This window comes from Lactuca serriola, chromosome 1 (genome assembly GCF_051521515.1).
Source record: "Lactuca serriola cultivar US96UC23 chromosome 1, Lser_US96UC23_V15, whole genome shotgun sequence".
NCBI classification, from domain to species: Eukaryota; Viridiplantae; Streptophyta; class Magnoliopsida; order Asterales; family Asteraceae; genus Lactuca; species Lactuca serriola.
Window position 1 is genome coordinate 133,718,629 of NC_136408.1, and position 72,089 is coordinate 133,790,717.

The 72,089-nt window shown below is 36.0% G+C and overlaps 2 protein-coding genes and 2 pseudogenes across 4 annotated transcripts in view; all 4 read right to left on the bottom strand.

The window, feature by feature from the left end:
• Positions 1–40,323: 40,323 nt before the first annotated feature.
• Positions 40,324–45,351, bottom strand: LOC145098839 (uncharacterized). 2 transcript variants are annotated; one of them, XM_079036444.1, is made up of 4 exons: positions 44,234–45,351; positions 42,641–44,141; positions 41,933–42,554; positions 40,324–41,442 (listed from the first exon to the last, which is right to left on the bottom strand). In XM_079036444.1, exons 2-4 carry the CDS (start codon positions 43,292–43,294, stop codon positions 41,306–41,308), a joined length of 1,413 nt encoding a protein of 470 aa, XP_078892570.1. In that variant the 5' UTR covers positions 43,295–44,141; positions 44,234–45,351; the 3' UTR covers positions 40,324–41,305. Both variants share the same exon structure in this region; 1 of them encodes a protein (XP_078892570.1).
• Positions 45,352–46,028: 677 nt separating this feature from the next.
• On the bottom strand, positions 46,029–46,598 carry LOC145061750 (toll/interleukin-1 receptor-like protein pseudogene; annotated as a pseudogene).
• Positions 46,599–67,919: 21,321 nt separating this feature from the next.
• LOC145098827 (disease resistance protein RPP2B-like) overlaps positions 67,920–72,089 on the bottom strand; it is a 7,464-nt gene continuing 3,294 nt past the window's right edge. For both annotated transcript variants that reach the window (XM_079036429.1, XM_079036434.1), the window contains exons 3-8: positions 71,020–72,089; positions 70,605–70,928; positions 69,653–70,522; positions 68,903–69,563; positions 68,372–68,442; positions 67,920–68,241 (exon numbers count right to left, since the gene is read on the bottom strand). The exon at positions 71,020–72,089 is cut by the window's right edge and continues 59 nt beyond it. In XM_079036429.1, the coding sequence (XP_078892555.1) occupies positions 68,167–68,241; positions 68,372–68,442; positions 68,903–69,563; positions 69,653–70,522; positions 70,605–70,928; positions 71,020–71,517 (2,499 nt within the window). In that variant the 5' untranslated portion in view covers positions 71,518–72,089 and the 3' untranslated portion in view covers positions 67,920–68,166. The remainder of the gene's footprint in view (positions 68,242–68,371; positions 68,443–68,902; positions 69,564–69,652; positions 70,523–70,604; positions 70,929–71,019) is intronic.
• LOC145061757 (toll/interleukin-1 receptor-like protein pseudogene) overlaps positions 71,770–72,089 on the bottom strand; it is a 2,043-nt pseudogene continuing 1,723 nt past the window's right edge.

Genomic DNA, 72,089 nt, shown 5'->3' on the forward strand with positions numbered 1-72,089 from the left:
GGAGATTCATTCAGGATTTTTCCATGATAGCAGTACCACTCACCCGATTGACCAAGAAGTCGGTGGTGTTTCGTTGGGGGCCTGAGCAGCAGGTGGCGTTTGAGACCCTCAGACAACGATTATGTGAGGCACTGATTCTTACCCTGCCAGAGGGAGTGGATGATTTTGTATTCTACTGTGATGCCTTGATCACAGGTATGGGAGCAGTGTTGATGCAGCGGGGGCATGTGATAGCTTACGCCTCTAGACAGTTGAAGCCTCACGAGGCTAACTATCTGACACACGATTTGGAGTTGGGGGAAGTGGTGTTCGCCCTCAAGATTTGGAGACACTACCTCTATGGGGTCCGTTGTACTATCTATACGGATCACAAGAGTCTGAGATACCTCATGGACCAGCTAAATCTTAACATGAGTCAGCATCGGTGGTTAGATGTGGTGAAGGATTACGATTGTGAGATCCTTTATCACCCGGGTAAGGCCAACGTAGTGGCCGACGCCCTGAGCCGCAAGGCGGCAGTGGCCCCGATCAGGAATATATGCTTGAGGATGACAATGATTACTCTATTGTTGGAGCAGATCACGGAGGCACAGGTCGAGGGCCTCAAAGAGGAGAGGCAAAACTGTGAGAGGATCGTGGGCCGAGTAGCTTCTTTTGATTATGACAGTCGGGGATTGTTGACCCTTCATGGGAGAGTTTGTGTACCGTACTGGGGCAGAGTACGACATGTGTTGATGGACGAGGCCCATAAGTCTCAATTTTCCATCCACCCAGGGGCGACGAAGATGTACAGAGATCTTCGACCGACTATTGGTAGCCCTGCATGAAGCGGGATGTCGCCTAGTATGTGGAGAGATGCCTGACCTGCAGGAAGGTCAAGGCAGAGCACCATAGACCCCACGACAAGATGCAATCGTTAAACATTTCCGTATGGAAATGGGAGGACATTACCATGGATTTTATCACTAAACATCCCAGGACCGCGCGGGGAGTGGATTCGATTTGGGTCATAGTGGATTGGCTGACCAAGAGCGCACACTTTATACCGATCCAGGAGAGCATATCGGCAGAGAAGCTAGCCTACATCTATGTGCATGAGGTAATGGCACGGTACAGAGTGCCTGTTTCAGTAGTGTAAGACCGAGACGTCCATTTTACTTCCAGATTTTGGAAACGGTTTCATGATGAGATGGGGACTCGTCTTCATTTTAGCACCGCTTTCCACCCTCAGTCGGACGGGCAGAGCGAGAGGACGACTCAGACTCTCGAGGAAATGCTCCGGGCATGTGTTCTAGACTTTGGTGGTAGTTGGGATACGTATCTTCCTTTAGCGGAATTTTCATATAACAACAGTTACCTCTCTCGCATAGACCGTCCTCCTTTTGAGATGCTCTAAGGAGGGAAGTACAGGACCCCGATTTGTTGGGGCGAGGTAGGTCAGCAAGTCATCGGGAGCACCGAGGTGGTGCTCAAGACCACAGAGTTGATTCAGCAGGTTCGTAGCAGACTGCAGACTGCGCAGACTAGGCAGAAGAGTTACGCCGACAGGAGGCGTTCGGACCTGGAGTTTCAGGTGGGCGATATGGTCCTCCTGAAGGTATCACCCTGGAAAGGCGTTATCAGGTTTCGAAAGAGGGGCAAGCTGGGCCCTAGGTTCATTGGTCCTTTTAGGGTTTTGGCCTGGGTGGGTCGGGTGGCTTACCGGTAGAGCTTATTCAGATCCACGACACTTTCCATGTTTCTCAGTTGAGAAAGTGTTTGGTGGATGAAGCAGCAATTGTACCATTGGAGGATATTCAGGTTGATAGCATCCTGAATTACATCGAGAGACCAGTTGCAATCTTAGATCGAAAGACAAAGACCTTGAGGAACAAGGTGGTTCAGTTAGTGAAGGTGCAGTGGCAGCACCGAAGGGGTTCAGAGTGGATGTGGGAGTCCGAGGGGGAGATGAGGGAGCATTATCCAGAGTTATTTTCAGATACAGTAGCGACAGCAGACTTCGAGGACGAAGTCTAAGATAAGTGGGGGAGAGTTGTAACACCCCATTTCTGGTATGTGATTTAAATGAGGTATTTTATTTTCTTGAGGGGTACTCGACGAGTCTGTAGCCTGACTCGTCGAGTATAGACGGGATGATCATGCGTTTTAAGCTGGCTACTCGACGAGTCCAAGCGCAGGGACTTGGCGAGTCCGCCTGTCTGGATGAAACCCTAATTTTAAGGGTTTTCACCCTATTTAAACACACTTATACGCCCCAACCTTGCCTCTATCACTCTCAGAACATTTCCCCTGTAAACCCTAGCCCCCATGTTGAGTTTGAGTGTGTTTGTGATAGCTAGGAAGCTTTGGGAAGGAAAGAAGGTCCATAGAGGAGAAGGAAGATCCAAGAGCTAGCTTGCATCTGTTTTTCATTCAGGTAATGAAGTTATGACCTTGTGTAGTCCTCCATTACAACCTGCTTTATGCTTGTTATGCCTTCTTTGGAGCCTCTTATGATTCAAACTTGAGATATGGACTTCCCTTTTTATGGAAACTTCAAATCAGGGCCCTCATTGCATTCTAGAAGTGTAAAGTTTCAGTCATGATCGTGATTGAGGTCCCTCTTGAGCTTAGAACCCCATTAAGAGCTTAGTTTTGACATTTGAAGCCTTTAAAGCCATGTATGCACATAAAGTTTGCAACTTTACGTGATAAGCATGCCCTAGAAGTTTGGAGCTGTGATTTGGAGCTGCTGCATGGCCCAAATCACGTCTTTATGGAAAAAGGACTGATGGAATCGACGAGTCGCAAGCTTGACTCGGCGAGTCATATGAAGATAGCCGTGGACTCGACGAGTTGGATGAGCAACTCAGCGAGTCCGATGAAGATTGTCTTAGACTCGACGAGTTGTTCTACAACTCGGCGATTCATATGAGTTTTCCTGAGAAAATTAGTGTTTGAGTGAAATAGCTTCATTCCTTCTTAGTTACACGTAAAGTTAGCAACTTTACGTGTTCAGATGTGTGACAACCCGAAAAACTTCTCGCATGCACTCTTCAATTCTTTCCAATATTAGACTTATTTTACTATATAGCAGTACCCTTTAGAGTCTAATGAAGCAATCTAAATGAGATATAATCAAGGTAGGAGTGTTAAGAAGGGTTAACTCGAAGTGTAGGAATCAAAACCGGGCCAAACACTCCAACACATGGAGTGTGCGGCCACACACTCTTGTTTGCGGCCTCACACCTTCCCAACCAAATACTCCACCTATATATGCCACACTTAGATCATTCTTGAACCCTTCCTTCACTTCTTCAAGCATAGAACACGAAAATCCTCTCAAGTATCATCCATTCTCCTTGAAGATCTTCATAAAAGGTACCAAGAACACCAAGATCTTCATCTGGCCGCACACACCACCTGGCAGCACACATGGCCGCACACACGGCAGCACACAAGTGCTGGCAGCACACTAGGCCACACACCTGGCCGCACACACACATATAGTGTGTATTTTGGCCATACACCCTCTTGTATAGCCTTATAAACCCTCATACAATCATATATGACTATAACACTTCATTATAAGTGTTTACTAGTCCCTAAGGTGGTCCCAAAATCATTAATTAGTTGTTCATAACACTAATTAAATCCATATATGTGCCTGTATATGCTAAATAGGATTCGCGCGTGTACTTAAGTCACTACTTGACACCTAGCACCAAATCCGACATTGTCAACAGAACCACTCACTACAAGTGAGTTCATACCCCTTTAATTAACCTTTGAAATACTTTAAATGTTTTAAATACTTTTAAGGGGGGAATACAAGTTGAATACTTATAGTTATTACATCAATCACATGTGATTAATAACTAGAAAACCAATGATTTTATCACTGTTCAAAATGTTTTACAAACTCTTTTACTTATCAAATACTTTTATTTAAACCTTGATATACTTCTTATAAATTGCATGCCCATATATGTATAGATATATAAGAAATGTTTAAAAGGCTTAGGAAGGCCATCCGCCCTATTTCCTTTTCCTCGATTTGGATGTGGTCTGGTGGGATGTCGGGTAGCCGTTCGAGGGTCGTTTCAATATTAATTATATATCATATGTGCATATATAGACATAAAAGTACTTCCATATTCATGCATACCAGTTACATCATTAGTAAGTTACTATCGGGGTAACATAGGATTTCACTTATACTATTGCTAGATCAATGAGTCAGTTCATTCATGAGTCAATACTTATTACTATGAGAACATATACATTACATTACTATGAGTACATATACAACTATACTAGAAAGAGAACATATACAACTGTACTAGGACAAGAACATATACAACGATACTAGAACAAGTAACATTACATTACATATACATGAATATGTTAACAATTGTGATCCACTGTATGGGAGCATGCCTTAATTGTCATGACCCGAGTTGTAGCCAAAGTCTCTTGATGGGAGAGCGTGAGTTTGCGTATAGATCTATACTGGATTGACTATCCTACACCTTGCTGCTAGCTACAGCCGGACCGGCAGGTCTGCGGGTGCCAAACGTCATACCTTATTTTTCGACTATACGTTGTCATTATTACCAGTCTATAGTATGGTGCAATTTATCACATGATACCTTAATATAAATCCGGTTTAAGGTAGATAGTACAACAGTAGTTATTATAATACAATACTACAAGTACTACAGTAATTTATCCTTTATATACATTTAGTGACTACTTCACTTAAATAATAATGTATAAACTATATTTTGATAATGATAGTTACATTTGGAAAATTACCCAATTTTACGATAAACAAACATACAAAACAATTATGCCTTGGGGGAAGGCTACTTTTAATAGAAAATATAGGTTTTTCTGAGAGATTCAAACTTTTACAAATACTTACAAACACTTACATACATTTTACAAACTTACAATGGAGACAGGTTCAAATGTTTTGATAACAAACCACGACACTAAAATACTTATGAACTCACCAGCTTAATGCTGATAAACTCTTTCAAAATAACTTGTATTCTCAGGTCATCAGTAGACAGGTACCGAGACCAGCTTTTGAGAAGATGGAGCACATTAAGGACTCATCTCTTTATTTTGACTTACATTATTTTTGGTGTCTATAACTGTACATAACACACTTTAAAATTATATAGTTAATGCAATGGATGATGTTGTTTGCTTGTTTACTTTTACTGTGTTGTGATACTTTACATGACGTCCTCCGCCCCAGAACGTTTCCGCCGTTCTTGGTTTTGGAGTGTGACAGATTGGTATCAGAGCATTGTTTATACTGAATTGAGTGTATTAACCCATAAAAGATATACTAAACTATAAACCCATTTGGGATTAAAACACTCTGACCGAGAGTCTATACATTAAATACCAAAAACATTTAATTAAGTATACTAGACTGTATTCATACTAAAATCAGTGTCACAATGACAAGAACAAAAGTATTACGATTGTTAAATATTACAGGTAAGCTCGGGGATGTATGGTCAGTCTTGGGAATGGCATAGCCTGATCAACTATGCTGGTCCGAGGAGTGATTATTATATGCTCTAGAATGGTTGTGATATGTTAAAAAGTCTAAAAACTTACCAACAATACCACAAGAAGATCAGTAGAGCCTAAACTTAAAATACTATAGGTGTATTTTGTACTACTAGCTACATATATACTATATTCTTATACCTCTCCTCTCGCGTAGATTTAAATGGCTGGATTCCATCACGGCGACCCGTACTTCCCAAATGAAGACAACGCAGGATGGCTCGAAGCAGAGTCCGATGATGAGCATCCAATCCCTTTGGATGATCACCTCGCAGAAGGCTTTTCTGACGGATCCGACTCCGAGCCGGAAGTCAACAATCTACCTCCCGTAGGTCAAGCCCCAAACAACGATCCCCGACCAGCATTTCCAGGTCCCACTCCCTTGTGGGTGAACAACTTGAATCGCTGGAGCGACAAACAGGGTCAACCTTTACCTTACTTTGGGGACCGAAGCTTTTACAACGTTAGCGAAGGTGGTTCTGCGGATAGAGCTCTGCATGTCATGGTCCGTAGAATTGCTCGAAATGTTGAGCAAGGTCGAGCAGCCATCGACCTAGTCATGGAAATTGATGCCAACTCAGGTGTTAATACCGTCCACATTCGACATCTAGAAGAAGCGCTCGAAGGGACGAGGAGAACCAATGACGCACTGCGACAACAATTAACCACCGAAATCGCAGAACTTCGAGTTCGCCAAAGAGCTCACGAACGACACCTTCAAGAAGTGGTTCGCCAATTGGCAGATATGAGGATTCGCCCTAGGAATTCTCGTCGTCGTTAGAAGATGTCTAGTACACCTCTGTCTTTTGGATAAGGAATAGCCTTTAACATCTGTACTCTAAGTAGCATTTGTCTGTAAAATATTCCTAACTCTCAGTACGCTAACTAGGAATCTAGTAACTATCAAACTTTTCCGTATGGTATGATGTAAGACCTACTGTTAGGTCGATTTTTCCCCTGAACCTATTACATCAATAATACCAGTAATATTGACAGCTAGCTAATCTGTGAGAAAATCTTTATACTTGCTTTTTCCTACTATTCTTCCCTATTGTGAATTCAATTCGTACATACATTCAACTATTGGGCTATGGTTAGTTAGTCCATGTGTCACTCTCAACTTGCTTACAATTGATTCTTACCAATATATCTGTCTTTATAAACTTATAGCTGAAAGATGCCTCCTCGCAAATCTCGCGGAATAACCGTGCACCTCCACCACCTCCTCCTCCTGTCATCGATACTGCAGCTCTAAATGCTGCAGTAGCTACGGCAGTGGCAACTACCATGGCTCAATATCACTCAACTAACAATAGCCAAGGGGGAACCCCTGTTGAATCCACTCATGCTGAAATCCATGTGCGCACGAAAGAATGCTCCTACAAGGATTTCACCAACTGTAAGCCGAAGTCCTTTTATGGAACCGGCGGAGTCATTGCCCTCTCGCAATGGTTCGAGAAGACTGAATCAGTCTTCGAAATCTGTTCATGCCCTGCTATGAGCAAAGTTAAATATGCCGCATGCACCTTTGAAGGAAAATCCCTAACGTGGTGGAACGGCCACGTTAAAGCTCTAACTCTCGTGGGAGCCAACAATATGGGATGGGAAACAATGAAAGACCTCATGATTGAGGAGTATTGCCCGAGGGGCGAAATCCAGAAATTGGAGCAAGAACTATGGGGCCTAACCATGAAGGGCTCCAACATAGTTGCTTATACCGCCAGGTTCAGTGAACTGGTGGCTCTCTGCCCCAATATGGTTCCCACTGAAGGGAAAAAGATCGAAAGGTACATATGGGGGCTGGTGCCTCCGTACCAAGGAAATGTTCTATCATCAAACCCCACTACTTTCGACAGTACCAAGCGACAGGCACAGCGACTCATCGACCATGGAATTCAATCCCCAACAGCGACAACAACTCAAGCCGTCCCAGAACCCTCCAAACCCGCTGACTCTAAGCGGAAGTTCTGGGATGACAAGAAGAAGCAGCGAGCTGCCAAAAAGCAGCAAATTGTGGCTGTACATGCTGCAATAACCCCTGCTGCTGCTGCTGCTACTACTCCGGTGGGACAGTATGTTGGAAGTTTACCCAAGTGCAAAAAATGCAACTACCACCACAATGGCCCCTGCCATGAAATGCAGTGCTCTAACTGCCACAGGAAAGGACACACAGTCCGTTTCTGTAAATCTCCGGCGAGACCGATCACTCAAGTCCCTGACTCAGGCGCGAGCCCAACCTGCTATGGATGTGGTGAAGCAGGCTACTTCAAGAGGGACTGCCCCAAAGCAAAGAATGCAGGTGGATCGAGGAGAGTACTGGCAATAAGCCATGGGGAAGCAGTTGCTGACCCGACGGTGGTGACTGGTACGTTCCTTATCGATAACTCCTATGTATGCATTCTGTTCGATAATGGAGCGGAGCGAAGCTTCGTAAACCATAAATTTGCTCACATACTTAAACATCAACCTCACGCACTTAAAGAACAATTCACGGTAGAAATGGCTAATGGGAAAACTGAAAGCACCAAGAGCATATACTTAGGTTGTACCTTAACTCTAGATAACCATTCATTTCCAATCGACCTCATGCCGGTTTCCATTAAAAGCTTTGACATTATCATCAGCATGGATTAGTTGAGTCTTCATCGCGCCGACATCATGCGCTTCGAGAAAGCAATCCGTCTAAACCTGCCTTCTAACGAAAATCTCATAGTCTTCGGTGACAAACCCAGTACAAGTCTTCGTATTATCTCCAGTATCCAAGCACAGAAATACCTACGTAAGGAATATCGCGCGTTCCTTGCTCACGTTGTCGATACAAGCCTAGAAACGAAAGAACTAAAGAACATCCCAGTGGTGAGCGACTTCCCCGACATATTCCTAGAAGAGCTACCAGGATTACCTCCACAACGACAGGTCGAGTTCAGAATCGACTTAATTCCAGGAGCTACCCCAGTAGCTAAGTCTCCATACCGATTAGCACCAGCAGAGATGCAGGAATTATCTGGTCAACTTAACGAACTGCTCAGCAATGGCTTCATAAGACCAAGCTTCTCGCCTTGGGGAGCACCAGTCTTGTTTGTTAAGAAGAAAGACGGGTCATTCCGTATGTATATCGACTACAGGGAACTGAACAAACTGACGGTCAAAAATCGTTACCCTCTGCCTCGCATAGACGATCTATTTGATCAACTTCAAGGGGCGAATTATTTTTCCAAAATTGATCTGAGATCCGGATATCACTAGTTACGAGTGCTAGAGGAAGATGTTCCGAAGACAGCCTTCCGGACTCGTTACAGACACTACGAGTTCCTGGTGATGCCATTCGGACTGACCAATGCGCCCGCAGTTTTCATGGATCTGATGAATCGAGTATGCCGACCTTACTTGGATCAGTTCGTTATTGTCTTTATTGACGACATCCTGATCTATTCCCGGAGTAAGGAAGAGCATGGCAATCACCTACGACAAGTTTTAAGAACACTACGAACGGAGAAGCTCTATGCGAAGTTCTCGAAATGTGAATTTTGGATTCGAAGAGTTGAATTCTTAGGACACGTGGTAAGCGAAGAGGGAATCCAAGTGGATCCATCCAAAATTAAGTCTATTGAGAACTGGTCAGCACCAAAGACGACTACATAAATTTGTCAATTTCTAGGTCTTGCTGGCTACTACCGCAGATTCATACAGAACTTCTCCAGTATTGCGAAACCTCTTACAACCCTGACCCAGAAGGGCATGGCCTTCGACTGGGAAGAGAAATAAGAGAGAGAATTTCAAACGCTCAAACGAGCCTTGTGCACCGCACCAATACTATCCCTACCCGAAGGGATAGAAGACTTCGTGGTCTATTGCGATGCGTCAAGCCAAGGGCTCAGTTGTGTCCTGATGCAACGGGGTAAGGTCATCGCCTACGCCTCGAGACAGCTGAAGACACACGAAGTCAACTACACCACACATTATCTTGAGTTGGGGGCAGTCGTGTTTGCCCTGAAGATCTGGAGACATTAGTTGTATGGCACAAAAAGCACTATTTTTACTGACCATAAGAGTTTACAACACATATTCGACCAGAAGGAGCTCAACATGAGACAACGATGGTGGGTCGAGCTACTCAATGACTACGAATGCGACATTTGTTATCATCCGGGTAAAGCCGACGTAGTAGCAGACGCCCTAAGTCGGGATGAAATTCCCTTAACTTAAACTCAAATTCGCTGGAACGCCAAGCGCGGGCCGAAATTCACTTGGGAATGCGAGGATCAGATGAAACTGAAATATCCTCATCTTTTTACTTAGTTATTTGTAATAATCTAGTAACTTAAACTCAAATTTCGGGACGAAATTCCCTTAACAGGGGGATGATGTGACAACCCGAAAAACTTCTCGCATGCACTCTTCAATTCTTTCCAATATTCGACTTATTTTACTATATAGTAGTACCCTTTAGAGTTTAATGAAGCAATCTAAATGAGATATAATCAAGTTAGGAGTGTTAAGAAGGGTTAACTCGAAGGGTAGGAATCAAAACCGGGCCAAACACTCCAACACATGGAGTGTGCGGCCATACACTTGAGTGTGCGGCCACACACTCTTGTTTGTGGCCTCACACCTTCCCAACCACAGACTCCACCTATATATGCCACACTTAGATCATTCTTGAACCCTTCCTTCACTTCTTCAAGCATAGAACACGAAAATCCTCTCAAGTATCATCCATTCTCCTTGAAGATCTTCATAAAAGGTACCAAGAACACCAAGATCTTCATCTGGCCGCACACACCACCTGGCAGCACACATGGCCGCACACAAGTGTTGGCAGCACACTACGCCGCACACCTGGCCGCACACACACATATAGTGTGTATTTTGGCCATACACCCTCTTGTATAGCCTTATAAACCCTCATACAATCATATATGACTATAACACTTCATTATAAGTGTTTACTAGTCCCTATTGTGGTCCCAAAATCATTAATTAGTTGTTCATAACACTAATTAAATCCATATATGTGCCTATATATATGCTAAATAGGATTCGCGCGTGTACTCAAGTCACCACTTGACACCTAGCACCAAATCCAACATTGTCAACAGAACCACTCACTACAGGTGAGTTAATACCCCTTTAATTAACCTTTGAAATACTTTAAATGTTTTAAATACTTTTAAGGGGGGAATACAAGTTGAATACTTATAGTTATTACATCAATCACATGTGATTAATAACTAGAAAACCAATGATTTTATCACTGTTCAAAATGTTTTACAAACTCTTTTACTTATCAAATACTTTTATTTAAACCTTGATATACTTCTTATAAATTGCATGCCCATGTATGTATAGATATATAAGAAATGTTTAAAGGGCTTAGGAAGGCCATCCGCCCTATTTCCTTTTCCTCGATTTGGATGTGGTCTGGTTGGATGTCGGGTAGCCGTTCGAGGGTCGTTTCAATATTAATTATATATCATATGTGCATATATAGACATAAAAGTACTTCCATATTCATGCATACCAGTTACATCATTAGTAAGTTACCATCGGGGTAACACAGGATTTCACTTATACTAATGCTAGATCAATGAGTCAGTTCATTCATGAGTCAATACTTATTACTATGAGAACATATACATTACATTACTATGAGTACATATACAACTATACTAGAAAGAGAACATATACAACTGTACTAGGACGAGAACATATACAACGATACTAGAACAAGTAACATTACATTACATATACATGAATACGTTAACAATTGTGATCCACTGTATGGGAGCATGCCTTAATTGTTATGACCCAAGTTCTAGCCAGAGTCTCTTGAAGGGAGAGCGTGACTTTGCGTATAGATCTATACTGGATTGACTATCCTACACCTTGCTGCTAGCTACAGCAGGACCGGTAGGTCTGCGGGTGCCAAACGTCATACCTTATTTTTCGACTATACGTTGTCATTATTACCAGTCTATAGTATGGTGCAATTTATCACATGATACCTTAATATAAATCCGGTTTAAGGTAGATAGTACAACAATAGTTATTATAATACAATACTACAAGTACTATAGTAATTTATCCTTTATATACATTTAGTAACTACTTCACTTAATTAATAATGTATAAACTATATTTTGATAATGATAGTTACATTTGGAAAATTACCCACTTTTACGACAAACAAACATACAAAACAGTTACGCCTAGGGGGAAGGCTACTTTTAATAGAAAATATAGGTTTTTCTGAGAGATTCAAACTTTTACAAATACTTACAAACACTTACATACATTTTACAAACTTACAATGGAGACATGTTCAAATGTTTTGATAACAAACCACGACACTAAAATACTTATGAACTCACCAGCTTAATGCTGATAAACTCTTTCAAAATAACTTGTATTCTCAGGTCATCAGTAGACAGGTACCGAGACCAGATTTTGAGAAGATGGAGCGCATTCAGGACTCATCTCTTTATTTTGACTTATATTATTTTTGGTGTCTATAACTGTATAGAATACACTTGTATTAAAATTATATAGTTAATGCAATGGATGATGTTGTTTGCTTGTTTACTTTTACTGTGTTGTGATACTTTACATGACGTCCTCCGCCCCATAACGTTTCCGCCGTTCTTGGTTTTGTGGTGTAACAAGATGGTCCTAGGGACTCAAATCTACGAGTTAGAGGCTCTGGAATGGATTAGAATTCGATTGTATGGAATTTGTGATAGGACTCGACGAGTTGTTCTTTGGACTCGACGAGTAGAGTCGCGAGTCCCCGTAGTTCTTTGATTAATTATGAGTTCAGGATGAATCAGTGAGTAGGAAAGGGACTCAGTGAGTTAAAGTCTGAGTTAGTAAAGAAGGGACTCGGCAAGTCTGCACCTTGACTCGGTGAGTCCGGTCAACTGGAAGTTGACTTTGACCAGGGAGTTGACATTGATCAGGGGTAAAATAGTCATTTTACCTTGAGGGCATTTACAAGTAACTGGTCTAATGTTTTTGGAATTTGTAGTCGGACAGTCCCGGAGCTGCAGTCAGCCACTTTTAGAGTTAGCATCTCAGCAGCCAGCACTACGAGGTGAGTTTCCTTCCAGCAGGAACGGGTCTAAGGCCAAAATGACGGCCTGTTTAGTTTGCAGTCAATTTTGGACTTCGGTTCGATGCAGTAGTTTAGGGGGCTTGATGTCTTTGGGATTCAAGCATGTCTATGTGTTATGTGTTCTGGACTTCGGTCCGATGCAGTATGCAGTATATGTGTTTATGCTATTTGATATGTGTTTATGCTATGCTATGTTCAGCCGGTTCCGGACTTCGGTCCGATGCAGGGGACAAGGTCCCAGTTAGTTCCGGACTTCAGTCTGATGCAGTTAGTTCCGAAGTTCGGTCCGATATAGATTTCAGACTTCAGTCCGATGCAGTGGGCAAGGCCCAGTATGTGCTTTATATGTTTGTATGGTATGTGGTAGTATGGGGGAGCTCACTAAGGTTTGTGCTTACATTTTTCTGTTTTGGTTTCAAGTACTTCCGCTAGCAAACGGAAGAGCTTGGAATGATGGCATCGCACACACCACAACTTCAGCTTTTGTCCGGGGAGTTTATTTCAGATACCATGTTATGTTGATACAGTTCCTTTGTCATGAGACATCTATTATAACTTTTTGGGATTTATGTCGTACGGTTTCATTATATATTATGAATGGTTGATAACTTTAATATTATTTAAACAAAATTTTTTGGGTCGTTACACCAACCCGAATCCAACCCATAATTAGCGGGTTGGGTTGAGATTTTCAGCCCATTTAAGTTATATTAGTCAAACCGCCTAACCATCTTATTTAAATAGGTTTGGTTGGGTAAATTTTGTCAACCTGTTTTCATACCCGCAAACCATTTAACTTTAATATATATTTTATTTTATAATTATTTGAATATTATCATGTATTAATCAAAATATTGACTTATAAATTATAATTTGGTATTACTATGTATTATTTATGTTTTAAAAAATTCAATCTTAAGTCTCATCATTTTTCTTAGCGCCAAAAGTATTTGTCACTCTCCAAAATCACATTAAAATTAAACATTTTTAATGTTATTTGAACAATTTATTTGTATTTGTGAATCGGGATTGTGTTTTTGTCATACTTTGAAATTTTATTTATGTTTGGAACTAATTTAAATGGTAAAATTGTTAGTTAATTTATTTACATTTTTTCATTTTAAATGAGTTAACATTAGTTTAACCTATTTATTTAATAGGTTAGGTCGGAAATTATATAAATATGTCAACCTAGTGACAACCGATTTATCTAAAAGGTTTGGTTGGGTTGAAAATATCAACCCATTTAAATAAATAGGATGGGTTGGGTTGAAATCTTCAACCCAGTTAATAAATGGGTTGAAACCGAACACAACTCAGGACGACCCATTGAATATTTCTTCCATTTAGGTATCATAGACCCATAGGGAGATTTTCATTTATTGTCTACTCTACTCTTTTCTTTACACAATACTTTGTATACCACAACCATTAGGAATAGAGAATCCATATCAAAGAAAGTTCTAACTTTTGGAATAGTTGTATCCATTGCTATTTGATCTGTTGTGGTTAGTAAGATTGACGAATTAAGTGAAGGTACGGAAAGAGAAGGATTCGAACCCTCGGTAAGAGAAAGCCTACATAGCAGTTCCATTGATACGCCTTTCACCACTCATCCATCTCTCCTACATAATGATTATGAATCCAAATAGATTTCCAATGAGACAAAAGGGGGGGGGGGGTGGTTACATACCACTATTGAAGATAAAGATGTTCACTTCGGTCTACCAAATATTAGTTGATCATTTATGAGAAATTTATTCCAATGCATAAATATGTACTATTTTTTTTAATAAATTCATAACTAACTTAAACTCATTATAAAGGAAAGGATTTTGTTATAATCTTCTGATAATATAATTTATAATATTATTGTAATAAAAAGAATTAAATTATATATTTGTTAAAAGGTAATTAGTAAGAGGGTGTGTTTGACAATCTATGTAAGTCATAAAAATGGAATACATTAGGAATATACTTTTAGGGGTGAAAATAGGATAAAACGGATGATTGTTGGAGATGAAACACTATTTATCTTATTTTTTCCTCCATTTTATCAAGAAAAATGGAGATGGGTTGGAGATGATCTTAGTAAAAATACATTATTTATGTATAGAATATACTTTTATAATATATATATATATATATATATATATATATATATATATATTGTAAAACTATGTTTTTGTATATATATCATATACTTATTTTGGAGAGTTATTTACAAATGAAGCATTTGTCCCATTGGTTAAGGCGTTACGTAAAGCCAACATGCCACATCAGCAAAACCAACATGTCAACATGCCACATTAGCAGGGTTAAGTATATCTGACTATTAGAGCTGGCAAAAGTTGACATTATATGCTACTCTGATACGAGTTTGGCCATGAAATAAATAAACAAAATTCTGTAAAATATTTCAATGTATTTAATTAAAAGCGTTAACATAACACAACTCGAAAAGTTATTGAGTAAGTTTATTGTCAATATTTTAATTCGAAAAAGATACGTTGATTTATATGCATATTTTTTATTCCTTATGTAATTTATCTCAAACCAAAACCACATCTAAAAGAGAAACTTTGGGTTGGACCATGTCGTAACGAGGAAGTTGTTTAGTTGCATATGTCAAAACATAATTTTTAATTTTTACCTTTTTCTTTCCCTTCGATACTCTATGGTATCAATCAACCACTGTCTCCTACTATAACAATCGGTTCCGGATTTACTCTGTTGTTCGGGGTTGCGGCCCAATCATTAGTTGTCATGAGGCTTAGGGCTTCGAGAAAGGAAGGATTCAGCCCATTTCGAATGTAGCTGCCATGGTATAAGCGATCCAAGTATTCAAGTGTGTCTTTAGAGCCAAATGTATGATTGTAATTGGGTATCTTGGTATTTTATGAATTTTGGGTTTAATCTAGGAAGATTTTGAGGCTTGGGTGAGTTATTAGGAGCGTATGGCTTCTCGCCACCTTTTCGTGGATATAAGGTTCGATGGAAACGGACCTAGATTGAGGGAGTTATGGTACTTTGAAGGTTTTGGTAGAATTGGCCCCTAATGAAAATATTTGGCAGATCAGTCCCATGTATGCAAGGATGCATGCGAGTGTTTGGCTAGGTACAGGCAACGTAAGCTGGGGTATACCCAACGTACAAGGCTAAGTAGTTGCGGGTGGTTTGTGAGTATGACAAGCGTACTAAGAGGTACACGTGGCATAATCCCTTCAGACCAAAACACTATTTTTGGGGGTCCTACCCTATATATACAACATTATACCACTCCTTGGGTCATTTTAAGTCAGCCACCACCCCTTTTTATGTCCATGAAACCCTAGAGTGCCTTAGGTGAAGCTTGAGGCTTGATAGAAGATTCTTGGTGGTTTTTTTAAAAAAAAGAAGAAGGTGAAAGACTCAACTTCAGGATAAGAGCTTAGAGATCCAGTGTTAACATCTCGATTTCAAGATTTTCAAGGTATAAAGTCTCTATCTTGGCTAGTCATTTCATAGATCTATTTTGGGTTGGTTTTTGTCCATTTTAGTCCCTTTTTCTTGGTCTTGGCGAGCAAGGTTAGGGGCTCAATCTAGTAAATCTGGGCATTTTAAGGTTCCCTCTCTCATAAAGGTGCAAGCTTTGTGGAGTTTTAAGTTCAAGCATGAGTTAAGACCATCTATTAAGCTCTTTTGAGCTCTAGAGTCCCATTAAGTCATGCATGTTAGTAAAGTTGTCAACTTTACTTAAAAAGTCTTCTTTAGGAGTCAGATTGGAGAGTTGGAGCAAGAGCTGAAGTGATTAAGTGCTTATTGGAGCAGTTTAGAGTCCAGGGGAGTACGCTGGTCGTACCTACCTCATACGCGCCACGTATTGGCCTTAACGAGTGTACGCTTGGCGTACCAAATGAGTACGTAGGGCCTACTTGGCCTGGTTGACTCATCTCGTTTTGTTGACTTTTTGGGCATTGGGCCATGGACCAGGAGTTGACTAGGGTTGAACATTCAGTATTTCGGGCCATTTTGGATATTGGGCCTTCTCGGGTTAGGTCCGTGATGGATGTGAGCCTTATTGGGCCTTGTGGGACATTTCCGGTTCGGGATATCTTATGGGCTTGTAGTGCATGGACTTTATCGGCCTAGCTATGGTCATGTGTATTGGTTCAGAAAAGTAAATGGGCTTTCGAGAAAGGCCCATGTAAGGGTTTGGGCCCAATTTGGAAAATTGGGCCATTAATGGGCTTTTACGGATCTTATAGTTTTGGGCCTGATTGGTTTTGGGCTTGGGCCTTGGTAATGAGTCTTTATGTGCTAAGGGTAAAATGTTCATTTTACCCCAAGTCTGGTTTATGGATCATGGTTTGGAATTCGGTTGCTAATTGGATGTTGTTTTGGTAATTGTTAGTTTGGGAAATCGTCAAGGGAGCAGCTGAGGATTTCGTGCAGTGAACTTCAGCATTCGAGGTGAGTTTCCTCATTGTTGTATGGGTCGAAGGCACCAATGCTGGCGCATTTGGATTATGTATTGTAGGAAGACCCGGGGGTTAGTCCTTGGCATTATATATGAAAGACTAGGAGGCGGCTCCTGGCACACTATATGCAAGACCAGAGTCTGAACTCTGGTAAGTAATTAGTTAAGTAATATTGTTTATATGCTAGTTGTCATTGTGATGCTTGCATGGAAGACCAGGAGGTTGCTCTTGGCACTTGTCTGGAAGACCCAGGGTTGTGGCCCCCATCCTGAAAAGAAAGACCATGAGGTGGCTCGTGGCATAATGGCAAGACTATGTGTGGCATATAGCACCTTTATTGTTTATGATATGTGATTGATACGTGTGGCTCGCAGTTATGTATGGCATGTATGGATTGTTTGATATGTATGGTATATGGTATTTGGGGAACTCACTAAGCTTTGTGCTTATGGTTTTCTGTTTTGTTTCAGGTACTCCATTTTTCAAATGAAAGGGGCGCAGGACGATCACAGCGCATACACTTGTGATTTCTGCAAAATATGATCTATGGGATTAGACTCTAATAATTGTTTATTTGAAATGATTTTCAATTTATGGAACAAATTTATTAAAGTGTTTTTAGTATATTAAAAATGAAAATTTTACCTTGGATTTTTGGGTCGTTACAGGTTGGTATCAGAGCCTTGGTTTGAGGAATTCGGGCATACTCTCAGGTGTACCTAAACTCAAACTGAGGGTTTGGTGAGATTTTTTATAAGTTAACATTTAAATTAAAAAGGAATTTTTAAACGAAGAAAGGGGTGTGATGCGTGCAATCGGCCGAGCTCAAGTATGTGGTTCCTAAAATACTAGTGCATGTTATTTATGACATATGATATGATTAAGAGAATTGTATGCTAGATTAGGGCTAAGGATATGCTCAGTATTATGTGATAGGAGAGATGCCTTTATATGCCTGATTGTATTAGCATTAGAATTTCATGCTAGTATTGATTCCAGATAAGTGGATAGAATGGCTTGATTAGAGTATGTTGGTTATATTTTTTTTCCGTTGTCTGAATGCTGCTTGCTTTGTGCTTTGTGGGACTCTTAGTAATGTGAATTGACTGCTAAGTAATTATGCTAAATCACATGTAGCACATGTTAAATAATCTTAGAGTGATGGATTTGACCCTATTGCACAGCTCTCATTTGAGTCCAACCATTCTAGGGTTGAGTATTTTACTCGAAGGATTATCTGATCTCTATTGCATGTGACTGTATTCATGAGGAAGCTAATTGACATTGCTAGGAGTCCTTCAGCAGCTAAGGACTGGGTGGGGTCGGGAACCTAGGAGAGCCTAGGATATGTTTCTTTGAGTTTAGTGGTGCGGGTTAGTGAGTTTTGGTTCTTTTGTTGAGAAAGTGACTTAGAGGATTTGGGATGATTTGAGGATGTGGCAAAAAGTGTTTGATTTTGAGAACACCAGGAAATTGCAGTACCTCCATTCATGAATATGTATCTAATTTGTGATCTAGGTTTATGAGGATCAGATAAATAACTTGCATCTGCATAACCAATCAAACCTTCCTTTTAATTGTTAGGATAAAATAGCCCTAAATCACTAGTTCCTCGAAGGTATCGAAAAATATGTTTGATTCCATTCCAATGTCTTTTTGTTGGGGATGAACTAAATCTTGCTAGCAAGTTTAAAGCGAAAGAAATGTCAGGTCTAGTATAATTGGTAAGATACATAAGAGCTCCAATTGCATTAAGGTATGGTACTTCTGGACCAAGGACTTCTTCATTTTCTTAAAGCGAAAGAAATGTCAGGTCTAGTACAATTGGTAAGATACATAAGAGCTCCAATTGCATTAAGGTATGGTACTTCTGGACCAAGGACTTCTTCATTTTCTTCACATGGACGAAATGGACCCTTGTCAATATTTAATGATCTAACAACGATTGGAGTGCTTAAAGGATTGGCATTGTCCATATTGAAACGTTTCAAGACTCTTTCTGTATAATTTGATTGATGCACAAGTATTCCTTTAGGCATATGCTCAATCTGCAAACCAAGACAATATTTGGTTTTTCCAAGATCTTTCATTTCAAATTCTTTCATTAAAAGTTTAATCACTTCAAGGATTTCTTTATTCGTTCCAATGATGTTTAGATAATCAACATAGACCGCTATGATCACATACCCACATGTTGTTTTCTTAATAAATACACATGGACAAATAGTGTTATTTTTATAACCTTTTCTTGTCAAATGATCGCTTAAACGATTGTACCACATGCATCCAGATTGCTTTAACCCATACAAAGATCTTCGTAATTTTATAGAATACATTTCTTTGGGTTTTGCACTTAATGCTTCAGGCATTTTAAATCCTTCAGGGATTTTCATATAGATATCACTATCAAGTGATCCATACAAGTAGGTTGTAACAACATCCATAAGATGCACCTCTAAATTTTTAGAGACTGCCAGGCTGATTAAATATCTAAAAGTGGTTGCATCCATTAGTGGTGAATAAGTTTCCTCATAATCAATTCCAGGTCTTTGACAGAAACCTTGAGCAACAAGCCTGGCCTTGTATCTTACAATTTCGTCTTTCTCATTTCTTTTTCGTACGAAGATCCATCTATACCCTAATGGTTTCACAACTCCAGGTATAAGGATAATGGTCCCAAAAACCTTTCTCTTGTTAAGAGAATTTAATTCAACTTGCATAGCTTCCTTCCATTTAGCCCAATCATTTCTTCTTTGAAATTTAATGATAGATTGTGGTTCAGGATCATCATTCATAATATCACATGCAACAGAATAAGAAAATATTGCACTTATATTGTCAGTTTCATTTTGGTCACATGTTCTGTGTGTTTGACCATAATTTTGTGCATCATCCTCCTTTCTTGTGGGAATTTGAATAATTCGTGTTTCTCTAGGATCACTTTCCTCATGATCTAGAGCATTTTCTGCTCCTCTTCTTTTTCGTGGATTCTTATCCTTAGAACCAATTGGCCTTCCACGCTTCAGTCATGTATTAGAATCTTGAGTGACTTTCTCGTCAGATTGACCATGTGGAATTTCAATTCGAGCTGTAACATTGACAGCTGGTATATATGATGTAGTCACCCTTTTTGTGTCAGTAAATGCATCAGGTATTTGATTTTCCATTTCTTGGAAATGCATTATCTTTTGAACTTCCATTTCACATTGCTTTGTACGAGGGTCAAGATATGATAAAGAAGGCTCATGCCATGACACATCCTTTTCCAGAATCTTCTTTTCTCCACATAATGATGGGAAATTGGCCTCATCAAATTGACAATCTGCTAGGCGTACTATGAAAACATCACATGTTAATGGTTCAAGATATCTTATAATAGAGACTGACTCATAACCAATATATATTCCCAACCTTCTTTGAGGACCCATTTTGTTCGTTGAGGTGGTGCAATAGGGACATATACTGCACACCCAAAAATTCTCAAATGGGATATATTTGGCTCTTGACCAAAAGCAAGTTGTAGTGGAGAATATACATTATATGAACTTGGTCTCATGCGTATTAATGATCCAGCATGTAAGATTGCATGGCCCCAAACAGAAACAGGAAGTTTGGTCCTCATTATCAATAGTCTAGCTATTAGTTGGAGACGTTTAATTAGTGATTCAACTAAACCATTTTGTGTGTGTACATGAGCAACTGGATGCTCAACAACAATTCCTACATACATACAATAGTCATTAAATGCTTATGAAGTAAATTCACCAGCATTATCAAGTCTCACTCTTTTGATAGTATAATCAGGAAATGTGTCGTCAATTTAATAATTTAGGCAAGAAACTTTGCAAATGCCATATTACGAGTTGATAATAGGAAAACATGAGACCATTTGTTGGATGCATCTATTAAGACCATAAAATATCTAAATGGTCCAGATGGTGGGTGAATCGGTCCAAATATATCACCTTGAATTCTTTCTAGAAATCTAGGTGACTCCCTTTCAACTTTCACTAGAGAATGTTTTATAATTAACTTTCCAAGGGAACAAGATGTACATGGTTTTATGCTATTGGATTGAGGGAACTTTTGGTCCTTCAATGGATGCCCAAGTGTATTCTCAATTATCCTTCGCATCATTGTTAATCCTTGGTGGCCCAACCTATCATGCCATAAATTGAATGTCCCAGGATCACAATTTTTTTTCTTTGATTACCATATTTGATTCATTCAGATGTATATATGTATAATGAAGACTAGAATCAAGCGTTTGTAGTTTTTCAAGCACATGGTTTTTGTCTATAATATACATATATTTCTTATTTTCAATGGTCACAGTTTTTGTGTCATATCCTTTGAAATATATGTCATTGAAACTTAGTAAGTTTCTATTAGACTTTGGAGAAAATAAGACATTTTCTATACAAAAGCTTGTACCATTTGGTAATATAAAATGGGCTTTCCCAATTCCCTTTATCATGTCTGCAGGACCTGATATTATATGTATCACTGTTTTTGTTGGTACTAAATTTGAAAAATATTTCTTTGATTTCAGAATAGTATGTGTACTACCACTATCTACTATACAAAGATCTCCATTCTTTTTGTGGTGTTGTGCTCTAGCTGGACTCATATTAAACTTCATATATGAAAGGAGTAATAAGTGAATAAACACAATCATAACTATTATTATTAAAAAGAAAGTTCATTTATTGTAAGAAATACATTACATGGGAAACAAAACGAAGGAAAAAAAATTTTACTAGAACAACAATAGATTTTTTTTTAAGTTTATGTCTTCCATGTCATTGTAGAAATCAACAACATTTAGCAGAGTGAATTCAACATTATCAATGAGGCTTGCTTCTTTTCCTTTTTCCTTTAATAGACTCTTGGTAAAGTTGACAAAGATGTGCAGGTGTGCGACAGGTCCTTGACCAATGGCCTGTGCTACCACATCTATAACATAAACCATCAGATTTCTGTGATGTCCCAACATCATGCCTTGCAACTTTGGTCTTATCTTGTGTATGGACATTGTTTCTTTGTGAGGATTGGTAATTACTTCTTCTCTGGCCACGACCATGATTATTACCTTGTCCACGACCAGAATTATGGTTCTGATTATGACTTTGGTTTTGTTTAAAATAGTCACAACCTCGTCCATGACCACGACCACGCCCTCGTCCACGCGTATTGTTTCGATTAGTATCAGTATTTGTAGTGTTAGCTTCAGGAAGTGCTACTGATCCCGTGGGACGAGATTCATGATTTTTCATCAAGAGCTCATTGTTTTGCTCTGCAACAAGCATGCATGCATTCAGTTCAGAATATCTTGTGAACTTTTGCAATCGATATTGTTGCATCAAGGTAATGTTTGTTGCATGAAATGTGGAGTAAGTTTTCTCCAACATATCTTCATCTGTAACTTCTTGTCCACAATACTTGAGTTGTGAACATATTCTGAACAAAGTTGAGTTGTATTCATTTACCTTCTTGAAACCTTAGTGTTCTCCATTCATCTCTAGCATTTGGAAGTATAACTTCCTTTTGATGATCAAATCTTTCTTTCAAAAGATTTCATAGAATACTTGGATTAGTAACATCAAGATATTCAAATCTTAACATTTCATCAATATGTTTACGAAGGAAAACTTGTGATTTTGCCTTGTCTTGTGCCAAGCAATTATTGAATTCATATATAGTATTTGAGATTCCCATGGACTCAAGATGCATTTTTACATCTATCATCCACGACACATAGTTTTTTCCACTAACTTCAAGTGCTGCAAACTTGAGCTTTGCAATGTTGGACATAATGTAACTATAAATTTTAAACAAAATAAAATTTAAAATTAAAATCCATTTATTTCAATAAATATTACACAAAAAAGAAACGGTAAAGCTAAAATTGTATACAAGCCTAAAAGTAGATGAAATTCCATATTATCTTCGATATTAAGAATTGGGATGAGAAGTAACATGACTATTATAGTCATGATTATCACAAAAGGATGAATCATCTTGAAGCTTGATTTCTTGAAATTGATTTGTTTAATAGAAAAGAGAAAATATTTGTTGTGGGTAAAATAAACAGGGTAAAGATGTTTATTTATAGTAAAAAAAATATAGCCGTTGTTTTTGCTGGTTATAACTATTACACACACACACACACACACACATATATATATATATATATATATATATATATATATATATATATATATATATATATCCATTTTGTGTATATGTATTTTATAAATCATCTAATAATACTTATAACTAATACATAACCTTACTTGGTATAATTTTACTAATTAGAAACATAAATAAATATTAGTAAATGTTTAAATAAAATTAAGAAGAGTATTTAAAATATAAATAAACATTGACATGTATATATAAATATAATTTAATGTTAGTATGTATAAATAAAAGTTAGTTGCATAATGTAAATGTTAGTTTGCATAAATAAAAATTAGTTGCATAATGTAAATATTCGTATACATAAAAATTAGAATACATAAAGAAATGTTAGTATAAGAAATAAAAAATTGTTAGTAGTCCATAATATTCATAATGTATAATTTTTATTAATTCATTAGTATTATTGAGATTTTAATATGATGAAGGTTTTTATAATTAATAGTGTTTTTACTAAGTAATACATATATTGATTAAGATAGATGTGATTTTCATTTGTTTAATAACCTTCATTAGAGCTTTCGTGCAGACAACGTGTTATGAATTAAGCGTAATTAATGTAACTTTAAACCAAACCAAACTAGTAAACTTTGATAAGAACTTTAATTGAGAAGAAAGAATATTTACAGAGAATATAAAAGTTATATTTCTTATAACTTTTGGTGTGTCTCATTTTTTACAATGAATGAGTATTTATACTACAAATTTTACTAACATATAATTGTAACTAGTTAAAAATGTTGACAAATCTACCATGCACAAATTATTATGTCATCCATCAATTATTTACAACACCACCAATTATTTACAATATATATATATATATATATATATATATATATATATATATATATATATATATATATATATATATATATATATATATATATATATCTTGTGTGTTGAAAGTTGGCCGCTAAATAGAAATTCTTTTACATATAAGAAAAATAAATCTAAAAAGGAAAAACTTAAAAACTAAATTAAATTAGCTAAACATAAAATTATATATATTTATAAAATTTGAGGTGTGAACTTACTAAAAGAATTTAACTTCTTCTAATTAAAAGGGCCAATAACTTTAAAAATCAGTTACAAAATAAGACGCCAATTATAACACAATGGAATCCAACTCACATTGTTTGGGAAAGAGATACAATGGCTTGAAAGATTTTTTTTCTTCTTTAATAAAAATACCTGCACCCAAATTATATCGTCTTTTTCAAAGCAGTGAACAAAAAAAAAAAAAAAAATTAACTGAAAATTTGAGGGTGCCCAACTTACCGTTGTTCTAAGGTACTCCGCCCTTAACCTCCATCTTTACACAACCAAGAAAAATGAACAACAACTCCTCTTCTATTTTTCATATGGACGTTATAGTTTCATCCCTTGTAGTTTAGTTAATGACTGTGGCAATCTTATACTTGGCAGCCGACTTTTGGGCTCTAGTTTCCTTTTGTTCTATTTTTCCAACATATAAAAAACACCAATAATTGAACAACAATTTTTACACTCCTAAGTCAAATTTGCAAAAGATCTGCATTATTTCTTATATTTTTCTTAAACAATTATCAAATGATACGCTCGTTGCGTTTGTGATATACGAATTGCAATCACTTTTACCCTATATCTCTTTCACAAGATTAGGAGCACGGAAATGATATTTAAAAGTTAGAACAAAGAACTTTGAAAAGTACAGATGTATATATAACTAGGTATGAAACCCGTGTATTACACGGGTTGATTAAAAAAAATATCAAAGTTTAAAGATTAAGAATCTTTTAAAATTTATTATCATATTCAATGTAATTTAATATATCACATAGATTTATTTTAAGATTCTTTGCATTTATTATCACATTAAATATATTTAATACTTTACATATATAAATTTAGTATTATACTATTATGTGTCATATTAATTGATTTAATTTAAAAAAACCACAAAATGATATGTGGATATAAAATTAATCAAAAATTTTATAAAATTACATGTGGCAAATTTAATGAGAAGATGACATTTAGCAAAATGATCTTCATTTATTAGGATAGATATAATATCAAAGAAACACGTACTAGAAGTCTACAACTTCAATCAAGATTACAAACAATGAGCAATAGAAAACGTCACACTTATTTATTTCCACGAGTCAAAACTGCGCATCGTGGCTTGGTAATGGTTCCATTTTGACCTATATCAAATATCAACCACTTGAACTGCCTTTGTGTTCATTCCACGATTCCATTGACGGTGGTTTGGCAGAGGACGTCCCCAATGGCGCATTTGAAGGAATTCTTGATCCATGTCGGGGATTGAAATTACTAGCCGACAATCGGCTAGAGAATCTTTCATATGGATCTATTGAACTTCCAGCAACTGAACTATTGCTTTCGTGTGTATTCCAAGAAGCATGTGAGAGTGGTTGACCACCGAAATTATTCATACCTCGGAATCAATTATGTCTACTTATTTTATCGGTCTTTTACATACATGATTCTTGGTCGGCTTTTTTTGGTTTCAGTCCGGTTAGAACCAGTTGGGTCCAACGGTCTAACGATTTTTTTCTGTTGTCGGAATGCACATGAATATTTAGATTTAAAATCGATTCTGGATTCTGTTAAAATCCAAGTCTTTTTTCGTTCCTTTTTTTTTCTTCATAACATCAATATAAAATATTAAAATATTTCACTGATTCTTGCATATTGTTTACATATATTACATAAGGTGTAAAATATAGACGTACAATTAAAGTGACATATTTTGAGGGAAATGTATAGTAGTTGTAATTCGTTGTTGTATATTTGTGTTCTTGGATGAGGGTGGAGTTTGATGTTGTACTTGTGATGTAATTTGTATTTCCTCATCGAATGTCAGCAGTAAAGTCTTTACCGGTTTTTTCAACATCAGTGTTAGTAAATGACGAGACTTCTACCGACCTTTTTCTAGTATGTCTTCCAAAATATTGTTTTTGTTTTGGTTTAAATCTTCTACAAAATACTAGTTTTTATTATGGAATCGTAGTGTTTGTAAATAAACTAAACAAATTCTTTGTTGTCTCTGGAAGAAACAAAACTAAATGAAAAAAAAAGAAGTGAACAAGTTTCTTGCTAACAAAGTTATACTAAATAGAAACACCAAATCGCATTAACAAAACAAATGATTACAACTATTTATACCAATTAAGATAGTATCCTACTCTAACTCTAAATCTAAAAGATGAACTCGTAAATTAGAAACCTTATCAAACTCTAAAACAATCAATTAAAACTTTAATATATAACTTTCGTAAAATGCCCCTGCACTCATAAATCCTATTAACCCAACAATCACCCCGTTAATCGGATTGGTCATACCTTTCGTTCACAACAGTGTTGAATCGTCGTCTTCCCGAACCATCCCGACTTTTCCTGGACTCCATCCCGGTCACGTCCAAAGTCATCCGTACCCTTTTGATTATTCACAACACATGTAACAAGTACCATGACATCTCGTTGGATACGTTCATTACCATCTAGACTTTTTCCGGATTCACGACCTCTCTCCGGCCAGATCCAAAGCCATTCGATTTGAATTTCCACCGTCATAATGTCCACACCGTGTTGTTTCTCCAATCTCTTCCTTTGTTTCGATTACCATTCTTCTAAGAGGCATCCCCAAAACAAAGCCACCCGCTTCACCGTTTTCTTTAAATCTGTCAAACGAACTGATTCCAAAGCTACCTGCTTTGACGGATCCTTCCCGCCCACTTTTCACGCACCTACGTTGGTATCCCCTAATCACGAACAAACCGATCAAGAACTATGCAATCCTTTTGACCACCACCCCGACTCTTTAATCAAGCTTGTTCCGAGAGCACTTTTCCACCAGACAACAAGAAATGTCACAATCACCTTGACCGTCTTCCGTCACCCGCAAAACAAATCGAATCAAAGTCAGTTAAGAGAAATCGGGGTTGTTGTTGAGATGCTTCAACTTGCGCTAAGAAACAATCAACACCCCCTTAAACCGAACCCAGTTCCCGCTGCGTCTACCCCGCAGAAAAAGGCCACAGTTTTCTTGAAAGTTGAAAATAACTCTCAAACCGGCCGCCCTACGTCTTCACGAGCCCTAGGCTCTGATACCAAGTGTAAGTAATAAACTAAAAAAATTATTTGTTGTGTTTGGAAGAAATAAAACTAAATGAAATAGAAAAAAAAAATAAAGTACAATGCAACAATATTATGTATTTTTCAAAGTACAATGCCTCAATTAGAAAAGATTGAGAGTATAATGTTGTAATAAAAAGAAAGGAATGTAGGATGCTAATAATAGAGAAATAAATGAAAGCACATCACTATTTATTGAAATTAATCATTTGAAGAAAAGTTGAACGTACAATGTGTATTGGATTTTTTTTTGTTTTATACTCTATGCAGGAAACCATAGCCATCTTACAACTCTAAAGGATGTGATTGTTTATTCAGGTGGATGTGCAACTTTTGATCTTCAACTACATGTTGCAAAGGATATCCCTAGTTCTCTTACACAACCTTTAGGTACACGTATCTGATGGGTTTTATACAAACAATCCTATGTGTACATGCAACCCTAGTATTGGATCTATGTTTTCACTATTAGATACACAACATTATGAACATAAGAATAAAACCCTAATGTGCAATGCTATTTTCGAAATTCACATATAAGGTTGGATCACATACCTCTTGTTGTTATATTGTAATAACAACTTAAATCTCCAAACCCTAAGTCTTGAAAGCAAGCACCACAAGTGTAGTGCCTCTAATGGCTCACAAACACCACAAGCAATTGGAGAAGCTATATATAGAGAGAGAGAGGAGGAGGAGGAGGGGTAGAAATTGGCCTTGGGATCTCTTAGAATCAAGAGGCTGATTTCTCAAGGCCAAAGGGTCTTTATATTAGGTTGTGATTAGGGTTTCAGTCCTTATCTTTATCCAGTTGCTTGCCCACCAAGCAATCACAAGATAAGCCTTGAATAGCCCAAATCCTTTTATCTCTTGGACGATTTCAAGGATATCTTATCCCTTGATTTCGTCCAACCCATAACAAGGATAACCATTGCCCTAATTTGTAACTATCACATAATTACAATTCAGTCCCTCTAGTTAAATTAATTACACTTAATCACAAAATTAATTCCTAGTTAATTACTGACCAATATTAATTAAACAAATATGATTTCCCCTTTAATATATTATTCTTATAACATATTAATAAATCATAATAACCTCTCTCTTTATTTATTTCTCCAGTCAAGTTGCTTTGGTGAAGGCAACCCAAAAGGACCATGCACAACCGGGTCAAGTACTTACCAAATATGGTTACAAGCTTAGACACTAATCCAACAATATCTTCATTCATGCCAATATGTCTATGTCGCACATCAGCTAGACACATTCTCATTTGAACCTATGTTGGAGTCTTTCCTTTCTCTCATTAACAACATCTACCACAATAACTTTTTTGAAATGATTGTAGTGGTTCGTCTTGGTAAATCACAAGTGAACCACATATGAATTACTTGTGATTCACATGTAACTTACATATGAATCACATGTAATTCACATGTAAATCACATGTAATTCACATGTAAATCACATGTAATTCACATGTAAATCACAAGTAAATCACATATGAAATAGATGTGATTCATATGCAAATCAAAAGTGAATCATATATGAATTACATGTGATTCATGTGTAAATCAAATGTATTTCAAATATGAATCACATGTAATTCACATCTAAATCACATATGAATTACTTGTGATTCACACGTAATCCACATATGAATTACTAGTGATTCACATGTAAATCACAAGTGAATCACATATGAATTACATATGATTCAAATGTAAATAATAAATGAATCACATGTTAATTACATCTACATGCACACATGCATTTGGGGTGAGTGTTTTTTTATTAAATATTTTTAAAATTTTCTTGTAAGTTCCACATTTTGAATCTTAAAAGATAAAATCTCAAGTGAATCATACATGATATAATAAATGTAAATCTTACATGATATATATATATATATATATATATATATATATATATATATATGCATTTTTGTGAGGGTTTTACATTATCAATTTCGTTTTTAATTCTATTGTATATTTAAAAGAATTTGTGGAAAATATTGAAGCGGTATATATATATATATATATATATATATATATATATATATATATATATATATATAGTATATTTTGTTTTGTATCGAATTAAATACTTGTACTATTATGTTTATAAATTAGTAAATAAAAATGCGTTTTTTTCATGATTTCTTACGAATATTATTGTAACATCCGGATTCCCAGGTATAATATTTTATTCATTTATTTCAGAGTTTATTGAGGGACTCGGCTAGTTGGTGCTTAGACTCGCCGAGTAGGGTCGCGGATTCTCATCCAGGTTCATGAGTGGACTCGGCGAGTCCATGAGTGAACTCGTCGAGTCCACGCTGTTTAATGAAACCCTAATTTCCCGGGTTGGGGGCCTATTTAAAGGCCCTTAGGGCCATCATTTGCGACTACCAAACCCCAGAGAGAAACCCTAAGAGATCTAGAGTGTATGTGAGGAAGGAGAGGCCATTTTTGATCATTTTGTTGGTGTGATTGCAAGAAGGAGATGACCAAGGCAAGAGGAGGCTGAAGGAGGTGCGATTATGGTGATTTCAGAGTTCAGAGACTTCATCTTGAGGTAATTATTCGGACCTTCTTTAGATTTGGTGTTGATTCTTAGAGTTAGGGTTTTCTAACCCCTATAGAGGATGGATATGTGGAGCAATTGGTCCCTTCTCGAGTTTATGCTTTGGATCTGGACTCAAAGAGGTCTAGAGACCTTAACCCTTGGAGCTTTATGAGTTATTTTTGGAGCCATGAACTTAGGATGTTACTTTTGGGGCTAAATCACCAAGTGAAACCATCTAGATGTTATATGAGTGTCAAGGTCTGAACTTTACATGATTATCATGCTTGGGGAGGTCAGATCTATGGATTAAAGGAACAGATCTGACCTCAGGAGGTCAATGGAGTTTGTGCATGGCATGAACTCGCCGAGTCCAAAGATCAAACTCGGCGAGTAGGGTTAGGGTTTCCTGTAAATCACTTAGTGAGTAGACTTGCCGAGTTGGGGGAATAACTCAGTGAGTCAGAGGGGGATTAGAGGACTGGAGTTCAAGGCGAAACTCGCCGAGTTGCTATTGAGTCTCGGCAAGTTGAGTCGGGGTGGCCCCGTGATTCATGCCAGGTGTGACTCGTTGAGCAAGGGGAGGGACTCGACGTGCCAAGCGAGACTAAAGAGTTAGTGGACACATGTAGAGTTGGTCCTTAATAAAAATATTTGGCAGATCAGTCCCATGTATGCAAGGATGCATGCGCGTTTTTGGCTAGGTACATGCAACGTAAGCTGGGTATACCCAACGTACAAGGCTAAGTGGTTGCGGGTGGTTTGTGAGTATGTCGGGCGTACAAAGAGGTACACGTGGCATAATCCCTTCAGCCCAAAACACTATTTTTGGGGGTCCTGCCCTATATAAGCAACAGTATACCACTCATTGGGTCATTTTAAGTCAGCCACCACCCCTTTTTACGTCCATGAAACCCTAGAGTGCCTTAGGTGAAGCTTGAGGCTTGATAGAAGATTCTTGGTGGTTTTTTTTAAAGAATAAGAAGGTGAAAGACTCAACTTCTGGATAAGAGCTTGTAGATTCAGTGTTAACATCTCGATTTCGAGACTTTTAAGGTATAAAGTCTCTATCTTGGCTAGTCATTTCATAGATCTATTTTGGGTTGGTTTTTGGCCATTTTAGTCCCTTTTTCTTGGTCTTGGCGAGCAAGGTTAGGGGCTCAATCTAGTAGATCTGGGCATTTTAAGGTTCCCTCTCTCATAAAGGTGCTAGCTTTGTGGAGTTTTGAGTTCAAGCATGAGTTAAGACCATCTATTAAGCTCTTTTGAGCTCTAGAGTCCCATTAAGTCATGCATGTTAGTAATGTTGCCAACTTTACTTAAAAAGTCATCTTTAGGAGTCAGATTGGAGAGTTGGAGCAAGGGATGAAGTGATTAAGTGCTTATTGGAGCAGTTTGGAGTCCAGGGGAGTACGCTGGGCGTACCCACCTCATACGCGACACGTATTGGCCCTAAAGAGTGTACCCTTGGCGTAACAAATGAGTACGTAGGGCCTACTTGGCCTGGTTGACTCATCTCGTTTTGTTGACTTTTTGGGCATTGGACCATGGACCAGGAGTTGACTAGGGTTGACCATTCAGTATTTTGGGCCATTTTGGATATTGGGCCTTCTCAGGTTAAGTCCGCGATGGATGTGGGCCTTATTGGGCCTTGTGGGCCATTTCGGGTTCGGGATATCTTATGGGCTTGTACTACGTGGACTTTATCGGCCTAGCTATGGTCATGTGTATTGGTTCCGAAAAGTATATGGGCTTTAGGGAAAGGCCCATGTAAGGCTTTGGGCCCAATTTGGAAAATTGGGCCATTAATGGGCTTTTACGGATCTTATAGTTTTGGGCTTGGGCCTTCGTAATGAGTCTTGATGGGCCAGGGGTAAAATGGTCATTTTACCCTAAGTCTGGTTTATGGATCATGGTTTGGAATTCGGTTGCTAATTGGATGTTGTTTTGGTAATTGTTAGTTTGGGAAATCGTCAAGGGAGCAGCTGGGGATTTCGTGTAGTGAACTTTAGCATTCGAGGTGAGTTTCCTCACTGTTGTATGGGTCGAAGGAACCAATGCTGGCCCATTTGGCTTATGTATTGTAGGAAGACCCGATGGGTTAGTCCTTGGCATTATATATGAAAGACTAGGAGGCGGCTCCTGGCACACTATATGCAAGACCAGAGTCTGAACTCTGGCAAGTAATTAGTTAAGTAGTATTGTTTATATGCTAGTTGTCTTTGTGATGCTTGCATGGAAGACCAGGAGGTTGCTCTTGGCACTTGTCTGGAAGACCCAGGGTTGTGGCCCCCAGCCTGACAAGAAAGACCATGAGGTGGCTCGTGGCATAATGGCAAGACTATGTGTGGCATATAGCACCTTTATTGTTTATGATATGTGATTGATACGTATGGCTCGCAGTTATGTATGGCATGTATGGATCGTTTGATATGTATGGTATATGGTATTTGGGGAACTCACTAAGCTTTGTGCTTATGGTTTACTGTTTTGTTTTAGATACTCCAGTTTTCAAATGAAAGGGGCGCGGGACGATCACAACGCATACACGTGTGATTTCTGCAAAATATGATCTATGGGATTAGACTCTGATAATTGTTTATTTGAAATGATTTTCAATTTATGGAACAAATTTATTAAAGTGTTTTTAGTATATTAAAATTGAAATTTTTACCTTGGATTTTTGGGTCGTTACAAGTTGGTATCAGAGCCTTGGTTTGAGGAATCCCGGCATACTCTCGGGTGTACCTGAACTCAAACTGAGGGTTTGGTGAAAATTTTTATAAGTTAACATTTAAATTAAAAGGGAATTTTTAAACAAAGAAAGGGGTGTGATGCGTGCAATCGGCCGAGCTCAAGTAAGTGGTTCCCAAAATACTAGTGCATGTTATTTATGATATATGATATGATTAAGAGAATTGTATGCTAGATTAGGGCTAAGGATATTGTCACGACTAGGAATTTTGATGCCTTGTCAACATTAAACAATGATAACAAATGTGAACCAACAATGTGAAATCATGTAAGATGCTTATTCAATAACAACCGAATTTCAATCAAACACTTCATACAAGCACTACAAATAGTCAACAAATAATTGGGAACCCTAGAAATCCTTGTTTAAGTCCATTTTGGACTAGGATTTCCTTGTTGGGCCCAATGGGCTAATAAGCTTCCAATTGGACTATCTTGGGCTTAGAACTCTTTAATGGGCTCTAATTGGACCCACTTTCATTTATTTTAATATTTTGGGCCATATTGGGCCTAGAATGAAATAAAATATTTAAATGGACTGTATTGGGCCATAATTAACCTAATTTAGCGCTAATAGGTCATAAAAAAATCATATTTATATTTATTTGGGCCAAACATCACTCAACATAACCATGAAATGGGTTTAAGTATACAAGGCCCAATCCTTTTCTTTTCCCCTCTCCATTCTCGGCCCAAACCATAAAGGAAAGGGGGAGTTGACTTCTCATGGCCACCTCATTTTTACATTATGGTCTTCCATGCAACTTATCCCATGTCTCCATGCACAAATCACCTCAAGACCTCTCTCTTTCTCTCGGCCGAAACAACACCAACACACACACTTCATTCAAAAATCTCTCAAAGAAACTCTCTCCATTCCTCTCCAAAACTTTCTAGATCTAAGGAGTTTTCAAGGAAATTATCCCATAAATTCTTCATCTAAGGTAAGATCATGCTTGGATCTATGATCTAGATTCTTTGTTTTATCAAAAATCTCTTCCTAATCCATGCAAAATCATGATCACTCTCTTAGAAACCCTCTAAGTTTGAAATCAACAAAGGAAGGCTTGCTAGGGCCGAAAGTAACATCAAACTTCTCCCACTCTTCTTCAAAACCGAAATCACAACTCAAGGTCAACTTCATACCCCTTTTCTTTCAGTTTTTATGTGTTTTATGGGGGAGAATACAAGAAAATGTGTAGATCTATGTGTATATGTATGCTATGTGTGATTTGATGCATGTATGTGTGTGATTTCATGTGTTATGTGATGAATATGTTAACCAAAAAGGGTGTAAACCCGAGATATAAGACATGAGAAAGGAAATAAACATAACTTAAGCTATTTTTACACTAAACAAGTCAAGAAAATTAAGTTGATAAGGTTGTGATGAACATACTATAACATAAAACCCATTTTTGGGCTTAAAATGTCAAAAATACAAACTTAGGGTAAAAATCAACAAGTCACGGTTTCTTGAAGGTTAAAATGATTCAAAACAGTTTCTATAATAATTTTTTTGAACAACAACATTTTTAAGGGACTTAAAGTTTAAATTTTGAGCTTAATGGGCTAGATTTGGGCTTTTCGGCCCAATAAGCCTCAAAATGCGAAATTTATAAGTTTGAGGGGCTGGAAATGCAATTTTCTATAAAACAGGGTGTAATTAGCATAAAAAAATGTTTATAAGGTTCAAAAATGCTTTTCATTATAAAAAAGGACTAAAAATGCAAACTTTTTAGATTTTGTGCCAAAACTGTAAAGGTTGTGAAAAATGGGTCTTTAACCGAGAATCACTATTCTAGAGGGGCTGATGCTGTCAACTAAATAAACTTTGGGTTAAAATCATGTTTCCATCAAATAAATTATACAAAAGTGTCAAGAAAAGTGTTTAAGGACTAAAAATGAAATTCTTTTATATAAAAGGACCAAAAGTGTTATTTTTATAAAAGGAAGGAAATGAAAAGGGCCAAACTCCATTTTCAAACAAATTAAGTCAATAATACAAAATACAAGATCCATGACTATCGACGAAACGGAAAGCAATTACACTTTCAACAACAAATATCGTTACAAAACAAATTGATTCGTTCTCGAATCAATAACAAAACAAAATCGATAAACCTATGCATTTCAATGAACTCGCGAAAATTATGATGAACCAACTTACAAACTTTAGGCTTAGAAGTTTCAAATCATGCTTGTTGGGCCTTGCTAGCCCATCAAAATGATCTTTGGGCCCAAAGGGAATATGCTTACGTGATATTGGGCCTTCTATGACCCAATTCCACGTAAAAGGACTTTCAATAGCTCTAATGTCATTGGGCCCTAATGGCCCATTAGTACTGCTAGCGAGGTTGAGAAGTCAAATGCGAGTGGGGCCAAGTGTCTTTCGCATTCCCGATAGCCTTGAATAACTCATGGAAATAAAGGGACTCCGTACTCTCCTATCTTCGCGGTTGTTGGGCTTATGAGAAATCAAAGTAAACAGATTCAGGACGATAAACAAGAGTAATCATGGTGGGTGGATTAGGTGAGAAGTAACGGCCGACGCCTTTAAGGATCGTTCGTAAACTGTAGTTATAAACTAGTCATTTTCTTTAATGCGTGATTATAACAACTCACAACCCTAATTAATCCAATGTCATTTGGGTAATCAAAATCATTTGACGTACTGGTATAACAATACACAAGATTTTATATGTTGGGAAAACGTCGGGTTTTCCCGGGAAGTTCAACAATTTCACTTGCATGATTTATACAAAAGTTCAACAATTATACATGTTTTAAAAATCAACAAGCATATTCACAGATCTTCACACTTTTTATAAACAAATACTCTTTTCAGAAAATATCGGATTTTCTAGGTTTTACAAACTTCACCAAATCAGTTTACCATAACAATACTTATGAACTAACCAATATTTCATATGTTGACGGTTTTCAAAAGAACTTGTATTCTCAGGTAACAGGTAAGCCGAAGAATAAGTATCAAGTAATGTCATGGTGTTTTGCTTAGGTCATCTGTCAGACAGTTTATGTTATGGATTTGTAATGTCTAAAACAATGTACTGAATGCAAACAATATCAGTTGTAATATTTCAATGCATGGTGACGAATTATGTTATGATTCATGTATTCATTGTGATGGTATTCAATTTAAGTCACAAGATCACTCGGACATTTCCGCCGTCCGGTTCGGGGGTAGCGAGTGCCTTTTCTTGTTCCTCAACTCTTTCAAAATCATCATCAGTGTAGTTTTCAACCTGTTTGTCAATTACAGTGCCATTTCTAAAGTTATTGTAATCCGAATTGGACCTCTTAAAATACTTCTCCAAATTTTGAAATCTTTCATTTTGATATACTTTTCAATTTGATTTTTCCATTCAGGAAATCCTTCTGCTGACAGCAATCGGGGAATTCGAGTAGTGGTTCCCATAATTGCATCTAATTCTTCATGAGCAATCATGTTTTGAGATTCCATTTTGACAAACTTAAATGATTGTTACCGCACACACAATTACAAAGTATAACCGCACACACCAGTTTACTCTTAACCGCAAACCCCAACCGCACACTAAGCAGCAAATTTTGACCGCACACTCAACATCACTTAAATTTTAATCAGCAAGTGTAACCGCATACACTCACCATCACACAAACCTTAACAGCAAACACAACCGTACACACTCAACAACACACGAATCTTAATAGCAAACGCAACCGCACACACATTAACAGCACAACCGTACACACCTAACATCACACCTTCAACTGATTCAACCGCACTCCTTCAAAGAGCCAACCGCACATTCATAAAATTTCACCCGCACATACAATTTTCTCAGATTTTTGATGAAAATTTGATTTCAGACTATTGAAAACAATAACAAACAGCAGTTCTTTGATCAAATCACACAAATGCACTTCAAAAACAGTGAATTTTTTGCAACCTCACACTCTAAAATACTTCAATTGATAGCAAATTGGCTCTGATACCAATTGTTAGTCCCCAAATATAGATCCAAATCAGTAATCAATGAAGCAAATGGCAATCAAAATAGAGTGTAGAAGGAGTAGAAGAGAAATAACATCAAGCATGCACACATCTATTGCTCATAAATGTCAGGTACACCTTGAAAGTACACGCACGTCACTGTTCCAAAAAAGTACATCTGACACAAGACAACTCCCTATAAATACTACCCTCACCAGCACACGAGAGTGCAACCATACACGTATGTGCGGCCGCACACTGTGTGTGCGGCCGCACACACGTGTGTAGCTGCACACATACACCAAGTCTAAAAAGTAACACCACTCCACTACATACACTGCCACCTTAATGCCTAGCTCAAACCACAATATTATAGTCTTTCAATATCCCACTTGGAAATCACAGGGATATTAACTACTCTGGACAGAGCATACACTGATATAACAACCAAAAATCAACTCTCGCTCTCTCTCTCTCTCTCTCTCTCTCAATTTTTTGTTGTTATAACTTATAATAATGGTTTGCTATGAAGATGGTCAACTGATTTATATAAGGCTAAATGGAGTGGGTATTCAAACCCACGTGTGGAGATGACGTGTCCAGCTAGAGGACGCGTGAACACCACCCCCGTGGTTGGTGGGTTGGGTGTGACGCGGGTGCAAAGACAGACGAAGACGAGCATTGTGATTGGTTCCTCATTTTTTTACCGTTGCCACCTCTTTCAAACGTTGCATTATTTAAAAAAAATCTATTCAATTTTTAATTTAATCTCTATATATAAATACATTCTATGCATTTTTTACATAAGAAAAACACACTCTTTCAAAAGAAACACACACTTTAAAAAAAATGGATAATTTTTTCGGTTCAATTTCGTGTTCATCCGGTGATGACGATTCTGATGACAAGTTGGTTTTGCACACACTGTTGCCCGTGGCACAAGACATGGTACGTGAGAGAGGAAAAAGTTCAAAGGTCGAGAAGAAGCATAGGGATTCGTATCACGGCAAACAAATTTTTGGTATGTGATTATTTTGCTCCAAAGAGTTTATATGATCCAGCAAAATTCGAAGAACGTTTTCATATTAGTATAAATTTATTCTTATGTGTAGCTAGAGATTTGGCAAGTAATTATAAGTATTTCTAATTGAGATGTGATGCTACAGGTAAACATGGTTTTACTACAATAAAAAAATGCAAGGCCACTCTTAGACAATTGGCATACGACATAGCTGCAAACGCATCAGATGAGTATTTGAAAATGTCTGAGAGGACAGGTCGCGAATGTACATATATTTCTTGTGAGTATGTTATAGAGCTCTAACGTGACATATACTTGTGACATCTGACTAAAGTGATGTTGAACAGTTTTATGTCGTGTATCAAGCTAAACATGCTTTTGTAGGGATGCTTGGTAGCATTGATTGTACACATTAGGTGTGGGCATATTGTCCCAACACGTGGTGTGGTCAATTCACGGGAGGTGATCATGGGATGCCAACTATTATATTAGAGGTGGTTGTTTCAAATGACCTATGGTTTTGGCATGCATTCTTTGGTATGGCAGTGTCAAACAATGACCTGGACGTGCTTAGAGCGTGTCCGTTATTTAACAATATTATCCAAGTTAAAACACCAAACAAGCCATACATTGTGAATGACAATGAACATATGTATGGGTATTACCTAGGTGATAAGATATATCAAGAGTATGCTAAAATTGTCATGTCATACACATATCCAGTCGATGAAAAACAAAAATTGTTCAAGTTAGCACATAAATTTGTAAGGAAGGATGCAAAATGAACATTTGGAGTCCTCAAACAAAAGTGGCATATAATCAAACATCCGACATGAACATGAGATAGGGCAAAATTGATAGCAGTGTTGACTGCTTGTGTAATTTTACATATCATGATAATAGAAGAAGAGGATAAGGCTATTTGTGTGTATATCAGGAACGATACACTTAATATACTTTGAATAATACAAGTTGGCAGCTCGACATACTTCACAAAGGTTTTGGAAATACAAAATCGTGAAATGCACTACAATCTACGTCACGATTTGACAGAGCACACATGGGAAAGACAATTCCAAGGATAAAATGACAATGATGACGACGAGGATGAGGAAGGTGATGACAAGGTGAATGAGGACGGTGACAATGTTTTAAATATTTATGTTTTCTAAGTAATATAATATTTTATTTGGTATGTTTTATGTTTTTTTAAATATTAATTTAAATTTCTCTATGTTTAAAATATTTATTTATGTTATAAATTATGTTTTTTTTATTTTGTTTAATGTTAAAAAAATAAAAAAATAAATATTGTTGAGTGGTATCCGTTTTCAATGTCTAGTCGTTTGATGGTGGGTTTGTAATGAAGCTGCGTTGAGTTGACAATGTTTTTTGAGTGGCTTGTATGTGACCACTCCCTAGAGTATTGCAATAGTGAAAATGTATCTTTAGGTGGTCTGCTTCTTAATTTATTAATTACTCATCGTTGATTATTTTGTTATATAATGACCACAAGTGCAGCAAAATATTCCCGACATTATGTGGGCCATCTCATGTAGTTTTTTTTTTAACCGGAAAATCTAATCTACTCTTAAGCTAACAACACCTATTACACAACGAGACTTGAACCCTCGACCTCAAAGAGGGATGCACCACCTGATACCGCTGGACAACAAGCCCTTTGGGATAAAGCAACTACTCATGTAGTTGCTTTATCCTTTTTTATTTTTCTGTATATAACATGAACCTTTTTTTTAGAACGAGTATATGCCAAGGAGAGAACCTAGGACCTCCTTGTTAATAACTCCTTGTTAGACTCCTTTTTAGCCAAGTGGGCTAGCCCAAATTGTGAACCTTTCTTGACATTGAGTTGATGTTTGTGGCAAAAACATTATGAATTATGATCCATTTAGATTTTTTTTTCCTTATTGACATCGTATTCTACATGGTTTTAAAAAGCTCCAATTGACATCGTATTCTACATGGTTTTAAAAAGCTCCAATGTCAGTTTCTTGTTCATCGTGTGATGGGAATGGGTATGTTAGGTGACCACAAGAAGCAAAATAGTATGTACCATTTTTTTATAATCACTACCACGTACCAACAGACATTAACAAAACATTTGAAACCCACATCAAATGTAAGTGTTTGTAAATCATTCTGCTTTGGCTCTTGAAATTTTAATTGTATTCACATCTTATAATGGTCACTAATGTCATCATAATCATGCCATGTCCACAAATAAATAAGGAGGTGACTAGTAAAAAAGCTAGAGCTATCCGTTGTTTTAATGGGTACATTTTCATGGACAATACCCTTTTAATAAATATTAAATAATATGGAAGTACAATGCTGTAAGAAGAAGAAACAAAACTAAAATGCTATAATAAAAAAATAAAATAGAAAGCTCATTGTTATTTCTTGCATTTAGCCCATAACTGATGAAATTGAGAAGTATGCTATGAATGGATATCTCAATAAACTCAACAAACAAGAACGTAGCCTCTGTATTGAATTAGAACACACAAAAGCTTCTCTGTATTGAATTAAAACACTCAAAACAACACAAGAAAAACAAAGATAAACCTAATGATTTGCTAGAGATTCCAAGACCAAAATTTGACAAAGGATACCTTCACCCTCTTTCCTACTATCCTCTAATAGTACTCTAGCATAACAAACTAAATAAGTAACATACCTAAATTACCCCTCTACTAATAAGATGCTCCTTATTTACTGATTTTCCCAAAATACCCTTATCTCAAGTAGATGCTTAAGGTGCATGGTAGCAATACCCCACCCCCAAAGATTTACCTTGTCCTCAAGGTGGATAGTGATGTTGTATAGCATCTGGTATCAATTACAACGACCAATGGTCAGAATCTTTCAATACTCGAGAAAACTTGCTTGGTAGACCTTGAAGATTCCCCCTCACCCTACAAATGAAGGAAAAGTAAGAAAATTTTAAAAGTTGTGTAAGTATACACAATAAAATACAAAATGCTATGAATACAGATAGTTACTTGGAAGTGTATATATTATGTTACATTTTCTTTATTAAACAGAATTAATGACTCTTTGTGATACATCTCTTCCAAAATTTTTGAGGCAATTTATCCATTGTCAACATGATGTTTGGTCCTATCGTAAGAAGGCATATATCAATAAGATTCCTTATAAATCAAGCAAATATGCTAAAACAATTTCATATTGTTCTCCAAATTGCAATGGTTTGTTTCTAACGAAATTTTTTACCCAACAACAACATCTACTGAACATGATGAATCTATGAATTGGTCTCAAGTGTATATCACACGAATGGTGAAAATTTGATTTGGTGTTTAGACAAGGTATGAACAGAAACTCATAACCGTATTCAATGTTTGTGGAATTCTAAAATTGCCATTTTCAAGCATTCATTGCAAGGTTATAACTCATCTTATTTTGTTGCATCCTATACCAATTGCGAAATTTCATTCCTAATATTTGGTTGTGTATAACTGTTGTTCATGCGAAGAGAGAAAAGGTTTGGGTGTCAAAAAGTATGCCTCATGTGCGCCACCATTTATGCCAGGCTTCCTTGGGGATAAAGCTCTGAACCACAATTCTTTTTGTGCTGAAAACAAATAAAAAGTTATGTGTTAATCATTATTCACAAACAATCCGGTTCGACAAAGTAGTCCAGATATATTTATGTGATCCAACATATTAAAAGACTTAATCAACTGTATGTACTGATAAGCTCCCACACAGAGTAAAGTGAATAAGCAGGAAATTCACAACCAGAAACAAGTAACTGATAATGAATGATATATATAATAGGGTTTTCCCATTCTTTTGAGAGGAAGGGACTCTGCAATAGTTTGGCTACTAGAATTTTCTTAGCTAACAATCTTCTAGAAAATGAAAAGTTTAAATACCCCTCAGGGTAGGGTAAAATGGATGCCACCACACCATACCAAACCAGAAATAAAGATAGTTATGATCCATCTTTTAAAATAAATGGGTCATTATGCATCTATTTAAAGAATGTGGGTGATGGGTGACGTAGGTCATTATACATAAGACATGACAATAAAATATATTTAACAAAAAATCACATCTACCTTGAAAGTCAGGGCCATCTGGAACGAATTTATGATGATATGGAAACAAATAAATGCCAGACACAAAAAAGCGCAGGTGGTTTAGGATGTATTGTCCTGTTGTTGTTTGAAAAGGGGAGAGATCTCCACCAATTATGTGATTCCATGACTTGTAATAACCCAACACATCTTCTTCTTCTGCATTATCATAGACAAAACTCACCCCACACTCATTTACAAATTCATTATATGGCAGGGTAACAGTAATAGTAACATGGTCACCAGCCTCCATCTCATTCATCCCAAACATCCAATGACTTAACACCACCCAACACTTTCCACCTACACAATATCTGTCCGTGTAACGTTCGTATATCCACATGCGGTTCTTTGTTATATTACTAATTGTCATCATTGGCCATAGAGGGAACTGACCATATGGAACTGGAAAACAATCATCGGGAGGTTTCAATGTGTCAGCAGAGAAGCAGAAGTTGAGTCTTGTAAGGAGGTTGTATGGAGATGATGATGATGATGGGATGGTAAATGATATTGATGGCCCCACGCTTCTATGTCTAAACCAACTCGGCATCTCCTCCCCCTCATACTTTGTGCTGAATATTCCAAATTCATAATACATCGTCTACCAAATACAAACCACCTTAATTAATCACCATAAGATGTATATTATACATATTCACAAAGAGACAAACAATTAACTAAAAAAACCTGGGTTCCAAATTCCCGAGAATTAGCTCCCAAATGCCTTTCGTTAAGGAAGTCTAAATTACTCCAGCCCAAGCTACGTAATACTTTTTCCTCAACACATACCATTGGTTGGATTTTGATTATGCCTTCAAATTCATATGAGAAAGCTGCGGAAGCTACCCGCCTTCGTGATAACTCTAGTGGGGACATCTCTGGATCAAATACGACTTTTCCTTGAAGATCCCCATTAACAGAAAAGAGCAACCTGCTTAGTGTACGTGGAGGATTCTCAACTGACTTTAATTTTTTACAATTCTCCATACTAAGTATCTCAAGTCTACGAAGGGTTCTCACACAACTGGGCATGGAATTTATAGGATTGCCATCTAAATATAATTCCTTTAACATGGATAGGCAACTCCAGTCCATGGGAAAGGATTTAGTGGACAAATTACTATTTGCAAGTGACAAACTTACTAGAGAACTCGGTAAAGAACTTGCAAATAACTTCAAATCACTTGGTATGGCACCCACAAAGGCAGGGGAAGAGGTTCTTGTATTTATGTCGATGTTGTTAGCCATGCCCAATTCTAGTGAATCCGTATCCCTAATCTGGATTTGAGATTCACCAAGACTACAACCATCTAGCAACATTATTTTAACATTCTTCAACATGCCTATGTTTCTTGGAAGTCTTTCAAGCTTCTTGCAGTAGCTCAAATCGATGAAGACAAGGTCAATACATTGCTCAATTGATTCACAAACCTCAACCAAACCAATGCAATTTCTAACTATTAACCTCTCAAGTGCAGGAAGTTGGTCGAATTCACCAAGACTATGAAGTTGTTTACAGAAACTTAAATTAAGAATCTTCAGTGATCCTAGCAACCTTTTCTCTTTTAAGCACGATCCATCCAACTGCAAAGATGGAGATAAATTAGAATAGCAGTGAAATTCATCCACTCAACATGAAAGAATGATAAATGAAATAAGTTACCTTTTTCCACGTCTCAAGTCGTTGTGGATTACTATACAACAACAGTAACATTAGCCCGATTCCATACAGATGGGATAAGGGGGAGGTAGGATGGTTGGAATCCCCCAACATAGGGTTGGGAAACTGCTTTCGTAGGAGACCATCGGCAAAGAGGAAATAAAAAAGGCAATACAAACAAATAAAAAAAAGTAAATTTTTTGAAACAGCATCCACATTAAATCGTTGTGGATTACTACAACAACCGACAAAAGACTTGATATTGCTGTATGATAGGTCAAGGGCGACAAGATTTTGTATAGGTAAGTTTAAAGGTAAAGACTGTAAAGGGTACCCATGCATACACAACCAACTTATTTCTTTTGGAAAGTTCTCATAAGACCCATTCATATGCACATAATTGAGTTGAAGTAGCCTCAACTTATCCATGTTGTTGAATGCATCTGTTTTCAACTCAAATGATGCACACAACTTTTCCTTCTCAAGCATCCGCATGTCAAGGGAAAGGCCTACAAGATTTCCCTTACCCTAAGAAAAAACCAATGGCCAAAAATAAAAATTAGACAATAAAAAGTAGTTTGAAACATGCACACTACCGACAAGTATACACAGACTCTTACCTTTTTTTGTTTCAACACTCTGAATGACTCCTTATGACACCATAATCGACTTCGCTTCCATGGCTTGTCAAGTGATTCTTGACGTACTTCGAATCTTCCCATCTCCTGAACCAACTGATGCATCCTCAATTCGTTATTAAATCCAATATTAAGGAGACATCTATCAATGAGATTCGTGATCCCGGATCTTGTGTTTATATCACATGCCTCTAATATTGTTTCGGTAAAATCTCTATTTGTTCCAACAAAAAAACAAGCAATATGCTTAAACAACTCCTTATCATTTTTGGATGGCAAGGATTCGAAGCTCATTTTCAAGACATTATTTATAGGGGAACTAATTTCTTTCTTTAACCCTTTAATGCACCCTTCCCAATAAGCTACATCTCGATTATGCAAAGACTTTCCCAAAACTTCAAGAGCCAATGGATGTCCTTTACAATACATAACAAGCTTATCAGACACCTCTTCATATCCCACCTTGGGTTGGTTGCACATGAATGCATGGGAACACAAAAGTTGTTGCGATGCAAAATAATCTAAGCCTCGAAGCAAATGCCTTTCATGCTTGGGTTTAATGTTTGTTTTGAATAAAGAACAACTCTCTGTCAACCAACCGTCCTTTGTTGTAATTATAACTTTGCTTCCGGGACAAAATCCTTTGCTTCCAAGTAATGCATCCAACTGAACAAGAGTACTGATATCATCAAGAACTAGAAACACCCTTTTACGGGCTAGTGCATTCTCTATCTTTGCAGTGTATACCGAAACATCATGAACTTTGATTGAACTTGATTTTGAAATGTCATTGCAGAGTTGTTCTTGTAAATCAAGCAACCCATTAAACTTCCCATTACATTTCCTTGTGATATCTTCAATATAGCTGCTTGTGTGGAATTCATGAGAATATAGCCCATAGACATGTTTAGCTAAAGATGTCTTCCCAATCCCACCTATACCATAAATAGTAAGTATGTCTGTCGTATGTGATGATGCATCTTTCAACCATGAAGTTACAAAGTTAATATGATTTTCCATCCCAATAAGTTGTGGTCCAATACTCCTTAAGTGTACATGTAATCTACGGTGGATGTCCTTCACAACTTCATCAATAAACTCGGTCTCTAACCTGAAAATTGATTATATAAGAACTTCAAAACACAATCTACAAAACTAATGAATCAGATTGGGAGATTTAATTTATTCAAAGATCCTAACTAAGATTATATCATAGTTGTTATTATTAATTGAGTTCTCACATCAAAACCATATTGTGGTTTGCATCAATATGGACAAAATGCCATGAAATACAAGATTTCGCTAATAGGCCACCAAACTTCCCTATGTTTCTACATGACCATCAAACTTAACCATCGATGTGGTTTTACATGGATTTGAACAAAATGCCATGAAATAGTTATAGGTTATCTTTTACTACATACAACTAAAAGCAGATATTTATCATAAAAGCCACTATGATTTGAAGGCAGTATGGTATAATTAATAGTAGACGCATAGGAAACCCATCAAACTTTGGTTATTAAATAAAAAGCATGTAAAAATCGTGGAGAAGGTTTATCGAAATGCACGAACTTCTGATAAAAAACAAACATATAAAAATTATCAGAATGCCTAATCCATCTATATGAACTGATTTATAAGATCACATATTTGAAAACTTATTTTCAATTATGTGCATCTTCCATATATCCTAATACATCAAATATATGTCGATTTGATGATTTAGAAAAACTTATTGAAATGCATACGGAGATGAATAAGAGTAAGAAAGCGGTCACCTGCCATTTGCGTCATTCCCTTTTAAATTAGCAACTTCTATAAGTGCTTTATTCCATCGGTCCATCTTTTGAGCCCATTGACTTCTTTTATTTACGTTTGTCTCTTCCTCCATTGTCTGTTTATGCTTAGCCATTGCATCCCCAAAGCTACTTTGTTGCTTCCTAACATGTGTGGGCTCCACATGATAAAATATTGGAATAACAATATGGTTGGATGTCATACGCTGCTCAAGGATCAACACCAATTCATCAAGGCACCATGTTGAAAAAGCGTAATTTTTAGACAACACTATAATAGAAGCCTGGGATGCCTTAATTGCAGTCTCCAGTTCTGGTTTCAGATCTTCCCCTGTTTCAATCTCTTCATCATCCAAAAAGGTATTGATATTGGCATCAATGAGGGCCTTGTGAAGGTGATCAGTGAAACTATGACGAGTGTCAACACCTCTAAAACTTAAAAATACATCATATCTATGATCATCAGTTGATGAACTATGACCATGAGTTGATGAAGGAGGAACATGAGAAGATGAAGATCCTTCTGGAATTTCAGATAGAACCACCATAATAATTTACGGGTTATTAGTTATGAAAGTTGGTTTCACTGGCTTTCTTCACTTGTGCTTTAATGCGAACACCCATACAAAATGCCTCTGCATAATAGCAAATTATTGATTACAAGATGCAACTTAAATCTCATCTGCTAATAGCAAAGCGTTGATATAAAATAAAAATTACACTGCCATGTGAGTTATTTAAAAAGTAGCTGCTCACTTAACTGAATTGAGTTTTTTTTCTTTATTATTATTATTATTATTTTGCTAAGTTGGGTTGTAGGAAAATATCTAATCAATTTGTTCATTTGTTGTACATCTCTCTTTTGTTTTGGTAAACCCACATAAGTATCCTTATTGTCGTATAAATAAAATCCATCTGAAGTTCATTTACATATTAAACAAATCAACACCAAGTTCACATACATAAATCTACACACACAAATTCGTAAATACTTGTGTGCTAGATAAATCATATAGTAGTGTAAATTTACCCTTTCGTAAGGTAAATGCTTTGAATCTTTTCGTCTACTAACGCTTTAAGACAGGGCATGATAGAACAAGTTGTACTGCTTGGGACAAAATTGCAATATTTGATCTCTTGATCTCTCATCTACGAAAAAGACATAAATGCCCTCCTGATCCTCATAACTGAAATGCCCTTGAACTCTAAGGTTTTCATTTATACAACTTTTGGGACTTCATTTCTTTTTTCCATAGACAACTGTTATGGAGGCTGTTTCAGCTATCCTACGAAGCGAACTACGTGTAGGGATAGTTGTTAAGGGCAAAAAGGTCAGAGACAACAACAAAACCCTACAACAAATTAACAGGTGAAACTAAATCCAATTAACCAAGAAATGTGAAGTTTCACAACGTAGAATTAGAAGAATGTTTTCTGTATCAGAAGTAGAACAACTTATGGAAGAAGTTGAAACATTTGAACCAATGTCATATGTCTTAAATCTACAAAGAAATCTCTCATCGGTTTTGTACCTTTAAACATAAACCTAATCCAGCTTATTTTCAAACAGAGAGAGCATTACTTCTTTGGTTCTGGATCTAGACTATGATTATGCACTACCAAAATCCTAATTTTGATTCAAGAACAATAACACCCGGATGTCTTACAATCTTGCTTCAACAGATTGTAATATTGAAGCTTGTTGATTTTGAGTATTTAGCTTACAATTAAGGATTAAGGAATCAAATGTAAAAATTGTGTTAATGAATTCAAAATATAAAGTGATTATGGAAGCAATTTTTGAGAATCCGAGAATTTTCCAGTCTGTTCAAAGTTTTGTTTATCATTCTGGACATCAAGCAAGAACGTGCTGGACTTTAACAGTGTAACTGATATGTAAACTAAAAAAAGTTGCTGAAATAAACAAAATTTTAATCACTTGTTTATGAAAATTGAAATGATTATGATGTGATCTGTGACTGATAAGTGAAATTCTTAGACAAGCAAAAGTAGCTTGTAAGGATGAGCAGAGTTTACATAAACCTGAAACGGCGATAACAGAGGAAAAATGAACAGAGACAAAGGCCAAGAAAGATGAGCAGTAAGTCAACAGGAAACGGTTAGTCAACGATGAACGAAGGGAGATGGCGAGAGTATAAACAAACAACGAAAATGTTCGGGTTTTCTTTTGCGTTGGGATCGGTGACTTTCAGGGTTTTTCAAAAAAAGAAGACATCGAGAGAGTATACACAAACAGGGTTTTGCATATTTTGATTTTTTTTTTTAATAAATTTTATTCTGGGAGACAAGTTTACAAATAAGGTCTTGCGGTTTAGTGAAATTTTTACTTTTAGACCAAATTTCAAAAACGATACAACACCAGTCCGTATGGTCTCATTTTCTTACATATATAGTCCTTTTTACCAAAACCATTAAACTTTTCATTTAAGTTCAGCTATAAAAAAGACTTTTTTGACCTTTTTGTCATGTATCCTTTTTTCTCTATCATATGTGAACACCCAACACCGTCCTACTTACCTACCGACCACCACAATTTACTACTACTTACTACTATTGGTAGCCGATGTAGTTAGTTGGTAGGGGTAGCACATGCTACCCCTCAATATCTCCCCACAAGTTACAAAAAAAAAAAAAAAAAAAAAAAAAAAAAAAAAAGGATTTTATCTTTGATCTAATGTGCACTTGGTACAATTCGAATTAAAGTCATACTATTGGCTAAATCAATATCTCCCCAGAAGTTACAAAAAAAAATGGATTTTATATCTTTGGTCTAATATGCACATGGTGCAACTCCAATTAAACGTCCCACTATTGGCTAAATAAAAAATCCAAATAAATAGCCCATTGCATGAATCAATTAGCTAAGAGAAATTAAATTGCCTCCTACCTTTGGGTAGGAACTCCACCAATTATGTTTTTCGATGACTTGTAATAACCGAACGCATCTTCTTCTCTGTCATTATACACAAGACTCACCCCACATTCCTTTACAAGTTCATTATATGGTGATGTAATGGTAATCATAACATGATCACCAGCCTCCATCTCGTTCATCCCAAACATCCAGTGACTTAACACCACCACACACTTTGGATCTACACAATATCTGTTCGTGTAACGTTTGTATATCTACATGCGGTTCTTTGTTATATTACTACTTGTCGTCATTGGGAGGTTTCAAGGTATGCAGAAAGAAGAAGTTGAGTCCAGTAAGGTTGTTTGGAGATGATGATGATGATGATGATGGGATGGTAAATGATATTGATGGCCCCAAGCTTCTATACTTAAACCATCACAACATCTCGTCCACCTCATACTTTGTGCTGAATATTCTAAATTCATAAGATATTCTCTGCAAAATATGACCACCTTAATTAAATATACATACATAACAATTATATTATACATATTCACATAACTACTGACAGTTAACTAACTGAACAAAACATAGATTTTAAATTCCCAAGGATTAGTTCCCACACACCCTTTGTTAAGGAAGTCTACATTAATCCAACCCAAGCTATGTAATACGTTTTCCTCAACACCCACCATTGCTTGGATTTTGATCATGCCTTCGATTTCACAGGACCAGGTGTGAAATCTAACCGCCAGTTTGATGATAACTCTAGTGGGGACATTTCCGGATCAAATACAACATTCTTTACAAAACTCCCATGACGAGAAAAGAGGAACAACCTGCTTAGTGTATGTGGAGGATGCTCAACTGACTTCAATTTTTTACAATTCACGATACTAAGAATCTCAAGCCTAGAAAGGTTTCTCATACAGCTAATCATGGAAATTATAGGATTGTAATTCAAATATAATTCATTTGACATGGATAGGCAATTAAAGTCCATGGGAAAGAATTCAGTGGACAAATTATTAATTATCAGTGACAACCTTACTACAGACCTCAGTAAAGAAATTGTAAACAACTTCAAATCACTTGGAATAGCATTCATAAAGGAGGAGGAAGAGTTTCTTATGTTTATGACCATATCCCTATCCTTGATTTGAGAATCGTTGAGCTTACAACCATCAAGCAATAGTGTTTTAACATTCTTCAACATGCCTATGTTTTTAGGAAAATTTTTAAGCTTCTTGCAATAACTCAGATTAATGAAGACAAGTTCAATACATTGCTCAATTGATTCACCAACCTCAACCAAACCAATGCAATTGCTAACTATTAACATCTCAAGTGTAGGGAGTTGCCAAAGTCACCAAGACTACGAATTTGTTTACACAAACTTAAATTAAGAATCTTAAATGTTCTAAGAAGCTTTTTGTCTTTTAAGTACGATCATCCAACTACAAAAAATAGAAATAAGTTATAACAGTTTTGAATTTCATCAACTCAACATTAATGAATAATGAATGAAGATAAGTTACCTTTTGCCTCTTCTCAAGTCGTTGTGTATTACTATAACAACCAACAAATGATTCAATATAGCTATATGACATGTCAAGAGAAACCAAATTCATCATTGGTAAGTCTAAAGGTATAGACTTTAAACAAAACTCATACATAGACAAGCCTCTTAATTCATCCGTAAAGTTCTCATAAGACCCTTTCATGTGCACATAATTGAGTTAAAGTAGCATCAGACTATCCATGTTACTTAATGCATCCATTTTTACCTCAAATGATGCTCCTAACTTCTCTTTGTCAAGCATGTGCATGTCAAGGGAAAGTCCTAGAACATTTCCCTTACCCTAAGGAGAAACAGAAGGCCAAAAATAAAAATAATATAATACAAAGTAATCTAAATATGAATAATACCAACAAGTATACATAATCTCTCACCTTTTTTTGTTTCAACACTCTGAATGACTCCTTATGAGACCATATTCGATTTCGCTTCCATGGCTTGTCAAGTGATTCTTGATGTACTTCAACTCTTCCCATCTCTTTAACCAACTGATGCATCTTCAATTCACTATTCGATCCTATACTAAGAACATACCTGTCAATGAGATTCGTGATTCGAGATCTTGTGATTATTCCACATGCCTTTAATATTGTTTCACTAACATCTCTTTCTATTTTAGCAAAAAAAAAAAAACAAGCAATATGCTTAAACAACTCCTTATCATTGTTTGATGGCAAAAAATCAAAGCTCATTCTCAAGACATTAATTATATGGGAACTTTTTTCTTTCTTTAGCCTTTCTATGCACCCTTCTCAATAAGCTACACTTCTGTTATATAGAGACTTGCCCAAAACTACAAGATCCAATGGATTTCCTGAACAATATTTCACAAGCTTATATGACACCTCTTCATAACCTTCCTTGGGATAGTTGCACATGAATGCATGAAAACACATAAGTTCTAGTGTTGGATCTCATCTAAGCTAAGAAGAAAATGCCTTTCATGCTTGGGTCTATTGTTTGCTTTGAATAGTGCACAACTCTCGGTCAACCATTTATCTTGTGTTGTTATTATACTTTTGCTTCCAGGATGAAAACCTTTTCTTCCATGTAATGCATCCAACTGATCAAGAGTTATGATATAATCAAGGACTATAAAGAACCTTTTACGGGCTAGTGCATTCGCTATCTTTGTGGTGTATATTGCCACATCATGAAATCTAATTGAACTTGTTTTTGAAATGTCATTACAAAGCTATTCTTGTAAATCAAGCAACCATTAAACTTTCCATCACATTTCCTTGTGAATAAAGCTACTTTTATGGAATTCTTGAGAATATAACCCATAGACACGTTTGGCTAAAGATGTCTTCCCGATCCCACTCATACCCAAAGTAGTTAGTATGACTGCAGTATGTAAGGACCCATATTTCAACCATGAAGTAACAAAGTGAATATTATATTCCATCCCAATAAGTAATGGTTGAGCAATCCTTAAGGTTACATGTAATCTACGGTGGATGTCCTTCAAGATTTCTTTAATGAACTTTGTCTCTAGCCTGAAATTTAACAAACCAGATTCGAAGATTTTAATATATCCAAAGATCAAATCAAATAACCATAGAAAATGTAAGGTCATAATATTTATGTATGATATGACCGAAGCTACCATTGTGTTACAATATTTCACATATTGGCCACCTATATGTACTATGTTACTACAAGACCATCAAACGTAACTAACAATTTGGCTAGAAAAAAATAATGTCAAATTATCCTCTACTAGTTATACGTTAGAGAAGTGATGGGAATTCGATAGTACCAAATAATGTGGATACAGAACAGTAGCGCCAAAGCAAAGTTATTTTATTTATGTCGAGTCTTTTCTTTGTTTTTCCAATATTTAGTTTCCTAAATTACAAGTTATAGAATTCTTCTAGGTTACATTTATTTAGCATTATATAAACAGGTCAAGACTGTGCATTTTGTTTTAGGTTACTTTTCAATCAATACAAAAGAGTCAGAGAAAAGTTTCTCTATCTATTTGTGTTCTTACGTATGATACACGTAGTATCCCCGGGTTTTCATTGTGTGCGACAAAACATAACCCAATTTGTCTAAAATATGTAGCTTTCGCTACATCAGCTAGTTGGTATCATAGCCTTTGATGGCCGGAGAAGAAGAAGACTATGTTTGAATCGCAAGGATTGAACAAACCATGCTCACGGTTCAACAATCGCTACAAACGATCACATAAGGTTTAATGTCACACCCCACTAAAGCGGAAACACGAGGCGTGACAGTATAAAGGGTTTCATAGCAAAAGTTAAAAGACAACACCAACCATAGTATTAAGAATCATTACAAATTTACAATGGGTTTGAACAAATTTTAAAAGAAATTACAAATGTAAATTGAAATACAACACATGCGGATGCTCCTAACAGTGATGTGTCCTAAAGTGCCACTTACTCGATGATTCCTGAAAAAGCATGTAAAATGAGCGTCAACTATAAAAATAGTTGGTGAGTACTCACAAGTTTATAACATAATATAGTTTGAAATTCATGATAATCTGAATATTGATAACAGTTCCCATAAACAAATGTTCATTGCTAAAATAAGTAAATAAGTTTTCATGAATAAAAGTTCGTTGCTAAAGCGAGTAATAAAGTTTCCATAAATAGAAATATATTGCAAAAATGAGTATTAAGTTTGCATAAACAAAGTTCATTGTCATCATGAGAGATGAAGTATGTTGCCCAAATGATATGCAACGTTCATATTCTCATGGGAAATAAAGTTTGTTACTAAAATGAGTGAGCAAGTTTCATTGCTATCAAGATCTATGCTTATCGTGTTCCACAGATTATATGGTATCATGTACTCCAGAAATCGGGCGAGTGAGGAGTTGTCAATTCCTAATAGCATTATCCATAATGATCATTGGCTCAAAGAGTTAATGGTTGGATAAAAGTGTAAGGGAAGGGACTTAAGACGATAAGGCCTCATGTTTCGTGTTGCATAGACATACATAGAGAGATATAGCAAAATATAACAATCACGTTTGATACAAATCAATTTAAATACAACGAACAATAAATAGTTTTTCAGACATGCTTTTCCACACCAAAACATTAACAATCAAAATAGGGGAGTGGTGCATACTCACAATATACAAAATATAGCAACCAAGTTTATATGAGTCAAATAAATACAATGAGCATAAATAGTTTAGGACATGCTTTTCCACCCCAAAACATTTAAAAATCGAAAATATGGTAGTGGTGAATACTCACAATATGCAAAATAGAGCAATCAAGTTTATATGAGTCAAGTAAATACAATGAGCATAAATAGTTTAGGACATGCTTTTCCACCCCAAAACATTTAAAAACCAAAAATAAGGGAGTCGTGAATACTAACAATATGCAAAATATAGCAACCAAGTTTATACGAGTCAAATAAATACAACGAATATAAATAGTTTAGGACATGCTTTCCACCCTAAAACATTTAAAAATCGAAAACAGGGGAGTGGTGAATACTCACAATATATATTGAGATGATGCAAATGGTGCCTTGAACTACGCTCCACTCGTACCACTATCGTTTTCCTACAACGATATTACACACTAATGAGTCTCTAATTGAAATCTAATACTAGTATACTTACTACTACAATATAATTATGGCAATAATGTGTCAAAATTTAATATTCCTAAGTTACAAACATTTTTCTGAAATGGTGAAATTTATAGTTCATGTGATTAAGAAAATTTTGGATATTAATTTCCAAAATTTTGTAATATTAATTGAGGGTATTTCAACACATTTAAATGTGTTTTAAGCTCTTAAAAAGCCAAAATATTATTAAACAGTTTTGAAAAATTCTCAAACTTTGCATTTTCATTCTAAACACATTAGAGGTCTTCCATAAAGTTTCCTTTTAATTTTTTATATGATTAACTATTTGTCCAAAATTTTAATAACAATATAAATTCGTGAAAAATAGCATCCAAATGATAAAATTACCAAACTTTTTATGATGCTACCATTAGACATACTTAAGCTGGGAAAAATATAAAAATTGATTTCTAAACTGTTGAACCCAATTTTATGATTTTTGTGCATTTATTCTAATAAAAATCGAAATAAATAGAAAACAGGTTCCAAAATTGTCCAAACCTTTTGTATTAATGTTATTCAGCATAGCCGAGAAAAATATAAAAATGGATTTATAAACTATTTAACCCGATTTTATGATTTTTGTTCATTTATTCTAATAAAAATTGAAATAAATAGATAAATGTTTCCAAAATTGCCCAAACTTTTTGTAGCACTTTTATTATATATGTAGAAGCTATGAAATATATAAAAGATATTTGTCAATTAGAATTTCTATTTTTCTTTGTTTTATCCACTTGTATAATTATTAATGGAAGAATAATTATTAACAGTTAAAGTAAATTACCATAATTTTTTATAAACTTCATTTACAGTGTAAATAATCTGGGAAAAACACCAAAGGTGGTTTTTATCTACTAGAACCTGATTTTGTGGATTTAAGTGTATTTAATCTTAGAAAATAGGAGAAAAATAGTATACTGAATAGAAAAACCATCAAAATTTTTAATTAGAGTTCTAATATATTTTAAGGTCTTCTGATAAATTTTCATGAATTTTGGATGAGTACAAATATTTTTCCCATTACTAGTCCATTATAAATACAAAAATCGGGGGAAAATAGGAATGCATTATGAAAAATTTTGAAAATATTTTTTTTGAGTACTCCATATTAGGTAGGAGCTGCGAAAAATCGTATATAGCCTTTTCACATTCCTTAAAGTGGTTTTATGATTTATTTGAATTAAAAAAAATAGAAAATTTAAAACCATAGCAAACAGTAACAAATATCAATGAAACTCCCTGAGATGTTATCGTTCACTTTAGGGGTCATCTAAGAATTTACGTAGAATTTATAGACCTTAGAAAGTATTATATATGAATTATTGCCCTATTTTTTCAATTATTATAATAATTCGAGAAAAATGAATTATTTTCTGAAAATTTGTGGAACATCTCATTTTGTTGGTGGAATTCTGGGAAAAATTGGATTTGGTCAGAAAATAAATTTTAGATATTTATTTGGGAATAAATCCTTTATGAACCTATTTGAATTCTTTTTAACAACAAACTTTGATGATCAAGCCTCTAAGCTTGAAGATCATCACATGCATGTTGGTTTTTGGGCAAAATAATATCACCATAATCATAAAAATCATGGTTATGAACATGCATGTGAATAATCCATCTATAGAATGGTGTAGAAGAAGAAGATATGCAAGAAAACTTGAGATTTGGAAGGAAGATTAAAGGATTTTCGTGATTACCTTGAAGAACCACCCTAGATGATGATGATGATTTAGAGTTTAAGGTGTGTTTTTGGCTTCATTTTCTAGAAATATTTCATGGTTATAGAGAGAGGAAGAGAGAAAATGGTGTTGGGGATTTGAAGAGTGAGAGAGAGAGAGAGAGAGAGGGAGAGAGAGAAGTGAAGAAGATGGTTGAGTGTAAGAATTGTTTTAAATGATTTCTAATTTGGAAAAAGAGATAGTGGAAGAGATAGAACGAAATTTAGGGAATGAGATAGGGTTTCCCTTTCTTCCATTTTGATAAATTTCATATCTTTTATAAAAGTATGAAATTTTTATAAGATATGCACCTTAACTTATATATTATTCATAAAACTTTGATTTTTGACTTATAAATTAAGGGTAAATGTTGGTACACTAAATATAATTTCCTTGATTATATTTCCCAACTTGATTATTTTAATTTGATAATGTAGGGTTTATAAAAATTTACATGGGATTTTAAATGTAAAGCTTTGTAAATTTTAGTTTTTAGGACTTTTTAGGGTTCTGGGATTTAATAAATCATAGGATATTAAAATAAATTGAATCTTTGAGACTTCAAATTATCTTATGGTATTAGAACTCTTTTATAGTTATAAATAATGTTTGTAATTTATTTTATCAGTTTATTGGCATTCTATGTAGTGATTCCGAGATTCAAGCGAAATTAAGGAATCAAGTATACTAGCCCTAGTTTTCAACTTTAACTTAAGTTCCTACGAGACTCAGACCTAATTTATACCACTAGGTCAAGTGCATTATGCATGTATATGATTCATGAAAAGGTGTTTGAGTCAGAGAGTGACTCAATTATAGATAATCACTACAGTTAAGTAGATGTAGAATTCACATATCAATGTGAAATCTAAGCACACTTCCTTCGATTCTACTTGTTTCCAAGTTTCTAGTAGGTTATAACTTAGCTTCTAGTTACTAAGTCTAGTATGTGACGTGCCTATACATGCAACTAAGTTTAGTAAAATCTAGAATCGACTCGAATTTTGACGGTTGTCACATTTAACATCCCTCACTACTACATAAAACTGAAACAATCAAAATAACCAACCCAGTCGTCAAAACCAACAACCAGATCGGCGAAGGAATCGACCAGAAGAGCGAATGAGACAACAAGAACAAGGTCGTTTTGGGGAGGATTTCAATTTGGAAGATGATAATGGAGATGAAGAGGTCAGAGGGGGTCGGGTTGGAAGGCGCAGGGATAGCCATGACTTCGATTACAAGCAACGAGTGAAGGATGTTCCGTTGTTCAATGGATCCATGAACATTGAAGATTTCTTAGATTGGAAAAGTGAAGTAGATTTTTTTTTCAATTTTATGAGATTCCAATGGAGAAGTGAGTCACGTTGGTGGCTTATAAGCTTAAAGGGGGGGGGGGGGGGGGCAAAATTAGTGGAAAAACTTGCAAATCAATTGAGAACAACAAGGTAAGTTATATATTTCTTACTAGAATGACAATAAGTTTCTCGATTTATTAATGGACTACATCTTCAAGGAAGGATTTCTTTGGTTCATGTTTACAACTTAGATGATGCCTATAATTTAGCAATTCGAGCAAAATCCCAAATCCTCAAGAATAAACAAAATTGGAATACAAACTATACTTGTACCAACCCACCCTCCACCACATTCCCTACACCAGTCATTGAAAACACCAAACCAATAACTAAAACCCCTACCATAAATCGTGGGAAAAGTATTGCTACATCCTCTTCACAACCCACCAAAACCATTGCTAACCCTTGTCCTCGACCAATAGCGGGAAAATGTCTTAAATGTGGGGCTCCTAGTCACCTCTCAAGTGATTGTGATTGCAGGGCCTTAGCCTTGGCCAAAGTAAATTTAACCACCATGGAGGATGAGTTGGATAAAGAAGGTAGCAACACCGAGACTGAAGAAGAGGTCGCAGAAGTATGTTACCTGGCGAATGAGGCCTCTTGGGACAATTATACAACCAAAAATTATGTGGTGTGTCGCATCATGTTAGCTCCTAAAGAACCCAAGAAACCATCACAACGACCTACTCTTTTCCGTACCCGATGTGTCGTGCATCACAAAATTCTTGATGTTATAATTGACAGCGGAAGCACCGAGAATATTGTACCATGCGACATTGTTCACCGTTTACACTTACCCACCATAAAACATCCCAACCCTTATAAAATTGGGTGGATCAAGTCGGTCGGGGACATTTGAGTCCCTGAATAGTGTAAGATTCCCTTTTCTATTAGTAAATATCAAGACACAGTAACGTTTGATATTGTGGACATGGATGCTTGTCACATCCTACTCGGACGACCTTGGGAATTTGATCTAAATGCAATACACAAAGGAAGGGATAACATATACACATTCACATTTAACTGCATAAAAATGATGATTGTTCCTTTGGAAGAACATGTTCCCTCAACTACTAAACCAACAACTACTACAAAGAACAACCTGATAATTCTGGCCCATCGCGTCTTTGAGGAAGAAATCAAGGGTAATTTGGTTATTTATGAAGTTATAGCTATTGGTGAGATACAAGGAGGCATAAATAACAACATTCATGATAAATTATTTCCTCTTATGCGAGAATTTTAGTCCTTAGTTACTGAGGAATTACCATCTGAGTTGCCTCCTTTGCGTGATATTCAACATCACATCGACTTTGTTCCGTGTGCAAAGCTCCCTAATTTGGTGCATTAAAGGATGAGTTCCAAAGAACACTTGATATTACAGGAACAAGTGGAAGATTTATTGCACAAAGGGCTGATTCGTGAAAGTATTTAGTCTTCGTAATATGTAACTTAACATATTCGTTTACTAGTTACTAAAAGATAACTAGAACTTCTAAAAGCACAAAGCAAGTAGCATTCGAGCATTGAGTACACATAATCAAGCATATCATAATCAGGCCATCATATCACTGACTAATTTGTACTAGCATGTAGTTCATAAAGCTGATACACATATAACATGTACATAAGGCATCCTTCCTTGATCCTTAGCCCTAATCTAGCATGAAATTCTCATAAAGATATCATAACATAACTTATATGGGTAATTTGGGAGTACTTACTTGAGTTTGACTGATTGCATCCACCACACCCTTTTCTCTTTTCAAAGTTCTGTTTATAAAAATGATTTTCTTTTGAAAATTTTCATACCAAGTCCTTAGTTTGAGTTCAGACACACCCGAGAGTGTGCCCGAATCCCTCAAACCAAAGCTCTAATACCAACTTAAGACATCCCAAAAATACGGTCAAAAAATTTCATTTTAAATGATTAATAAAACCATAGTTATTAAAACGTTACACAGAGTCATAAGTCATTATTCTCAAAACATCATAAACATCTGTCAAATATATCAAAGTGAAAAAATCCAAGGCTAAATAAATGGTGTGTGCACTTCAGTCATCCCAAGCTTTTCCCCTTACTACCAGAAGTGCCTGAAACCAAAATTGAAAACTGTAAGCGCGAAGCTTAGTGAGTCTCCCCATACTACCACATACCATACACATAATCACATAGATTGGGCCCCCGCCCCTTCCTCGGTGCACGCTTGGCATCAGACCGTGTCTGGCATCAGGCCCCGCTTGGCATCGAGCCCCGCTCTGTATACATATCTGTTTCTACCAGGCCCCGCCTGTCTCTGGGCCCCGCCCGCTATACACACACAAACGATAACATATAATTATGCTAGTACATAAATAATCATACAGAATACTATATATTATCATCCTAACACCTCGCCTATCATGGGCACACCCCTACTCTGCTAATAATGAGATATGGAACCCCGTCCAAACTCAGCTAGTTATGAGATACGGGACCCCGCCCACACTCACCTCATACCAGGAACATACAAGTATCACATAGACAAGTATAATAAACATGCATTTCTTCATTGCGCACCACCTAACATCGAACCGTAGTTCAGAAGCATACATATGACCTTCCTCGGGCCCCGCCCGGCATCATATTTTATTCCGGAACATACTAATACCACAATCTACCCATTCATAAATATACTCATATAATACTAAGATACGGGCCCGACCCACACTTAGCTACTAATCAAAAACAATTCTAAGATACGGGCCTAGCTAACACTTGTCTACTCTACACAGTCCGACATTGGTGCCTTCGACCCATTCCTACGAAAGGAAACCCACCTCACAATCTGAATGCAAAATACCACAAATAAACCTCTTGCTGCAAGCTGGCAGATCCTCGAACTACTGATCTCTCTAGTCCCTGAGCTACTGATCATCATACAAATTAGATAAGTTTAGGATGCTTATAACTTGACCATAAGTCCTCACTGGGGTAGAAGACCATTCCACCCCTCACATACTCTTGTCCAATTAGGCACTCTACTCAACCCTTTTGAACCCTTCCCATACCTAATAACCCTCCATGGTCATCCTTGGTCAAAGTTAAGGTCAAGGTCAAAGTCAACGTCCAATCAAAGTCAACACTCTGAATTGACTCAACTCGTCGATTCATCCCCCTGACTAGCCGAGTTCCCTCACTACTCATAGTCATGGCAGAACGAGTCAACTCATCAAGTCCGTGTTCAGACTCGTCGAGTTCTACCCTATATAGAATCGGGACAAATCGACTCAACTCGTCGACTCCATCTGTCTGTTTGGGCCCTCTTAACAGATTAAGTCTTTACTCTCTAGATCCAAACCCCATACATCTTCTACATACTAGAAATGCCCTCTTAAGTGTAAAGTTTCCAACTTTACTCGTTAATAGTCCTTCTTAATGGGTTTAGCTCAAAACCTAGCTCTTTAGGACATAGATCTTTGTCTGTAAGCTATAATACTCCAAACCAAAGCACGAAAACCGAGATCTAGGTCCTAGACACCAAATGAACACATAACATTCTTAATTTCCCTTCCATGCATGGCCTTTTGGGGCTTAAAAGGCCATAATAACACCTTAAAGCTTGCATGGGGCTTCCATGGTCATAATGCTTGCACCTTTATGCCATGAAACCCCTTCTAAACCTAGATCTGAAAGACAGATCACTTGGGATGTCCATATCCTAAGTACTAAGCTTCTTGGACCAAAAACTCCATGAAATGATAAGAAGGAGATCTAACAAGCTACTAAGCAAGGTTGAGGCTTGCTTACTAGAAAATGAAGATGATGAGCTGTTGCTGCTGTATCTACAATCTTCTCCTGAAATCCTTTAGCTTCTTCTTCTTCTATAAGCTTCAAATCACACAAGGCTCACTAAAAAATGGCTTACAATCTCACACAAGGATCTAGGGTTTCGTAGATTAGGGTTTAGGACTTGGAGGCTAGAAATAAGGCTGATAGGTGGGGATTAAGATGCTTAAATATGGTTCAAAACTCCGAATTTAGGGTTTCCCAAACCTAGACCAACTCGTCGAATTGGTCCTCCCTAACTCGCTGAGTAGGCTTCTCAACCCGCGTCCCAAACTTATTCCTGCTCGTCGAGTTATCCCCCTTGGACTCGACGAGTTGACCTTCAATTTGCACATTGTATTTCCTTAATTAGTATTCCATATTCTGGGTGTTCCGGCTCCGTTTATTTTCAGGATTTGGGAGCCCTACTAAGGTTGGGTTTGGATTCATTTGGAAGGCTGTTGTATGCTCAGGGTTGCTTACTCGGTCCGCATTGGGGTTGTGGTTGGTTTTTCAGGTTGTCTGGTGTACCTGGGATGGTAAGGAATGATTTCAAGAACGAAATCTAATTTAAGTGGGGGAGAGTTGTAACACTCAGTTCAAAGTACTTTTCAGTTTAGACCCTTGGTGTGCTAATGTTTTTCAGAATTGGTCCCAAGGGGGTAGAGTTGCCAACTTCAATAAAGTTGGAGTACACTGGACGTACTAGTGTAATTCTGGATCATGAGTCTTAACCATGTACGCGGGGCGTACGTTGAGTACACATCACACGTGGGCATGTGTGAAACCCTAATTTTTAGGGTTTGCACCCTATTTAAGCTTTATGATAACCTCATTTGGTCATATTTAGCCATCCTCCACCTTTATTTGTTCGAAAATCGAAACCCTAGTGTGTTTTTGTGAGTTTTGAGCCTTAAAGGGTGTTTATTGGTGGTTTATGAAGGAGAAGAAGAAGATTCGGGGTTAAATAATATTTGGCAAGCTTTTTGAGGTAAAAAGCTCACATCTTGATGATCCATGATGCTAGATCTAGTTATGTGGTCATTTTATGCATTTTGAGTCCATTGAGTGATTGATGAGCTTCTTGACTCACTCCAGAAGTATTGGTGTTAGATCTAGACTTCTTTTGGTTACCTTGTTCATAAAAAATGCAAGCTTTATGGTGTATCTTGAACCATGCATGTGTTAATACCTTGTTAAGCTCTTTTTGAGCTCTTGAGCCCCATTAAGCCATGCATGTGTGTAAAGTTGACAACTTGATGTGTTAAGTGGTCTTATAGAATCAGATATGAGAGTTTGGCTTGAAGTCTCAATGAAATAAGAGTTTAATGAAGTGGGGTTGCCAACTGAGGAGTACGTTAGGCGTACCAAGCTGGTAGGTTGCGCGTACTAGCCCCAGAGGGTGTACACTAAACATACAAGCTGAGTACGCCTTGCGTACTCAACAGGTGGGCTTCGGTTTTGGGCTTCTCAATTTTGGGCCTATGTTTGGACCTTAGGAGATTAGGGTCTTGTTAGGCCATCAGGTTTCTATTTTTGGGCTGATGCTTTTATAGTGGGTTCTTTTGGATGAAGGCCTACAAAGGTATTTGGGCTAACTTTGGATGATTGGGCCATAATTGGGCTTTAGGTGACCATTTTGGAATTGGGCCTTTTTGTGTAGATGGTTTGGACATTGACCTTGGGTCAAGTTAGGTAAAGGGTAAAATGATCTTTTACCCTAGTTTAGATTGATGGTTACAGATTGGAATCTAATTATTAATTCGATGTTATTGGTATTGATAACACGGGGATCGTCGGACCAGTAGTCATAGATTTATCTGAGTGTCTCAACAGTTGGAGATGAGTTTTCTCACCATATCCATGGGTCGAAGGCACCAATGTCAACCCATTTCTTGTTATGTGGAGTGCTTGTTGTCTTTGTTATAATTTTAAGAAAGACCATGGGGGTATCCCATGACACTTGTGTGTAAGACCGGGATTTGGCCCTTGGCATCGCAAGGAAAGACCATAGGGGTAGCCTATGACACTCGTATATGTAAGACCGGGATTTGACATTCTACATTATGAAAAAAGACCATGGGGGTAGCCCATGGCACTTGTATGTTTTATATATGTGGTATTTTGGGAAACTCATTAAGCTTCGTGCTTACGGTTTTCTAGTTATGGTTTCAGGTACTTTCGGTTCAGAAGGGAAGGGAGCTGCTTGATCGCAGTGCATTCAACCATGTTTCCACATTATGATGATTTTGTGATTGTACTCTAATAACTGTTTTCCTATAAAGAGATTTTGAATATTTAGAAAAAGTATAATGAATGTTTGGCGTAAAGATAATTAACGTCTTGGTTGAATTAAAATGAAATTTTTACCTCATAATTTTCGAGATGTTACACACATACTATGCTACTCATAAATCTATATTTTTCATCCACAGCCGGACTAGATTTGGTTTCGGTTTTATAGGGGAACCGACCCCATATTAACCGAACTGACTATAACAAAAATAATATATAAATTATAAATTATAACTTTAATGGATTAATATGATATATTATAAGTTGCATTTAGTTGGTTTTTATTTAGTTCGGTTTAAAATGTTTTCTTGATTTTATAGTAAATGACAAAATGTAAAGGTAGACATTAAAACTAGTTAAATGGTATACATGGTTTATTAATTTTAGAACTACTAAAAAACAAGGGATAATGTTATAAGAACCCTTAAGTTTTTCAGGAATATACGGTTTTACCCTTTAATGGAATTTTGGTTCGTTTATGCCGCAGACTTGTAAAAAATATTTTAGTTTTGCCACTTTTAGAGGTTAAGCAAGTAACTTGTATAGCTAGCGAGCCATGTGGATGATGAGTGGGACGGACTCGATGACGTGGCTCAATATTGCTTTACTCCTTTATATGACTTACATGGAAAATGGGATAAGGGAGTTTCGAACCCATCACCTCCAACTCATAAAGCAAGGATCTTACAACTATGTTGCATTGCTTTTTGTGTTACATATTTCAAAATTTTAATATATATTGTATATTACTGAAATAATTTAAAATGCAATAATGATAATAGTAATTATTATTATAATTATCATCATCATCATCATTATTATTATTATTATTATTATTATTATTATTATTATTATTATCTTTTTTTATAGTATATTATTTTTAATTACATTTTCAAAGGTATAATTATATTTATAAAGATATAAAATACATTTTTAAAGATTAAAAAAACATTGTTAAAGGTTTATATATTTTTCAAAGCGTATGTACACCCTTAAAAATATATTGTTATATCGAAATCGTATTAATAGACTTAAAAACGTACATTTTTTAAAGCATATTCATATTTTTAGATATATAAATATATGTTTATATATGTTTTATGATTTTGAAAGTATATAATATATTGCTACATATCTTTTAAACTTCCAAAAATGTAAAATTACATATTCGGTGTTAATACATATTTTTTTTTCTATTTTCAATGTAAATATAGTTTTTTTTTTTTTTTTTTTTTTTTTTTTTTTTTTTTTTGTATTATTAATACAAATAAGTATTTTCTATATTTTGAAAAAAGAAATACAATTTGAAAGGTATTTATATATTAAAAAAAATTCATTTTGAGTCTACAAATACATATTTCATCATAAAACTACCTTTTTAAAGACGTACATATGCTTTTAAGTGTATAAATACCTTTAAAAAAAATATATTTTAACCTTTAAAGACGTACATATTCCATGTTTTCTTCTTGAATTCTGAAAGAATATTGCTGTTTTTGGATGTTGAATCCCGATATGCTGAAAGAATATTGTTGTTTTTCTTCATTCTTTGAGAATGAAGTATCACATATCTTTTTTTCATAAGTTACCTCATCATTTCTGCATCATATTAACATACATTAAATTCCAACATAATATCTGAATCATGAATATTAGAAAGAAACACACGTTCCTGCTTATATAATTTTACCCAATTCAAATGGTTTAGAAAAACAAAACTACTAAAGCCAGTATATGCAAAACAAGATTCTAACATAAATTGACTTTTATATTAAAAATCACTACAATAAAACATAGAAGAACAAGTATAAAAACAATTCCAAACCAATTACTGAATTAGACTTTTATAATCAAAGTATCTATTCAAAATTCAAAGAGAAGAATTGATATTTCTCACTATCTGATTCTTTAAGAATGGGATAAACAATTAATGTTTAAAAATTCCACGGATTTAGAAATGATCGTGTGTCTCTACGGATTTAGATTGGGGAATAATTTATTGGATAGGAGGTTGATTATCAATAAGAGAAATCAAGATCAAGGTGCAGATAAAAAGAAAAACAAACCTGATGAACGACTCCCCCTCGAGGATCGTCCAACTTCTTAACCACATTGCTTCACTCTTCATGCTGTTGTAATTCATACAGTTATCAATCATTAGTCTTAGTTGTCATTTTGTCTTCTCTCAGGCATAAACACAAACACATAGAGTGCACTTCCGTATGTGTTATTTATATCCATTATTTTAATAAAACCAAAACACAAATACAAATTAGAGTAGTATATGTCATCGTATATGCACTAACTAAGAACCAAAGACGGAAAATATAGATTAAAAAGAATCACATAAACATTAAATCAAACCTGTGGTCTTGTTGTTCAATAGTTGTCTTATGGTTCAGTATTGTTGGCTCAAAAACTCAAAATCAGATATGAAAAGAAAGAGATAATCTTATTCTGATGACTTTAATCGAACAGGCATTCTATTTCAATCAATCTATTATTTGCCACCATCTGTAAGCATGGAGGAATGGTGGATGGAAGGCGACGAACATAAAGATGAGGAAGAAGAGTAGTCGACTAGAGGATCTAGAAGTTGCTGTCATGATGGCGGATCAAAGGCCGACGGTGGTGATCGGATGTATGAATTGATTTAAGGTACAGAGGTATCAATGATTTGAGGAAGCCGTCGATGGTTAGGGATGTTGGCTTTGTAGGGTTAAACTAATTAAGGAGAGATTAAATGACTTAATTTTTCCATAATTAGATATAGTAAGTTTATCATTATACCATTTTTTAATTTACTTAATGATTTATTATTCCTGAATTCTCATTGGTGAATTTAGGCACACACTATTTGCTAGAAACATTTGAACCTAGCTCTGTCTCTGTCTCTCTCTCTCTCTCTCTCTCTATATATATATATATATATATATATATACACACACACACACACACACACACACTTATAAAAAACAACAACAATAATAATAATAATAATAAAGATAATTAAAATTGTGTATGTAAATTTTTTTCATTAATATACATTATATTTAATGTTTTCGGATATGAAACGTAAAAAGCTTTCGAGTGGTGTGCACTTTGGTTTCTTATTTAGAGGTGGGAGGTTTGATCAATCCATTGAGCGCACACGTTTTGTATTATAAAGCACAGTCAGCACGCACATGTAACTGACACGTCAGCTTGATCAATCCATTGAGCGCACACGTGGCTCGCCCTGTAAATTCCTGAAAATCTTAGGGGTTGTTATGACATTATCCCAAAAAACAATGCAATATCATCGCTAAAGCACAATATACATTAACACACGTCAACACTTTTTATTATTAGGATTGGATATTTAATAGTAAAACAGGCTAAAATCGTATTTACCGATTAATTTAGTTGAGAAAAAAGAGATATGGATTTTTTTTGTGGCGTTTCTTTTTCAATAAATTCCAAATTTTATGGTTAATCAATAATACCCAATGACCACAACCGACTTAACCGAAAAAATTGTTAACCGAAACCATCAGAATTTATGGCAATTCAACAATTACATTTTAGTCTTTTCTTCAATAACATAAACCAAATCAACAAAATATAAATGTATATAAAGTAATCAAAACAAGATGCCGACTTGCATCTTATTCTTACATGTGTATTAACTAAACTCAAAAACTATTCATATTGTTTTCACCTATCTTTTGCAATCAAACAACAATAAGGGTATGTTCGGTTGGATGGAATGAAATGATAAAGGAATGGAATGAACGATGTAATGAAATGGACAATCTAATAGAATGTATCAATACTATTTCGATTGTCATGTTCGGTCAGTCTCCTTGAATGGAATGCATCATTCATACATGTTGTTTGGTAGATACAAATGAACAAATGAATAGAATGAAATTAACTGATAATTACAAAAGTGCCCTCTAAATCACTATACATATGATTTGTAGTTAAGGTAACATTCTATATAATCAAAATAACAATCATTTATCAAAACATGAAAAATGCAAAAAGTAAAAAAGAACTATGCATGTATCGTCCAAGCATGGATGTCTTTAGTTAGAACCAAAAATTAATACAATTTAATTTCTCTATATATTTATAAGCAACGTCATAAGCATTTCAATGAAAAAAATTATTGAAACATTTCATCAGAAAGTTCATGTGCATGTTTAACAACAAAGATGTTTAAACAATAAATAATATGCTTATAAACAATTTTGGATTTTGGAACTAACAAAGACAAATAAAAATGAAGAAATATATAATTATAACATAAGCGATGAAGCAAAAGCTCTTTATATTGTCAAGAGCGATTCTTGAAAAGTAATTCTTCCTACTGCTCCTGCTCAAAATTTGTAGAAAGTTTCTTGATTTTCTAGATGCAGTGGATAATAATTCTGCTTTCAATGGGGTTTTCTTTGATTTGTCAAAAATCAATTATCGCGAGAACTAATTAGAAAGATACGATTGAGGTAGGCCGGGTATATTTGTCATTTCTTTTCACATGCGGGAAAGGAAAGAAAGAAAAGTAAGGTACCCCCAAGGAATGAAAAAGGCGTGTTCCTAAGGAATCCCATTCTCTTTGTAATGAAACATTCATTTCCTTTTGATAACCAAACAATGCATTTTAAATAGTAATTGAATGGTTCATTCCATTCCTCCTTTTATTCCACCATACCAAACATGGTCTAAAGAAAAAAAAAAAAGAAAAGAAGAAAAAAGAAGAAAGAAACATGAACATAAATAGGCACCAAATGCAACAATGAGCAAACCATCTTAATTCTTCTGGAAAATTAGGATATAACTCATTGGGTTTCATGTGATTAATTTAGAAATGCAACCTCTCTTTCACAAGCAGTTTCACGTGAAGGATGAGATCTTGAAGATTCCCCCTTACCCTATGAGTAAAGGAAAAGTTAGAAAATTATAAAATTACATAATTATACACATATATGATGATTACATATTTGATTGTGTATGCTTTTTTATTCTGTGATATTAGAAAGGTTTGGGTGAGAAAAAATATACCACATGTGTGCTACCAATTAGGCCAGGATTCCTTTGAGAAAAAGCTCTAAACCAGGACACTTCCTTATGTCCTGAACACAAGTTGTATTAAAAGCATAAATATATTTATTTATGTGAACCAACATATCAAAGACATAGTCAACTGACATAACAAATCGACCCATTTAGACAGGATCAATACTTGGTTCGATTCATTTAAAAATTAACAATCGAATTTTAATTTTTGTATTTTATGAAAACAAAATCTTATCTTATAGGTCAATAAATCAATAATAAATGGGTGGATTAGGGTCCTATTATTCAATATTTTAAATATTTAAGTTATGATCCATCTATTAAGAAAAATGGGTCATTATCCAATATCTTAAAGAAATTGGGTCATGGATGTGATCATTATACATAAGACATTATTATATATATTTAACAAAAATGACATCTAACTTGAACGTCGTGGTTGTGTGTAACAAATTTAAGATGATATGGAGAGAAGATAACATCTCATTGAAAATATTTAACAAAAATCACATATACCTTGATATGTGGGGCCATCTGGAATTAATTTACCAAGATAGGGAAACAAATAAATGGCAAACTCAAAAAACCGCCTGTTCTGTAGGATGTATTGTCCTGTTGTTGTTTGAAACTGAGAGAGATCTCCACCAATTATATGATTCCATGACTTGTAATAACCCAATGCATCTTCTTCTTCTTCATCCTCATACACAAGACTCACCCCACACTCCTTTACAAGTTCATCATATGGCGCTGTAACAGTAATAGTAACATGGTCACCCGCCTCCATCTCATTCATCCGAAACATCCAATGACTTAACATCACCCAACACTTTCCATCTACAATAACTCCATCCAAGTGACGTTCGTATATCCATGTGTGGTTCTTTGTTATATTATGAATTGTCGTAATTGGCGTACTAGGGAACATATCATGTACTACAGAACTGATAATTGGCGTACTAGGGAACTGATCATGTGGAAATAATAACGACTCATCAGGAGGTTTCAATGTGTGCAAATAGCAGAAGTTGAGTCCAATAAGGTTGTTTGGAGATGATGATGATGATGATGGGATGGTGAATGATATTGATGGCCCCAAGCTTCTATACTTAAACCATCTTGGCATCTCCTCCACCTCATACTTTGTGCTGAATATTCCAAATTCATAAAACATTCTCTGAAAAATACAACCACCTTAATTAAATACAAACACAACAAATATATTATACATATTAACATAAAGACAGACAGTTAATCAAACAAAACCTGGACTTTTGATTCCGAAGGATTGGTTCCCACACACCCTTTGTTAAGGAAGTCTTCATTAATCCAACCCAAGCTCCGTAATACCTTTTCCTCAACACCTACCATTGCTTGGATTTTGATCATGCCTTCGATTTCATAGGACCCAGGTGTGAAATCTAACCACCAGTTTGATGTTACCTCTAGTGGGGACATTTCTGGATCAAATTCAACTTTCCTTACAAAACTCCCAAGACGAGAAAAGAGCAACAACCTGTTTAGTGTACGCGGAGGATACTCAACTGATTTCAATTTTTTACAATTGGCCATACTAAGTATCTCAAGCCTAGGAATGGTTCTCATACAACTGGGCATGGAATTTATAGGATTGTAATCCAAATATAATTCCTTTAACATGGACAGGCAACTAAAATTCATGGGAAAGCAATCTGTGGACAAATTATTATTTACCAGTGACAACCTTACTAAAGACCTCGGTAAAGAAATTGTAAACAACTTCAAATCACTTGATATAGCCCCCATAAAGGAGGAGGAAGAGGTTCGTATGTTTATGACCATATCCATATCCTCGGTTTGAGAATCACTGAGATTACAGCCATCGAGCAACAATGTTTTGACATTCTTCAGCATGCCTATGTTTCTTGGAAGTTTTTCAAGCTTCTTGCAGTTGCTCAGATCAATGAACACAAGTTCAACACATTTCTCAATTGATTCACCAACCTCAACCAAACCAATGCAATTTCTGACTATTAACCTCTCGAGTGCAGGGAATTGGTCAAAATCACCAAGACTATGCAGTTGTTTACAGAAACTTAAATTAAGAATCTTCAATGATCCGAGCAGCTTGTTGTCTTTTAAATACAATCCATCCAACTGCAAAAAGCAAAAATAAATTAGAACAGATTTCAATTATCATCAACTGAACATTGATGAATAGTGAATGAAGATAAGTTACCTTTTGCCTCTTCTCAAGTTGATGTGTATTGCTATAACAACCAACAAATGATTCAATATAACTATATGACATATCAAGAGCAACCAAATTCATCATCGGTAGCTCTAAAGGTATACACTTTAAACGAAAACCATGCATACACAAGCCTCTTAATTCATCTGGAAAGTTCTCATAAGACCCGTTCATGTGCACATAATTCATTTGTAGTAGCATCAGACTATCCATGTTACTCAAAGCATCTGTTTTTAGATCAAATGGTGCTCCCAAATTCTCTTTCTCGAGCATGCGCATGTCAAGGGAAAGACCTAGAACATTTCCCTTACCCTAAGAACAAACAAATGGCCAAAAACAAAAATGAGATAATACAAAGTAATTTGAATATGCACACTACCAACAAGTATACATAAACTCTCACCTTTTTTTGTTTCAACACTCTGAATGAATCATTATGACACCATATTCTACTTCGCTTCCATGGCTTGTCAAATGATTCTTGATGTACTTCGAATCTTCCCATCTCTTGAACCAACTGATGCATCTTCAATTCATTATTCGATCCTATACTAAGAAGATATCTATCGATGAGATTCGTGATTCCAGATCTTGTGATTATATCACATGCCATTATTATTGTTTCACTAACATCTCTATCTATTCCGACAAAAAAACAAGCTATATGCTTAAATAACTCCTTATCATTGTTGGATGGCAAAGAATCAAAGCTCATTCTCAATACATTATTTACATGGGAACTTGTTTTTTTATTTAGTCCTTCTAAGCACCCTTTCCAGTAAGCTACATCTCGGTTATATAGAGATTTGCCCAAAACTGCAAGAGACAATGGATGTCCTTGACAATATTTCACAAGCTTATATGACATCTCTTCATAACCTTCCTTGGGATAGTTGCACATGAATGCATGAAAACACAAAAGTTGTTGTGATTGGATCTCATCTAAGCCAAAAAGCAAAAGTCTTTCATTCTTCGGTTTAATGTTTGTTTTGAATAGTGCACAACTCTCAGTCAACCATCTGTTTCTTGTTGTGATTATAATTTTGCTTCCACGATGAAAACCTTTGCTTCCAAGTAATGCATCCAACTGATCAAGAGTGGTGATATCATCAAGGACTAGAAAGACCCTTTTACGGGCAAGTGCATGTTCTATCTATGTGGTGTATATTTCCATATCATGAACTCTAATTGCACTTGTTTTTGAAATGTCATTGTAGAGTTGATTTTGTAAATCAAGCAACCCATTAAACTTTCCATCACATTTCCTTGCGATATCTTCAATAAAGCTACTTGTTTGGAATTCATGAGAATATAACCCATAGACATGTTTGGCTAAAGATGTCTTCCCGATCCCACCGATACCTAAAATAGTGAGTATGTCTGCAGTATGTGAGGACTTATCATTCAACCAGGAAGTAACAAAGTGGATATGATATTCCATCCCAATGAGTAATGGCTGAGAAGTCCTTAAGG

Excerpts from the sequence above, each read along its gene's own strand:
- LOC145098839 (XM_079036444.1), bottom strand. The coding sequence starts at position 43,294 with ATGTTGAAGAATGTTAAAATAATGTTGCTAGATGGTTGTAGTCTTGGT. Across the intron at positions 42,555-42,640 it reads CTCGGGAATTTGGAACCCAG|ACGATGTATTATGAATTTGG; the intron begins GTTTTTTTAGTT and ends TGTATTTGGTAG. Across the intron at positions 41,443-41,932 it reads AGATGGCCCTGACTTTCAAG|CACAAAAAGAATTGTGGTTC; the intron begins GTAGATGTGATT and ends ATTTGTTTTCAG.